The following is a 72,089-nucleotide window of genomic DNA, read 5'->3' as shown; positions in this document are numbered from 1 at the left end:
GTTGTAGGCTTTTGTGGTCTGTAAAGATAGTGCTCTTCGTACCATACAGGTAGTGTCTCCAGATCTTTAGGGCAAACACAACTGCTCCTAACTCGAGATCGTGAGTGGTGTAGTTGACCTCGTGTGTCTTCAGCTGTCTTGAGGCATAGACGATGACCTTACCTCGTTGCATCAGAACACAGCCGAGCCCCTGGTTGGATGCATCGCAGTATACCACGAAGTCGTCTATCCCTTCGGGGAGGGATAGTATCGGTGCGGTGCATAAGGCTCTCTTCAGCGTTTGGAACGCCTTCTCTTGTTTCTCTTCCCAGTCGAAGGCCACGCCTTTTTGGGTCAATGTCGTAAGGGGTTTCGCAATTCGAGAGAAGTTCTATATGAACCTGCGGTAGTAGCCAGCGAGGCCTAGAAATTGACGAATTTCCGTAGGCGTCTTTGGTGCTGACTAGTTCTCAATAGCTTTAATTTTGGATGGATCCACGTGGATTCCCTCTTCGCTAACCACGAGTCCTAAGAATTCGACTCTTCGAATCCAAAATTCGCATTTAGAGAACTTCGCATAGAGCTTCTTTGATCGTAAGGTTCCTAGGACTTGTCGTAAATGATCGCTATGTTCCTCCTTACTTCGAGAGTAGATAAGTATGTCATCGATGAAAACGATGACGAACTGATCCAAGTAAGAACGGCATACCCTATTCATCAAGTCCATGAATACTGCGGGCGCATTAGTCAATCCGAACGGCATCACTACGAACTCGTAGTGTCCGTAACGAGTTCGGAAGGCTGTCTTCGGAACATCCTCCTCCAGCACTCGTAACTGGTGATACCCAGATCTCAGGTCAATCTTGGAGAAGTAGCTCGCCCCTTGCAGCTGGTCGAATAAATCGTCTATGCGAGGTAGAGGGTAACGATTCTTGACTGTAAGCTTGTTGAGTTCCATATAGTCGATGCACATACGGAACGATTCGTCTTTCTTCTTGACGAACAAGACCGGAGCTCCCCAGGGTGAGAAGCTTGGTCTTATAAAGCCCTTGCTGAGCAGTTCGTTAAGTTGACCCGACAGTTCTTGCATCTCAGCGGGTGCTAGACGATAGGGCGATTTGGCTATGGGGGTAGCCCCTGGAACTAAGTCGATCCTGAATTCGACTTGACGTTGGGGAGGTAAACCCGATAGCTCTTCCGGAAAGACGTCTGGGAAGTCGCGTACAACGGGGAGGTCGTTCAGGTCTTTTGTTTTCTGGCTCGTATCGACAACGTGCGCCAAGAATGTACGATATTCCTTGCGTAAGTACTTCTGGGCTTGAATACTCGAGATGATACGAAGGCTCGTACTGGGTTTGTCTCCGTAGATCAACAAGGTTTCGTTATTTGGTAGGTTTAGGAGGACTGCCTTCTCGAAGCACATAATATCGGTACGATGGAGACTCAACCAGTCCATGCCCATAATGACATTGAAACTCTTGATTGCTACTGGTATGAGGTCGATTGGAAATGAATGATTGTCTAGTGTGAGGGTACAACCTATGTAAATCTCGTTAGAACTTTCGGTCTTTCCGTTAGCCATTTCTATGACGAAGGTTTCTTTTAGTGCTTGCGGTGCTTGATTAAGTAAGTGTTTAAATTTTTGGTTTACGAAGCTCCTCTCTGCCCCACTATCAAATAGCATACAAGCATAAGAGTTATCGAGAAGGAACGTATTCGTGACTACTGTGGGGTCTGCCACGGCTTCATTGTGGCCAATAGCAAGTAGTCTTCCTGCTCCTCCCGCATTCCCAGCTTTCAGACAGTTTCTTTTGAAGTGCCCTGTCTCGCCGCACCCGTAGCAGGCTTGGCTCACTCCTGCACCGGGAACCTGGGTGATGGGTTTGGGTGGTGTTCTGCAAAACCGGGCGGTATGGCCCTTCCGGTCGTAATTAGTGCAGTGTATTTCCCGGCAGGGGCCGTTATGATGGAAGGAGCACTTGGTGCACTTGGTAGGCTCCCTGCATATGGTTTGGCTGGTACAGGGGCAACAGGAGTTGTGGCAGCATGGACAGACACCGTCTGTTGCTTCTTGGAAGAGGGTTGAGTTGATTTGCCCTTCTTTCGGTCCCAACGCTTCCTCTTGTTGTCAGTTGTTTTGGTTGGTGCGGGGGCAGTCATTGTAGTTGTTGTTGGAGTAGAAGGAACCACGTGATCGATGAGCCTTTGGGCCAATTCCTTGGCACTATCAAAGGTCGCATGGTGTGATGCTAGAACGTTCCCTCGATATGGGGGTACCAAACCCCAGATGTATCTTTCGATTTTCTTGCTTTCGGTGGGGACCATGTTGGGACATAGAGTCACCAGGTCGCAGAACCTGGCTGTATAAGCCACTATGTCGGAACCCTTCATTTTGAGGTTCCACAGTTCCTCCTCGAGCTTCTGAATTTCGCCCCTCGGGCAGTATTCCCTTGTCATCAGGTCCTTTAGTGTATCCCAGCCCATGACGTTAGCTGCTACCAGTGAGAGTGATTTGACATGGCCATTCCACCACGTCAGGGCCCTTTCGGTGAAGGTGCAAGTAGCGAACTTTATCTTGCTTCCTTCAGGGCATGAGCACATCTCGAAGATTGCTTCTGTTCTCTCGATCCATTGGGACAGTGCAATGATCCCTCCGGTTCCGTTGAAGTATGTCGGTTTGCAGCTGATGAAATATTTATAGGTACACTCCCCGTGTACGCGGTTGGATTTCGCCATGGCTAGAGTTTGTGTCCGTTCCAACTCCACTTGCACCACCAGAGTTTACTTAGGCCATGGCTGCGGTGACAGCTGCGGTCACAGCTGCTTGAAACATCACCGCATCGAACTGCGGAGGGGGTGGTGGTGGTGGAGTTTGATTTGCAGGTCTGCCCCTGGTCGGACGCGGACGAGGCGGCATCTTTCACTGAAAGTTGATAGGGTTGATGACAATAGTAAGAATCAATTGTAAGTATGATGAGAGTGTTTCATGGACTAAATCGCCATAGTCCAACTATCCGATAGAGGCATAACAATAGAGTAGGGAAACATAAAGGTAAAGACTTTCCCATAGATTAGATAACTGCCAATATTACTGGTATTAATGATGTAAAATGAGTCTGGGAAAAATGACCTAACAGTAGGTCTTACATCAAACCACAAGGGAAAATGTTGGCAGCTTAGAAGTCTAGTTAGAGTACTTTAGAAGCTAGGAATGTTTTACAGACAAGTGCTCCATAGAGCATGGAAAGGAAAGGCTATTCCTTAACTAAAAGAGAAAGGTGAGTCGACATCTTCTACCGGCGGTGGGTATCCCTCGGGCGAGCCCTCAGATCTGCCAGTTGACGTACAACCTCCTGAAGATGTCGCTCTTGTGCCCTCTGGCGTACCCGGAGTTCCATGACTTCGGCTCGGGATGCAGCTAGCTGTTGCTGCAGAGCCTCGTTGGTCCTCCTAGTCCTTTCCATAGCCTCTTCAAGTTGACGAATGCGGACCGTATTAATGCCAGAGTTGGCGTCCACTTCCATCACTCGGTCGATGGCTGCATGACCTTGCTCGTCATTCCGGGCGATCCTTCGGACCATAATGGGTAGGACCCGGTCAGCTGAGCCTCCCTCGCTTATGTTGTAAAAGCTTCGGTCTCCGTTGAAAGGTAAAGGCTGACCCTGTTCGTGGCTCCAACGGTTCAAGTTTGTTGCCCACAAGGGAGTGGGGCCTTGAAATGCTGGACGGGGGTTGAGGTTTGGGACTTGACCTTCTTGGGCTAGGTTGTTGACCTCTGGTTCGGAGTCGGAGCCATCCGAAGAGCCTTCTGCGAGGTGATCATCCAAAGGGATTGGGTGATCCTCTTCTGGCTCATCATCGAGCCATCCACCAATGCCTTGGTTGGGATAATACGGATCGCCGGGGAGATGGAAGCCAACCATGTTATCTATGCGAGAATAGGGGAAAAGAATAGTTAATAGACGTACTAATACAGACCCTCCTTGGTTTTCACATAAGTAATTATAGTAACTCAAAATACTCCTATAGTATTTTAGGTTTATGTTCTGTTCTAATGTTCTCGTTGTAGTAGTGTTGGTAAGTTTTTAGACTTGTTGCAACACCACAATCGTTCTTAGGCACATGCTAGTCACTCCTCGGAAAATATAGTTGATCAGGCTATATTCCCCTAGATTTGACTATCTGTCTCTAAGCCTAATTGTGTGGTTCAACAATCGTAATACTTTTGTCATGTTCTAGTGTGATACTGACCTTAGTGTGAATAGATGTATGTATACTTAGTTAAATATTTTATTATTTAAAAGTATATAATCTTGGTCAGAGTGTTGTAATCCCGGTGCGTTTATAGTTTGTATATCTTTTATGGGTTGATATACTTAATTTACTATAAACAATGCTCTCATACTAATCTGTCACACCCCAAAACCGGAACGATGGAAACGTTCTGGGGTGGAGGACGTCATGTACAGTATCACAACAAAGCATAATAGTAAACAAGCAACCACATCCATTGGATTAATAGAATAATTTTAATACAAGCGCGTTCTGTATAGTTTGTAAGACACCAAAAAATGAATGATCAAAATAAAAGATGAGTCTTGTATGTGCTCCATCTTCTCAAAAGCTTCATCGGTACCTGTCTACTGATGACCTGAGAATACAAGTTATTTAGAAAAGAGTTTATCAGCATAACGCTGGTGAGTTCATAAGTATTTAGTGTCATTGCTTGTATGAAAATGTTTGTAACAACACAGTGTAAATGTTCATAGCTGTTTGTAAATGTTTGTAAATAGTTGAACTCTCTAGAAAATCCTATATTTTCTACTGAAATGTAGTCTTCTACCAAGACCTGACTGTTTGTATGCTTTGTTCTTTTGTAGTGTAAGAGTTTTCCCAAGTGAAACTATCATTGCAAAACTATAGTTTACTTAAATGTGTATATGACAAACTCACAAGTAAATGTAATAGGAAAATAATGTTTTACCTCAGCAGTGACACTGCTGGTTATAAAGTGATGAAACACAGACTCCAGGTAGTACTAAATGTACAGTACACCTCGGGGAGTCTAAAGAAATAAAAATGTAGACTCCAGGTGGTATCAAATGAACAATACGCCTCGGAGAGTCTAAAGAAATGAATGCAGACTCCAGGTGGTATTAAATGTACAATATGCCTCGGAGAGTCTGTTTTGCCTTTAATTCTTAATTGGTTAATTAAAAGTTTGAATGTGAACTCGTATGTAACCATGCTGATCGACGGATGAATAACTGATGACCCTCCGGTGTCATATGTAGTGAGGTAACATTCTGTCATCCCTTGGCCTTATCGGCTGGGACTGTAGCTAGCAGTCGGGATGTGGGAGTGACTGTCCCGTATAGATCTATACACACAATGCCCGCTCTCCCTCCAGGAGACTCTGGTTACAAGGTGATACAACAATGCAGTGTCGTATCGAGAAGTAGTATGTCACATTCAGTTTATAGTATTCAAAAGTTTTGTATAGTAGGTTATAGTATAGTAATGTTTTCTCTGTACTAGTGTATAGTATATCCTCTTGTGTAGTGTATAGTATGTTCTCTTGTATAGTGTATAGTATGTATTGTTTCTCAATGTAGTACTTATGTAGTGACTCGTAAATGTACTGACTCTTGTATGTATCGTTGTAGTAGTAATAGTGAGTAGTAATCCCTTAACTATACCTATTATAGTTAAATAGTAATGTTGTTTGTATGCCTTCGTTACACAAAGGTACTGAACTGAAGTGAAAGCTTTTATATCCAACACACACACACACACACACACACATATATATATATATATATATATATATATATATATATATGATATATAACTAAGAGTTCAACGACATTCGGACAAATAACAGGATACCCTAAGTCCACAACCAAACAAGGAACAGGAAATAAGGTGAGCTATCAGTCCTAAGTCCTTCAAGTCTTACTTATATAAATATATTAGTGTAGATATGAGTTTGAAAATAATGTAACTTTAAGAAGGTTTGAAAATAGTTTTAGCATATAAAATAGTTTGATAAAGGGTTTTGAAGTGCTTGAAATCCATAAGTTTGATAGTAATTTGAAATTAATAGCAAATCCTTCTGTTTGTTCTAGACATTAATCACATGCGATTAAAAACATGACTAGAATGTTTCAACTTGTATTCCCCCCATAAAATCATTTAAAATCATTTCAAAGGTTGACTAAGGGGTATGAACTCACCTGAAATGAGTGATGCGAATGTAAGATCGGAAAAAGGATGCTAAGTGTCAAGTGAAGACTTGAGCACACACATATCCTATTTAGCATATAAAGACACATATATGCATGCAATTACTGTTTATACAACTAATTAAAAAAAGTAACACTCTCATAGACTAGAAAACACTCTTATAGAAGTGTTACTATCATAAATGATTACATAAAATGAGTGTATGGTTACCAAATTGAGATTTTGGCCTAAGTCGTATGTTCCTAGGAGCTTTCGGTCCTAATGGTATTTTCGGTCCAAATGGTTCTCGGTCAAAATGGTTCTCGGTCCAAATGGTTCTCGGTCCAAATGGTTCTCGGTTTTTAGGGTTTTCGGTCCATGAGGTTAAGACCGAAAACTCATGATATTTGGTGCATAAGGTGATTTTCAAGGGCTTTCAAGTATGTATAGGGGTGCTAAGTTTCATCCAAAGCCTTATGTGAGTTTAAGGTCTTAAAGGCACCTTTCTTTAGGGTTTTCGGTCAAGGGAGTTGGGGGCAAGCGCAGCCGGCTGCCAAGCGGACAAAGTCCGCTGATACGAGATCTGGAGGCCAGAAGGGCCGCACTTGTGGGAAGTGCGGCAAGGGACATGATGGGGTCTGTCGATCAGGTGCTTGCTACAAATGTGGCAAGGAGGGGCATATCGCCAAGGATTGCCCCAAGGGATTTATGGTTTGCTTTCATTGCAACCAGACTGGCCATCGGAATTCTGAGTGCCCGCAGTTACATCAGGGATCAGCACAGGGATCTGCACCTGCTGCTAGAGCTACCAAGGTTCGGCCAGCGAAAGCCGAGGCACCGAAGGCTCGCGGGAGAGCCTTCCAGTTGACAGCAGAGGAGGTCCGTGCAGCGCCAGATGTTGTGGCTGGTATGTATTCTTTATTTATTTATGCTGAGTTGAGATATTGTGCTTATATTATGATATGCGTAGGTACTTTTCTTGTGAGTTCTGTACCTGCCTTAGTGTTATTTGACTCGGGTGCGAGTCGATCATTTGTGTCGATAGCGTTTAGTCGGCACATCAGTATTCGGCGAGAGGCTTTATGGTTTGCTTTCATTGCAACCAGACTGGCCATCGGAAGTCTGAGTGCCCGCAGTTACATCAGGGATCAGCACAGGGATTTTCACCTGCTGCTAGAGCTACCAAGGTTCGGCCAGCGAAAGCCGAGGCACCGAAGGCTCGCGGGAGAGCCTTCCAGTTGACAGCAGAGGAGGTCCGTGCAGCGCCAGATGTTGTGGCTGGTATGTATTCTTTATTTATTTATGCTGAGTTGAGATATTGTGCTTATATTATGATATGCGTAGGTACTTTTCTTGTGAGTTCTGTACCTGCCTTAGTGTTATTTGACTCGGGTGCGAGTCGATCATTTGTGTCGATAGCGTTTAGTCGGCACATCAGTATTCGGCGAGAGGCTTTATGGTTTGCTTTCATTGCAACCAGACTGGCCATCGGAAGTCTGAGTGCCCACAGTTACATCAGGGATCAGCACAGGGATCTGCACCTGCTGCTAGAGCTACCAAGGTTCGGCCAGCGAAAGTCGAGGCACCGAAGGCTCGCGGGAGAGCCTTCCAGTTGACAGCAGAGGAGGTCCGCGCAGCGCCAGATGTTGTGGCTGGTATGTATTCTTTATTTATTTATGCTGAGTTGAGATATTGTGCTTATATTATGATATGCGTAGGTACTTTTCTTGTGAGTTATGTACCTGCCTTAGTGTTATTTGACTTGGGTGCGAGTCGATCATTTGTGTCGATAGCGTTTAGTCGGCACATCAGTATTCGGCGAGAGGCGTTGAGTCGACCTCTACGAGTTTCCATAGCTGACGAGCGAGCGGTGTATGCTACGGATGTGATTCGAGGATGTGTACTCGAGATCTTCGGTGTTGAGTTCCCGATAGATCTGGTCCCGATAGCGATGGGGGACGTGTGTGTCATAGTTGGCATGGATTGGTTGAGCCGATTTGGGGCTGTTATAGACTGCGAGCGACAGTTGCTGACGATACGAGACCCTAGTGGGGGAGTACTTACGGTGTACGGCGAGGGTACCCGTTCTGGGTCAGCATTTTGTTCAGCTGCTAGAGCGAGGCGGAGTCTACAGCAGGGCTGTAGCGGGTTTGTGGCATATGTGATGGATTCACGAGTGGCCACCGAGGGGCCAAGTTCGATTGATGATGTGCCGATGGTGCGTGAGTTCCCGGATGTGTTTCCTGAGGAGTTGTCGGGTGTGCCTCCCGAGAGGCAAGTGGAGTTTCGCATCGATTTGATTCCGGGGGCAGCGCCTATCGTGAAGGCGCCTTATCGCCTTGCGCCGCCAGAGATGCAGGAGTTATCCTCGCAGCTTCAGGAGCTGTTGGGAAAGGGGTTTATTCGACCGAGTAGCTCGCCATGGGGAGGGCCGATCCTTTTTGTCAAGAAAAAGGATGGTTCGCACCGGATGTGTATTGATTACCGGGAGTTGAACAAGTTGACGGTCAAGAACCGTTACCCCTTACCAAGGATCGATGATCTGTTCGATCAGTTGCATGGAGCGTCTTGGTTCTCCAAGATAGATTTGAGGTCTGGATATCATCAGATGAGAGTGCGGGATGAGGATATCCAGAAGACGGCGTTCAGGACTCGTTATGGGCATTACGAGTTCGTGGTGATGCCTTTTGGGCTCACCAATGCACCGGCAGCGTTCATGGATCTCATGAACAGGGTGTGCAGACCGATGTTGGACCGATCGGTGATCGTGTTCATTGATGATATTCTGGTGTATTCAAGGTCCTGAGAGCAGCACGAGGAGCATTTGAGGGAGATCCTCAGAGTTTTGAGATCGGAGAGGCTGTACGCCAAATTCTCCAAGTGTGATTTCTGGTTGCGAGAGGTCCAGTTCTTGGGGCATATCGTCAATCAGAAGGGGATATTGGTCGATCCGGCCAAGATTGAGGCGGTGATGAGTTGGGAGGTGCCGAGATCTCCCACCGAGATCAGGAGTTTTCTGGGGTTGGCCGGCTACTATCAGAGATTTATCAAGGATTTCTCCAAGATCGCCGTGCCACTCACCAGGTTGACCCGGAAGGGCGTTACTTTTTCGTGGGGTCCGGAGCAGCATACCTCGTTTGAGACTCTTCGCCAGAGGTTGTGTGAAGCCCCGGTGTTATCCCTTCCAGAGGGAATGGAGGATTTTGTGGTATACTGCGACGCATCGATATCGGGGTTGGGTGCGATGCTTATGCAGAGGGGGCATGTGATAGCGTATGCATCGAGGTAGCTGAAGCCTCATGAGGCGAGGTATCCCACCCACGATTTGGAGTTGGGGGCAGTGGTGTTCGCCCTCAAGATTTGGCGCCATTATCTGTATGGGGTTCGGTGTACCATATACACGGACCACAAGAGTTTGAAGTATCTGATGGATCAGCCCAACCTGAATATGCGCCAGAGGAGATGGTTGGATGTGGTAAAGGATTACGATTGTGAGATCCTGTACCACCCGGGCAAAGCTAATGTTGTAGCTGATGCTCTGAGTCGTAAGGCAGGGAGTGTCGCGATTCGAGACATTTGTATGCAATTGACGGTGATGACTCCGGTGTTGGACACCATTCCGGAGGCCCAGGCAGAGGACGTGATGCCAGGGAACCGCAAAAGGGAGCGGGTGATCGAGCAGGTGTCTGAGTTCGTTACCGATAGCCGAGGGTTGATGACCTTTCAAGGTCGGATTTGGGTGCCGTATGCAGGCGGGGCACGTACTATTCTGATGGAGGAGGCGCACAGATCGAGGTTCTCGATCCATCCCGGGGCCACTAAGATGTATTTGGACCTGAAGAGAGAGTATTGGTGGCCCTGTATGAAGAGGGATGTCGCGTGGTTTGTTGAGAGGTGCTTGACCTGTCGCATGGTCAAGGCTGAGCACCAGCGTCCGCATGGCAAGTTGCAGCCACTTGAGGTTCCCCAGTGGAAGTGGGAACAGATTTCCATGGATTTTATCACCAAATTGCCAAGGACCACGAGGGGTGTCGATGCGATTTGGGTGATTGTCGACCGGATGACGAAGAGCGCTCACTTCCTTGCTATCAGTGAGATCTCTTCTGCAGAGAGATTGGCAGAGTTGTATGTGAGGGAGGTGGTATCGCGGCATGGAGTACCGATCTCGATTGTGTCAAACCGAGATGTACGTTTCACTTCTAGGTTCTGGAAGAAGTTCCATGAGGAGTTGGGTACGAGGCTGCATTTCAGTACCCCTTACCACCCACAGACGGACGGACAGAGTGAGCGGACGATTCAGACGCTCGAGGACATGCTCCGAGCATGTGTGTTGGACTTCGGGGGAAGCTGGGACACGTATATGCCGTTGGCTGAGTTTTCTTATAACAACAGCCACCATTCGAGTATTGGTATGCCTCCCTTCGAGTTGTTGTACGGAAGGAGATGTTGAACTCCCATTTGTTGGGGAGAGGTAGGGCAGCGCGTGATGGGCAGCACTGAGATAGTGCTTCAGATGACCGAGCAGATACAACAGGTTAGACAGAGGTTATTAACGGCTCAAAGTCGCCAGAAGAGTTATGCGGATAGGCGACGATCCGAGCTTGAGTTCCAGGTGGGAGACTTCGTACTCCTGAAGGTGTCTCCTTGGAAAGGAGTGATTCGATTCAGGAAGAGAGGCAAGCTGGGGCCCCGGTATATTGGGCCATTCAGGGTGACCGCAACGGTGGGCAGGGTAGCATATCGGTTGGAGCTACCTGCGGAGTTGAGCCAGATTCATGATACCTTCCGCGTGTCTCAGTTGAGGAAGTGTATAGCCGATGAGTCAGCGGTGGTGCCGCTGGGGGACATTCAGGTGGATGCAAGGTTGAATTACGTTGAGAGACCGATCGTGATCTTGGATCGGAAGATCAAGGTTCTGAGGAACAAGGAGGTGCCCTTGGTTCAGGTCCAGTGGCAACATCGGAGAGGGTCTGAGCTGACTTGGGAGCCGGAGTTGGAGATGCAGGAGCAACATCCAGAGTTGTTTGCGAAGCAAGACTTCGAGGGCGAAGTCTGATTCTAGTGGGGGAGAATTGTAACATCCTGATTTCCAGGTATTATGTTTGATCATTTATTCTTTTGAGTAAAAGGGAGGGACTCGACGAGTTGAGGCGTAGACTCGTCGAGTAGGATCGCGTGTGCTGACTGGATTAATGAACGGACTCGACGAGTCCGCGCTGTGGATTGAAACCCTAATTCTCGGGGTCGGTGCCCTATTTAAAGGCCTTTATGGCCTCCATTTGTGGCCACTTCACCCCTGAGAAAACCTAGAGAGCAGAGAGATCGTTTGTGGTGCAAAAGGAATGCTAATTCACCATTTCTTATGTGTTTTAGCAAGAAGGAAGGAGGTAGAACAAGCTAAGCGGGTTGAGGAGCTTGGATCCACTTCTATCTGATCAGAGGAAGCTGTTGGAGGTAACAATCTGTGCCATTCTCGTGTTTATAATGATTCTAGTGAAATCTAGGGTTTTCTTTATGCCTCTTTTAGTTGAATCTGGAGTATGTGAGGTCCCAAGGCGAGATGGTTCATAGATCTGGACCTTAAGAGGTCCAGAGAGTCCTTACCACTCTGCTTTATGCCATACCTTTTGAGTTATGAGCCTAGGAGGCCATTTTAGAGGTTATTTCACCAAAAGAAGCTTTGGGTGTGTTGCATGTGTACCAAGATTCGACCTTTACGTGATTATATGCTTGGGAAGGTCAGATCTATAGATTAGAGAAGCAGATCTGACCTTAGAAGGTCATTTCAGTGTTGTCATGGATGCAACTCGCCGAGTCCATAAGGGGACTCGACGAGTCGAGTCGGGGTTGCCCCGCGATTTGTGACAGGTGTAACCCGTCGAGTGGAAGGATGACTCGACGTGTCAAGTGAGGCTAGAAGGATTCGGAGGACCCACATGGACTCGTCGAGTCGCCCATGTGCACTCGACGAGTCGGGTCAAAGTTTGACCGTTGACTTTCGTTGACCTTAGGGTTCTGGTCAAGACTGATTCAAGAGAGTTCAGGGAGGGGTAGAATGGCCTTCTACCCAATCTTTAGAGATGAGACTATGAGAGAGTATTGATCGGGGATGTTATTTGAATGATAGGAGGAGGCTAGGTCGGGACGTTGAGCACGAGAGTTATCCGACTTCATCGAGGTGAGTCTTCTCACTATAGTGTACCTGGAAAGGTACCTATGTGTGACCGGAAGGTCTTGTATGCTATGAGGTGTATGTAATGTATGCTGTTATATGATATGTATGTGTTATGTATGTCATGATGTGGACCAGAAGGTCAGAAGTATATGGACCGGAAGGTCAGAGTGATATGGACCGGAAGGTCAGGGTGATATGGGGCGGAAGGTCATTACGGGTAGGGCTGGAAGGTCTACCAGGGTTATGGGACGGAAGTCCCCTGAGACACAGAGACCGGAAGGTCGTATAGCCTTGAGTGGCGTATGTGCGTATGTGGTATTTTGGGTAACTCACTAAGCATTTATGCTTATAGTTGTTATGTTATGTGTTTCAGGTACTAGCAAGGATCGCGGGAAGGCGCCGGCATGATCCGTACACACTTATGGAGTTTATGTTATTGAGATTCTGGGACATGTTTTGTTATGACACAGTGGATACATTATGTTTTTATGTTATCGTGTGATTGAAAGTATGATTTAAAAATGAAAAATTGTTTTGAAAATTTACGTTGTTACAAGTTGGTATCAGAGCCTTGGTTTGAGGGATTCGGATGCACCTTCGGGTGTATTTGAACTCAAACTGAGGATTTGAGAAAGTTTTCATAAAATAAATAATTTTTCAAAAACAAAAAGGATTTGAGAAAAAACAGAAGGAAGTAGTGTGTACGATCAGCCAGCGCCCGAACGGTGATTTCCCAAAATAGCCTTACATTATGTGTTATGAGATATGTTACGATATGATATGCATGCTAGAGTAGGCTAGGTATTCATATTAGGACTAGAGTGGCCTAATTTGTGATGCCTTAGCCTAGGAAGAACTTTGTTGCTATGTGATGCTTGAGAGTGAGTAGGTAGCAGTGAGGAGCTGATGAGAGGTCTACCGAAGGGTAGCCTATGCTAGCAAGATATAGAGCACTTGTGATCTAGGATCCTAGGAGGAGGACTTGGGGTGGGCACTGATGCGGTGTGGACGGTAGTATAGGGCCCGTACTATTGAAGACAGCGGATTGGTGCACAGTTCAAGTAAGAATCCTTAGGGTACTAGGGAACAAGTAGGGCTGAGTTATCAAGTGTGAGTATGCTCGAGTTATTTAGTCCCATTGTGTTTATAGTTGCATATAATGTATTAGCGTGTAGTTAGACCACAAAGGCCCAATAACATGTAAGAGGGTAATTTAGGCCCAATAGGCATGTAAATGGGCCACAAAAGCCCAATAACATGAAATCCGATACTTAGGCCCAAATTAACATGTAAATGGGTCGCAAGACCCAATAAACACATCATGGAAAACATTGGGCTCAATATACACTTAATTGGGCCCTTAGGGTCCAATGGCCAAGTAACGTGTATATTAGGTCCAATAAATAGTTATTGCTGTATTTCGTTCGTTTTGTTTTTATTCCGTTGTTTGTTTTGACTTGAAGTTCAATAGATTGGTGATAAAAATCCTCTTTTTGTAAAAACGACGTTTTTGGCCAACAATTCTCAAAATTTTAAATTAGGCCCAAAGTTTTGTAAAAATGACACTTTAGTCCATAATTTATAAAAGTTTGCAATTTTGTCCCAAATGTCTATAAATTTACGGTTTTAACCCAAAATGTTATATTTTTACATTTAGAACCCTCTTTTGCAGAGAAATACATTTTCAGCCCCTTATTTGTAAAAGTTTACACTTTCGGCCCCATTTTTGGAAAACTTTACATTTTTGGTCCAATTTGAAAATAAATGATATTTTCACCTCTAAATTTGGTTTATTTACATTTATGACTCAAACTTTGGCAAAATGATATTTTTAAACCCCAAAACTCATTTTTTCGCAAATTAGGCCCATAACCGTAACCCCCAAAAGTTTTGGCCCATTAAGCTAAAATTTGCATTTTTGGCCCTTTTAAAAGTATGTTTAGCATAAAAATACCCTTTTTATACATGTAGAACCTGTTTGGCCCCTTTAAAAACATAATTTTCACTTTTTACCCTTATCTTTTGTGTTCTTGACATTTTTGACCCTTAACAAGGTTTTTGTTGAATTCTTTTGCATCTTAAGCATGTATTCACTTTTGGCTTGTTATTGTAATGTGTATCATGTCATAGTTCATAGATATTTGTTAAATAATACTTAAAGTTTCAAGATTTGCCAAGATCTAACCCATTATTACCAAACAAACTAAGAATTCACACAAAACATGCATATAACACATAGATCTACACATTTTACTTGCATTCTCCCCCAAAAATCATATGAAAACCAAAAAACAAGGGGGTATGAACTCACATTTGCTTTGATGTTTCGGTTTTGAAGAAGAAATGAAGAGATTTTTGGTCCTAGCAACACCTTGAAGTAGTTTTTGGACTTGGATGGTTTCTAGGGTGTTGGATCACGAAATGAAGCTTCATAAGAGAGTGTTCTTAGCTTAAGGATGAAATAAAAGACTTAAGTATGATAAAAACTTACCAAAGAGTGATGATCTAGAAGAGAACCTCTTGAAGATACACACCAAATCTCGAAATCTTTGTGGAAGAAGAGGGATATTCTTGAGAGTGTTAGAGAGTGTGTTTTGAAAATGTGTGTGTGTGTGTTCTTGATCTTTCTCTCGGCCGATGGGAAGAAAAAGAGAGAGAATTGGAGTGCATGGAAACATGAGAGTGCTTGGTTATATGATGAATAATTGCCTAGTTATCCTCTAAACAAAAATGAGGTGGCACCTCCCAAAGTCAACCCCCCTTAATCTCTTTTTTTTTGTTTTATACATGGGCCGAGATTTTGGGCCAAGAAGAAAGAGTGGAGTAGATTGGGCCAATTAACTTTAGCTAGGATATTTGGATCCTAAACATAAAATTTTTCGGCCCATTGGGCTCTTGGAAGCATTCACGACCCAATTAGAATAAAAGAATGGGCTTATGGCTCACTAAGGTTAAATGAGATTAGTTATGGCCTAATAAGGCCCATTAGGGTTAGAATGAATCATTCTAGACTCAAGTGGTCCAAAACGTTTTAGATTTATGAATTGGGTCCAATTAGGATCCAATTAGGGCTTCTAAGTCCAATGAAGTTGAATTGGGTGCTTATTGGTCCATTAGGCCCAATAAGAAAATTCTAGTCCAATATGGACTTAAACCGGGATTCCTAGAGTTTTCAGACTCTTTGATGAACATCATTGATAAATATATGAGCATTGAGTGAGATTTACTAAGAGTATAAGATTTACAATGGTTGAATGGTTACACAGGAATAGAATTTCCTAGCTAAAATGCTAGTTGTGACAATATAAACTGAAAATTACATATTTTTATGATTCTATGTTTGTGAGAAGTGGTGAATATTGTTGGGTATTTTACACCAAACTAATATGTTTTTCAAACTTAATTCTAAGAGCTTGTTCAGGTTATGTTAAGAAAATCTAACTTTAATTAAAAGAGCTTATTTTGATTAGACAACTAGGTAACATATAATCCCTTGAGTATGTTAGTAGTTTTTAGTACCAACATAGATTGAACTTGTATTAAATAACTATTTTAGATTAATTGCATAATTAGGAGATTTGTAATAAAACTAAAACATCTTTTATTTTGAACTTTCTTACAGTTTATAGTTTATGTGATCTTTATTTATTTATTCTCAAATTTTATTTTTAATAACTAAACACCCCTCCTCCACCTACTCCTATCCCCCCCCCCCCCCGCTTTTTCATTTCTGTTTTGGTTAACATGTGTCTTGTGCAATTTTAGGTGTGTCGTTGTGGATTCAATCCCGGTTAATGTGTACTATTGTTTAGTGCAAACAAACAATGAATTTTGTTTAATGCCTCATTGTTTATTAGGTTTGACACGCCAAAGTGCGATGCATTAAAAATAATCTTTTGGATTAATTGTTATGTATCTAAAAGTATATATCAAAAAGTGATGATAACAAAAAAAATCTATGACCAAGTATTTTATGGTTACATTTTAATATTTTAGACGACTAAAAGTAACAATAGTCATCTAAAAAGAAAAAAAACTTATGAACGCAAGTAATTAATGGCTACTAATTAATGTCATAAGTGTAAAAAAAACAATATTTATTTTAAACAATATAATACGTGATCAAAAGGTAGTTTATGGTCACATTTAATTTGTTATATATGAATAAAAGTGAACAATACATATGATAAAACAAAACACTTGTGACTATAAGTCTATTATGGTTACGCTTTTGTTTATTATGTGTAAATAAAAGTAAACATTAACTATGAGAAACTTATCAATTTATGGCTAAAGGTAGATAATGGTCACAATGTAATTTCTTTTATGTGACTGAAAGCAGTAATGATAATAAAAGACAAAACCTATGACTATAACTATTTTATGTCCACAATTTAATTTATTATGTTTGTCTAAAAGTAATAATAGTTATTATAAACCAAAAAATGTGTGACTTTACATATTTTATGGTTACAGATTAATGTATTCTATTTCACTAAAAGTCAACAATAATTATGATAAAGGAAAAACATGTGATTAAAAGTAGTTCATGGTCACCATTTAATTTGTTACATGCGATTAAAACTCAACAATAGTCGTTACAAAGAAAAATAGTTGTGACTATAAGTATTTTACGGTTACGTTTTAATTCCTTATACGTCACTAAATGTAAGCAATAGTCACGATAAACAAAATACCATCTGACGGAAAGTAATTTAGGGTGACAACTATAAAAAATGATTGAAAAAAGAACTACAAAAAATGATACCCTATGTCATGGTTGTAACCTATAGTAATGATTTTGCAAGATTGGACTACAGTTATGCAAATAAAACGTGACCATAAAAAATACACAACCTTTGGTCACATTTTGAATGAAAAAGAAATGATGGTCATTTATCTTAGGATGTTACTATACTTTCCCTTATCCAAGACAAATGGAGAAATTGACCCACACACAACATACAAGAAGGCAATTTTGTTATGTTGTATAATAGTTTATGAAAATGTGTTTTGTAAAAAACCATAATATTCCAACAAAATTACCAATATGCCATTACTAATTTCTCTTTGTTTCTCCTTATTTCTAAAATCTACAAATCTTTCATACATACGCACACTCTCTCTCTCTCTCTCTCTCTCTCTCTCTCTTTATATATATATATATATATATATATATATATATATATATATATATACTAGGTTACAACCCGTGGAAACCACGGATAAAAAAAAATATTGATAATTAAAAATGGTAATGAAAAAATATATATTTAAATTTTTTTTATTAAATTAATAAGATATATGTATTGTTTAGACTTTTATATTGATTATTTAAATTTTCATTAAAATTATGATTTTATTATTTTAATGAATATTGATTATTTAAAATTATTAAATGTCTACACAAAAATAGGCATAAACGTCCATTTTCTTATCTTTAGGGTTGATTTGAGTGTCTTCATAGATGGTTAAAAGAATTTGTATATAATAATTGTTGTATGTTTGTAATTGTTGTTTAGTTCACATGTGAAGCAGTCTAATAAAATTATAATATTTATTTTATCAACAATGAAATTATTCAACAAAAGTTTCCTAATAGGATCTGAATATATGATTCACTTTTAAAGTATATTGTTATAATTAACAGCAAGGAGGAGGAACATGTAAATTTTCGAATTTGCCCTCCTTTTGATAATCTCTTTGACAGGTGTCAAAGAGTTAGATAAGATGATAGTTAGTATTGTTTTTACCACCCAAGTCATGCAAGTATAAACATAATCTGATTTTTTACGCACTACTTTTGTTTATAAAAATTTACTACATTTTATTTAGTTAATTAATGAACAAAAATGCTTAATATGGAATGGAAAGAGCTTTAGCGTATGATGTTTATGGAGTTGTAGGCTTATCCAATTTACCAAATATACAGTTGGATGGTTATAGATCCAAACATGATGTATGTTTTGTTTGCAACTATCCCTTTATCAATTGAGCACAAGAAGTCTGACAAAGTGATGAACGTGAACATGCTAGTGGCTTCATCATTTGGGCAATTAATAACAATGAAAATACCATTTTTTTAATTATAGTAGTATAACGTAACCGTATCAAAAATGTGGAAAATGTTTTAAAAAATAAATTATAGTTGTTTATATTTGTCTCGATTATTTAAGAATGACTAAAATCACAAAACAAAACTACACCTACCTGTGATTCAAAACCAAACAATAAAATGGTTAAATGAGCAAATCAGAGAAAAAAAATTCAAATAAAAAAAACATAAGAACCATATGGGGATTGGTGGGTGAATAAAAAAGGAAATTACACTAAATTTCTAATCTCAAATTTCTATGCATTCCGGTGTAATATATAGGCATACTTGATGCTTCATTATTTTACTTAGAAAACTGATAATCAGAAATGTATTTAGCATCGGTACGTAGTGAAAACTCATGTGATTTAATTATATAGAAATAACAAAAACCATAACCAATTTTGTTAATCATTTTATGAATAACTCAAAATACATCAAAAGGAAACTATTAAACGAAAGCATTCCATAGGGACCAACTTTTACATTCAACCCAATCTTTTTTTACCATCAGGTAAGTTAGGACCATGATAATGGTTTATAATTCAGATAAAATACGTAAAGAACATCAAGTTCCTCTTGCAAAATTAGTGATTGCAAAATTAATTACTGAAATGAATCAACAATTTCTTAAATCGGTAAGCAGTTCCCTTCCATTTCAAACTTCACCCAAACATAATTCTCACGAGCTCTTTTTAATGAATTTAAGCCTCTCCTACTCCAGGTTAAAAATCCTTGTGATGAATAATGATAATATGTATAATAATCATAATAATGATAATATGTATAGCAATGAAAGGGTCTCCTACTCTATAGACTTAACAACTTGTTAGTACCTTCTTTGTTCACCATAAATTCATAAGAGAAAATCATAAATGTCGGTTGAGTGTATTAATCTATTCAAATTTGGTTATCAAATTATCTATTTTGTCAAGGAGGTTGTGTTCCATCATGATCTGAGGCATGAATGACAACCATGAAAAACCTGTATTCAAAAGACCATCAAATAAGACATAAAGTTCTAAGACCACTCAACTTTACCCACAGATTAATCACAGCTGCAGTGTTATAAGATTCAATATCTTCATTTCAGATAGATCTGTAGCTTCACACTCACAAAACAAAAATAACCCAAAATATTATCTTTATTTTCCTGTGGAACCATTTCGAGATCTTCATATTCCGATAACGTCACTTTAAGAAAATATTACACTCGTATGAACAAATAAAACCATATAGAAAAGGGATGATAATGGTCGGGTAACATATAGAAAAGGGATGCTCGTGGTTTAGGGATATTTCGAGAGAGGAAAACAACATTAATTGGTCATTGGTGGCAACTCTTGGTAGCAGCAACGATTGTGAGAAATTATCAACACCTTCATTATTAGGTCGGATAACCAGATCACATACACACACAATAAAATAGATGGTATAAAAATAAACAGGGTTGTACTCGGGGTGAGAGTGAGAGAGAGAGAGAGAGAGATTACTCTGATGCAATTGGTGTTTGGTGGAGCAATTCAACTAAGAAGTAAGTAGAAGAATAGAACCCTAAACAATTAAAAAGGAGAATTCAAAAATTGTGGCTGAAGACAGCCCCAATCAAGAATATCAAATGGAGAAGTTTCGGCTTCATAAATCAGAGAGATTTAAAAAGGCACATCAACAAAATCCTTGATTTTTTTGTTAATATATCGGCTTTAATGTTGAAGTTTGATGTTATACGATCTGAAACGAAAAAATGGAATCAATTGCCTCCTAATGTCACGGGATTGCATTCAATGGGTTGTTAATATATGCATATCTACGTAATTGTTAAAAATAAGAGGAGGGTATTATAGGAATTTAACTTTGGAAAATAGTGTGTGGAGGAGATGACAGGTGGCATAATATGGATTCTTTTATTAGGGTGTGTGTGTGTATATATATATATATATATATATATATATATATATATATATATATATATATATATATATATATCAAATCTGCAAAGAAGATCAATTTCTACTGGTTCTTAATCCCAACAACTTCATCGACTAAGGGCCCGTTTGATATCTTGCTGACTGGGTCCGGTCAGCACTTTTTGACTGACTCGGTCCGGTCAGCCCAATCAGCATGTTTGATACCCACAAAAAAATTCTTATGACCCGGTAAATAGCAGCTGACTCGGTCCTATTAAAAAATGGAGCTGACCGAGTCTCTTATGCCTGTTTCTCATTTTTGCCCTTTGCCTTCTCCATCGCCTTCCCCAATCTCAATAACTTCTGTTCGTCGGCAACTTCCTCCATTGAACAACCCTTCTGTGATCTTCGTCCCCACTCCTCTCGTGTTTCTCGATCGTCTTCAGCCTCGCCGACCACCTCTTCCATCGTCGTCCTCTCCAGCACGACCCACCTACTGTTGCCATCTCTCTTCTTCTCCTTCCCATCGTAATGAATGCAAACGAGATTTCACCCGCATTTCTGTTAATCAAGCTGCAGGTATAATTCTCTTTCCCTTTTTTTCCTAAAAATTTATCAATACTTCTTTATGTATCTACTCTCTCCCTAACTCATTCCTAATTGATTGCAACTGCCCTAACCCCTTATGTTAATGAAAGATTTGGTTGTTGATCAATTTGGCGCCTACGGTTGAATATCATTGCCCCTTTATTGTAAGATATGGTTTCAGATTCATGATGAGATATTGGATTCTCTTGATATATTTTCCTTTTGCAATTTGTTTTTTTTTCCAGATACATAAACCATGAGTGTGCATTATAGTTCATAGTTCACCTGGGATTTCTCCTAATTGATAATCATGTCTGCATTCATCAGTGTTCATTTAGCTCATTACTTTTAACCTTATAGTAGGTGAATCAAGTATCTTGATTTAAATTTTTTTTGTTTGATTTTTGTAGTTGGATAGGTTCATACCAAGAAAATAGATTTATTTTATTATTATTATTATTATTATTATTATTATTATTATTATTATTATTATTATTATTATTAATATTATTATTATTATTATTATTATTTTGTAGTTGGATAGCTTCTGTTTAGACCTTGAGTATGCAAACATATTCAATGGGTTTTGATTTTGTGGGGGAATTTGCGATTAAAAGTGAACGATGTGGTGGAGAAGGTTAATGAGCAAAAGGACCCGATGGTTTTGCTATCTAGGTTATTGCAAAGAAATTTATAAAAAAGCTATATTTTTTCTTTTTCATACGTGCACTACATAGCAATTTATTTTAGTTTGTTGGTTAGTTTCTTTTTAAAACCTACACTAAATGGCAATGTACTTTTTTTGTTCTTTTGTCATACCACTAAAAAATATAATAGAAGGGTAAAATGGTCATTTTCAACAGTCAGCACAACTAGTTAGACGCATAATCAAACAATATGGTTTCAGTCAGATGTAGATTCAGTCAGACTTCAGACCCAGTCAGGCTCTGACTCAGTCAGATCTTACTCAGTCAGAAACTATCAAACAGCCCCTAACTCTTTTTTTCCCTTTTCGACGAATTCAATTCACATATCTAAAATCCCCACATGGGTTGTATTTACATAGAGTATGAAACCAATATTTTGAGGGGAAATCTGCAAAAAAAAAAAAAAAAGTTCCTAAAGTTTGTCTCTATTAATGCAAAAGCCGTCCCATTTTTTTTGTCTTTTTTTTTATTTTCTTCTTATTATTATTATTATTATTATTATTATTATTATTATTATTGCAATTAAGCCCCAAAACCCGATAAACACTTGCAAAAAAACATACAAAGAGTACAAAACCAATATTTTGAGAGGATTCTGCAAAAAAAAATGTCCCTAAATTTTGTCTCTATTAATGCAAAAACGGTCCCAATTTTATTTTATTTTTATTTATTTATTTATTTATTTTTTGCAATTAAGCCCAAAAACCAGATAAACACTTGCAAAAAAACATTTATTCCCAGCTAATGCCAATTTCCAGGGCTTTTCTAAAGATCTTAAGGATTTTTTTGAAAATAAACAATTTGAAATGACTTTTTGATTAATAGATTAAAATTGAAGGGCTTTTTTTTTGAAGAATTTTCTTTTTATATATATACTAAATTAATGTAAAAAAACTCTTATATATTTATTAAAAAATGAAAGATAAAGATAATATCTACATTTTTTTCACTAAAAAGCTCATTTTATTGATTAAAAAACACAATAATGATAATTTATATATTATTTTTGTGTTTTTTTTTATTTTCAATAATTACCATAACTATATATCATTTTTAACATGTTTTTATAACGTTTTTTGCAACTATTTAATCATGTTGGAATTTAAGTTATGTGTTCTTGAACTTAATTTGGTTATTTCTAAAAAAAGTAGAAACTCTCTTCATTGTTATTCTTTACACCTAAGTCAATTTTTTTACACACAAGACCTGGAAATTCAACAATAAATGTAACATGTGGCCTAGAAACGTGCTCCATAAAACAAATCAACAAACACTCTTCATTGATTTTTGCTAACCCGGTCCGGTTAGACATATTGACCAAATCAGTCCAGTCAATGTGTTTGATACCATCTATTTTTCATCTTAGTCAGCCCACAATCTGTCCAAAATGCTCTGATTTGGTTCGCTGGAAAAAGATATTGATTGGAAAATAGACGCACCTTACCCTTCCCCCTTTATGCATGTTCTTCGTCTCCTTCAATCGATCGATCGCTCCATCCACCACCACCAGTCCTCTTCCTCTTTAACGACGCTTCAATGAATTTCATGAAGTTGTTGCTTCTCCATCAATCACCACCGGTCGTCTTCCTCATGAGATTAAGGTAAAGCGTAGGCTTCTGAAGATGCAGGTTTGTACACATGTTTAGCCTTTCTAAGTTAACATGTATTCATCTCAATGTTAAATTTTGATGTCATGGTTGGAATTAATTTCTTTCAAGGCTTACCCTTCCCTTATTATGTCACAACTAGCATTTTGGGCTAGGCTTTTCCTATTCATAGTCAAGATAGATCTATATGTAACTACGTAACGCTACGATTAAGTGTAAACCAAACTTCAATAGTAGATCAATTATACATCCAAAACAGTGTTCCAAATCGAAACTTCCTCGAGTAAGACCAAAAATCAAATCCAATAAGTTATGTGCATTCAACTTTGGACCTTAACTCAAAACATTCTTATTGGGCCCTAATAGGTCGAGAATCTCTCAACTTGGTTCTTTTGGGCCAAGAATCCACATTTGGGCCCTAGTTGGGCCTAAATTCGTTAAGCAATGGCAATTGGGCTGTCACAACTAGCATTTTAGCTAGGAAATTCTATTCCGGTGTAACCGTTCATCTATTGTAAAACATGCACTCTAAGTAAATCTCACTCAATGCTCATTTAGACTCATCAATTATTTTCAACAAAGAGTCTAAAAACCCTAAGAATCCCGGTTTGAGTCCATATTGGACTAGAAATTCCTTATTGGGCCTAATGGACCAATAAGCACCCAATTCAACTTTATTAGACTTAGAAGCCCTAATTGGACCCAATTCATAGATCTAAAACATTTTGGACCATTTGGGTCTAGAATGATTCATTCTAACCCTAATGGGCCTTACTGGGCCATAACTAATCCAATTAACCTTAGTGAGCCATACACCCATTCTTTTATTCTATTTGGGTCGTGAATGCTTCCAAGAGCCCAATGGGCCGAAATTTTTTATGTTTAGGATCCAAAATCCTAACTAAAGTTAATGGGCCCAAACCACTCCACCCATTTTTCTTGGCCCAAAATCTCGGCCCATGTAAAAAAAAGAAGTGAAATGGGGGGGGGGGGTGATTGACTTTGGAGGTGCCACCTCCATTTTGTTCAACATGTATCCATGCAAGGACCCCCATACATCCATGCTAGTCACCTCACTACCTCTCTCCCCTCTCTTCTTCTACTCTCGGCCGAGAGCCAAAACACACACACACACTTGAAAAATTCTCTCCAAACTTCTCTAAGATCATCCTCTTCCTTCCTCCAAGATCTCAAAAATTTGCTAGGGTTCTAAGGATCTTCATCAAGTCATTCAAATCTTTGGTAAGTTATTGTCAAACACAAGTATCTTCTTTCATCTTAATATGAAAAACTCCTTCTTACATGGTTTTTATTCCATGATCACACCTTAGAAGCTTCATAAACTCGAGATCCACAACAAAGGTGTGCTAAGACCAAAAATTCTTTCCACTTCTTCTTCAAAAACTGAAATATCTAGCAAAGGTGAGTTCATACCCCCTTGTTTTCGGTTTTCATATGATGTTTGGGGGGGGGGGATGCAAGTAAAATGTGAAGATCTATGTGTTATATGCATGTTTTGTGTGAATTCTTAGTTTATTTGGTAATAATGTGTTAGATCTTAGCAAATCTCGAAATTTTAAGTATTATTTAGCAAAGATCTATGAACTATGACATTATATACATCACATTATCAAGCCAAAAGTGATTACATGTTTAAGATACAAAAGATTTCAACAAAAACCTTGTTAAAGGTCAAAATTGTCAAGAAAACAAAGATAATAGCAAAAAGTGACATTTATGTTTTTATAAGGGCCAAACAGGTCCTACATGTATAAAAAGGTGTTTTTATGTTAAACATACTTTAAAAAGGGCCAAAAATGCAAATTTAAGCTTAATGGGCCAAAACTTTTGGGCCTTACGGTTTTGGGCCCAATTTGCTAAAAACAATGAAGTTTTGGGGTTAAAAATGTTATTTGGCCAAAGTTTGAGTCATAAATGTAAATAAACTAAATTTAGGGGTGAAAATAACATTTATTTTCAAATTGGACCAAAAATGTAAAATTTTCCAAAAATTGGGCTGAAAGTGTAAATTTTTACAAACAAGGGGCTGAAAATGCACTTTTCTGCAAAACAGGGTTCTAAATGTGAAAATATAACTTTTTGGGCTAAAACCGTAAATTTTAGACATTTGGGACAAAATTGCAAATTTTTATAAATCATGGACTAAAGTGTCATTTTTACAAAACTTTGGGCCTTAATTAAAAATTGAAGGATTATTGGCCAAAAATGTCACTTTTACAAAAAGAAAGTTTCTTATCATCAATCTAGTAAACCTTGAGCTAAAACAAACAACTGAACAAAACGAATGAACAGAATACGTCGATAATTATTTATTGGGCCTAATATACACGTTACTTGGCCATTGGGCCCTAAGAGCCCAATTAAGTGTATATTGATCCCAATGTTTTCCATGACGTGTTTATTGGGTCTTGCGACCCACTTACATGTTAATTTGGACCAAAGTTATGGATTACATGCTTATTGGGCTTTTATGGCCCATTTACATGCCTATTGGGCCTAAATTACCCTCTTACATGTTATTGGGCCTTTGTGGCCTAATTACTTGCTAATAGGGCTTGGAATAGAAATTTCACATGTTAGTAGGCCGTAACTATACCTTTGCGTAATCATTAAACTTCGTATACTTATATATGTACCTTTCGAATACAAAAACATACCACATATACGTAAACATTAAACATAGTACAAAAGGGGTTGAGAATCTAGTGAGACATGTCGGTTGGCACCTCCGAGTGTACAATCGTAGTCTGTAGTTATAATCAGAGTTTTCTGGTAGGAAAGTGGGAGTTTGTGTATAGATCTATACGGGGTGATCCCCCACGCCTTAGCTGTTCGCTACAGCTAGACTAGGCCAGTCTAGGGCGACAAAATCCTTAGCAAGACCGGTATTTGGAAAAATACCAAGACGGGCGACCTAGTCATTATCATGCATGGTTATAACGGCTCATATAGGGATTCAATACCAAAAGTTTAACCTTTTGAAGATAAACTCTTTAATTGTGTCAATGCAAAACGACTTATTTAACGATACAAGAATCTAGACGTTGTTATAAAACAGAAAATATCGGATTTTCTGGGGAAATTATTCATATACACTTATCATTTATGCAAAATACAATGAATCTAAACTACACTCATATAAGTTATAACTATGAAATTCACACATGCATTTATACTTGATTTTCACATCATTTTCAAACATTTTACAGAAAATATCGGATTTTCTGGGTTTTATGAAAGATACAAAGACCTTTTACTCAAACATACTTATGAACTCACCAACATTATATATGTTGACCGTTTTCAAAATAACTTGTATTCTCAAGTAATCGTTAAGTTGGAAGATTTGCAAGTGTGTATGGTTTCGTTTTATGTAACAGCACTTATCGTACTTTTAACAATTGGAACTTATGTATTTTAACAATGTACTTGATGTGAACAATGCTAGTTGTATTATGTAATGTTGGTGATGATCGTGTTATGATTCATGTATATTCATTGTGATGATTATTCAATTGTTAGTCACCCGAGCCCCCGGACGTTTCCGCCGTCTGGTTCGAGGGTGTGACAGGTTGGTATCAAAGCAATGTTTATAGTGAACTAGCATATCTAACCATACATGATATGCCACTATAAACACGATAGGACTAAATAACTCTGAACAAAACAAAAATTTCACACTTATGTGCGGATAGTGGGATAATAACCTAACAATATTTAATAGAAGCTTTTGGAGGAAATTGAACACTAGGATTAAACCTGGGCAGTTATGTAGTCATAGTAGGGATAAATATAGTCTGATCAACTATATTTATTCAGAATATGACCAACATGTGTTCGGGAGTAATCACAGCGGGAAATGAATCCAAAAGCCTACCCCACTCTCCAATAACTCTAGGGAACCCAAACACAAATAATTAAAAATACTATGAGAGTAATTAAAATATGACTTATATATTCACTCTCGTGTAGTCAGTATGGCTGGTTTCCACCACCCTGGAGATCCCTACTTTCCCAATCAGGGAAATAACGGATGGCTAGAGGAATCCGACGAGGAACCTGAAGAGGAGCCTGAAGAGGAGCCTGAAGAGGACCCTGAGGAAGAAGAAAGTGAAGAGGGACCTGTGGAACCCGTGGCAAACGATGGTGAAGAAGAGTCTGGTGATGACAGCGATGAGGATTCAGACGCAGAGTCCGAAGTCATCAACCCACCATACCCGGTGAGGGTGCCGGCTCACCGAATGGGCCCGAGTGGCCATACACCTCCCTGGGGTATCGACATTTGGAAATGGAGCAGGCAACAGGGACAGCGACCCCCGTTTGGCATGCCACGTGAGTTCTATGACTTGAGGGAGGGAGGACCGGTTGATCGAGCACTTCCAATCGTGGTGAGACGATTGAGGGATACTGGCGATCTGGCTCAGAGCACTGCTGATCAGATGCACCAGATGCGGACTAGGGTTGAGCGGGCGGAGCAAGAAACGCGGGAGGTTATCCAAGAGTTCCACATGAGGCAGGTGAGGTGGGAGACTCGACTCTGAGACGCGGAGCGACAGGTGGCTCGCCTTCAGGGAGCATCCACTTCCTCAGCACCACCCCCTGACACATCCCACCATGACTAGGACCAGCCGTATCTATCGTCAGTATTATGTTATGTGATCTATGCTATGTACTATCGACTCTATGTTTAAGTGATTACACTACTCATAGGGTCGTCATGCTGCCGGATTTTTATAGTTTTATGTACTGTATGCCTTTTGGCAAATTTTCATGTATCAAAACTATTAGTATTAATGAAAATGCTTTATGTTTTATCATGACATTGTTATCTGCTATGTGTTTTACCTCCTTGTTTTATGTCAATGTGTGAAATTACTTAAGTACATGCTATACCCCTAGTCTATAGGATCACAAACTCGCAAAAACCATAGGCACTCAACATATTTCCGTTCCATGACAGAAAGATGTCTCAAAGACCCAACCGTGGAAACAACGCAACACTAACCCCGCCGGAAATAAACTCGGTTGCATTCCAGGTAACGGTGTCCGTTGCGGTCAGTGCAGCACTTGCACAGATTCGCAATGGAAACAACGGAGAAGGCAACGGGCAGGGAGCCGGAAGCACAAATCAAGGGACAAACCACTGAGCCGCACGACCATGCACATACAAGGATTTCACCAACGCCAAACCTCGGACCTTTAATGGGACAGGAGGCGTCATAGCCCTGAAGAGATGGATTGAGAAAGTAGAGTCTGTTTTTGAAATCTACGGGTGTCCAGATGAGTGTAAGGTCAAGTTCACAGCCTGCACGTTCGTTGACCAAGCTCTCTCCTGGTGGAATGGCCACATAGAGGCCATGACACTCCCGGTGGCGAACGCGATGCCATGGGAAGAGCTGAAGGAGATGATGCTAGCAGAATATTGTCCAAGGGGTGAGATTCAGAAGATGGAACAAGAGTTATGGAACCTCACGGTCCAAAACTCCAATATCGACGCATACATATCCAGGTTTAGTGAGCTATCTCTTTTGTGTCTCGGAATGATCACCTCAGAAGAGAAAAAGATTGAAAGGTTTATCTGGGGACTGACTGAACCTATCCAAGGGAATGTCATTGCGGAAAACCCTAAGACGTTTGATAGTGCTAAGAGACTGGCCAAGAAACTGTACGATCATGGCAATAAGAAGGGTGCCAAGACAGTGGAAGCGGAGGTTAAGAAGGAAGAAGAGAACAAGAAGGGGAAAATAGAAAGTGAAAAGGAAAGCAAAACTCGGAATCGTCTAAGAAGCAACAAACGGTATCGGTCCATGTTGCAACACAAGCTACTGCCACACCACATGCTCCAGCCTCATCCACGCCAAATGCTTCCAAGCAGTACTCGGGAAATCTCCCCAAGTGTAACAAATGCAACTTCCACCATCACGGGGAGTGCAGAGAGATGAGTTGCACAAGGTACAATCGGAAAGGCCATACAACAAAGTATTGTAGGACTCAGCTTCAACAGAACTAGATGACAAACAACAACAACAACAACAACAACAACAACAACAACAACAACAATAACAACAACACTAATACTGGAGCTAGCTATACCTGTTACGGATGTGGGAAAACTGGGCATATCAGGCAAAACTGCCCCAACGCGAACAATCAAGGGACAGGAGCAGCACGGAGAGTACTGACAATGGGTCAGGGTGAAGCAGTGCAGGACCCATCCTTGTCACCGGTACGTTCCTACTTAACGACTCATATGCATGCATCTTATTTGATAGCGGAGCGGAACGAAGTTTTGTGAGTAATAAGTTCAAATACTTACTAAAACAACAACCCCAAAAGCTTAATGAAGCCTTCACGATGGAAATGGCTAATGGGAAGACTGAATCAACTAAGGATATCTATGAGGGGTGTACACTAACTCTAAACAATCACACCTTCCAAATAAACTTAATGCCTGTAAATATTAGGAGTTTTGATGTGATCATCGGCATGGATTGGTTAAGCCCCCATCGTGCCGATATTATGTGTCACGAGAAGGCCGTTCGCCTTCATCTTCCTAACCATGAAACCCTAATAATCTACGGAGATAGACCCGGTGCAAACCTTCGCCTTATCTCGAGTATCAAGGTGCAAAAGTGTCTACAAAAGAAGAACTACACGTTCCTTGCTCACGTGGTGGATAAAACCAAAGAGGAAGCGAGCATTCACAACATCCCAGTGGCGTGTGATTTCCCAGATGTGTTTCCAGAAGATCTTCTGGGAATACCCCCAGAACGACAAATTGCATTCCGAATCGACCTAGTGCCTGGAGCCACTCCAATCGCCAAATCACCCTATAGGTTGGCTCCTGCAGAAATGCAAGAATTATCAAGCCAACTGAGCGAACTCCTGAATAAAGGATTTATCAGACCCAGTTTCTCGCCGTGGGGAGCTCCGGTTCTTTTCGTTAAAAAGAAAGACGGATCCTTCAGGATGTACATCGACTATAGGGAATTAAATAAGCTCACCATAAAAAACCGGTATCCACTTCCACGAATCGATGATCTATTTGATCAGCTTCAAGGAGCTAGTTACTTTTCAAAGATAGATCTGAGATCCGGTTATCATCAACTCAAAGTCCGAGATGAGGACGTTTCTAAAACTGCTTTCCGAACTCTTTACGGTCATTACGAATTCGTCGTGATGCCCTTCGGTCTGACGAATGCCCCCGCTGCATTTATGGACCTCATGAATCGAGTCTGCCGCCCATTCCTTGATAAATTCGTAATCGTTTTCATTGATGATATTCTCGTGTACTCTCGAAGTGAAGAAGATCATAGCCAACACCTTCGACAGATTTTAGAAACCCTGCGGGCCGAAAAATTGTATGCAAAACTCTCCAAGTGCGAATTCTGGCTCCACAGCGTAAACTTTCTGGGCCATGTAGTCAGTCAAGAAGGAATACACGTGGACCCCTCTAAGATCAAAGCAATCGAAAGCTGGGGAATTCCGGCAACGCCAACGGAAATTCGCCAATTCCTGGGTCTCGCAGGCTACTACCGAAGATTCATTCAGAACTTCTCCAAGATAGCCAAACCCCTCACCACATTGACTCATAAAGGCGTACCTTTCAACTGGATCGAGAAGCAATAAATTGCCTTCCAATCCTTGAAGCAAGCCCTCTGTAGTTTACTGTGATGCTTCGAATCAGGGTTTAGGTGGTCTCCTTATGCAACGTGGGAAGGTAATTGCTTATGCATCCAGACAACTGAAAACACATGAAGTAAATTACACCACGCATGATCTTGAAGTGGGAGCGGTGGTCTTCGCCCTAAAAATTTGGAGGCACTACCTCTATGGTACCAAGTACACCATCTTTACAGACCAAAAGAACCTCCAGCACATTCTAAATCAAAAGGAACTAAACATGAGGCAACGGAGATGGGTTAAACTGTTAAATGGTTATGAGTGTGAAATCAAATACCACCTAGGCAAGGCTAACATAGTAGCCGATGCCCTGAGCCGAAAGGAGTATTCAAGTCGTCGTGTAAAGACCCTGTCAATCACCATCCAGTCTCATCTAGCCTCACAGATCAAGGAAGCCCAATTGGACGCATTGAAGCCAGAGAATGTCGCTAGTGAATCGCTACGAGGAATGGAGAAGGAACTCGAAGTCAAAGACAACGAAAACTAATACTTCATGAATAGAATATGGGTTCCCAAAATTGGGGGATTTAGAGAGGTAGTCATGCATGAAGCCCACAGGACGCGATATTTTATTCATCCGAGGTCAGACAAAATGTATTTGGATATCAAAAGCCCTCGGGACTACTGCAACAAGCAGTGATACCCGAGTGGAAATGGGAAAGGATTACTATGGACTTCGTGACCAAATTGACGGCAGACGGATTGGATACTATCTGGGTAATCGTCGATAGATTAACAAAATCCGCTCATTTCCTGCCAATAAAAGAATCCTACAAGATGGAAAAGCTGACCCGAATCTACCTCAAGGAGGTTGTGAGACTCCATGGAGTGCCAGTATCTATTATATCGGATCGAGATAGCAAGTTTACTTCAAGATTCTGGCAATCTCTTCAGAAGGCAATGGGAACACAGCTAGATATGAGCACCGCCTACCACCCACAGACGGATGGTCAGAGTGAGTGTACCATCCAGACACTCGAGGATATGCTCCGAGCTTGCGTGATTGACTTCGGAAAATCATGGGATGCCCACTTGCCTCTGATCGAATTCTCTTATAACAATAGTTACCATACGAGCATCAAGGTTGCTCCCTTCGAGGCTCTCTATGGTCGTAAATGTAGATCGCCCCTATGCTGGGCCGAGGTGGGTGACACTCAACTAGCAAAAGGGCAATCGCCAGCTAGTGCTCTTACATGACCCGAAATCATTCGTGAAACAACCGAGAAGATAATCCAAATCAAAGCTCGACTTCAGGCATCGCGAGACCGACAAAAGAGCTATGCTGACAAGCGGCGAAAGCCACTAGAATTTCAAGTCGGGGATTGCGTGCTATTAAAGGTCTCTCCATGGAAGGGAATGATTCGATTTGGGAAAATAGGAAAATTGAACCCGCGGTACATTGGACCGTTCGAGATTCTTGCCCAGATTGGTCCAGTGGCTTACAAGCTGCAGCTACCCGCCGAGCTCAACAACGTACACCCAATGTTCCACGTCTCAAATCTGAAAAAGTGTCTATCAGATGAAACCCTTGTCGTCCCTTTGGAAGAGATTGAGATAAACGAGAACCTCCTATTCGTCGAAGAACCAGTCGAGATTATGGATAGGGAGGTGAAGCGTACAAAGCAAAGTCGCATCCCGATCGTGAAGGTTCGATGGAGCGCAAAACGCGAACCGGAATTCACGTGGGAACATGAAGATCAGATGAAGCAGAAGTACCCTCACCTATTCTTTCCTTCACAATCCTAGTTTTCAAAAGAATTTCGGGACGAAATTCCCTCTAACGGGGGGGGGGGGGAGGGGGGATGATGTCACAACTATCATTTTAGTTAGGAAATTCTATTCCGGTGTAACCGTTCATCTATTGTAAAACATGCACTCTAAGTAAATCTCAATCAATGCTCATTTAGACTCATCAATTATGTTCAACAAAGAGTCTAAAAAACCCTAAGAATCTCGGTTTGAGTCCATATTGGACTAGAAATTCCTTATTGGGCCTAATGGACCAATAAGCACCCAATTCAACTTTGTTGGACTTAGAAGCCCTAATTGGATCCTAATTGGACCCAATTCATAAATCCAAAACATTTTGGACCATTTGGGTCTAGAATGATTCATTCTAACCCTAATGGGCCTTATTGTACCATAACTAATCCAATTAACCTTAGTGAGCCATAAGCTCATTCTTTTATTCTATTTGGGCCGTGAATGCTTCCAAGAGCCCAATGGGCCGAAAATTTTTATGTTTAGGATCCAAATATCCTAACTAAAGTTAATGGGCCCAAACCACTCCACCCTTTTTTCTTGTCCCAAAATCTCGGCCCATGTCAACAAAAAAAGAAGTGAAATGGGGGGGTTGACTTTGGACGTGCCACCTCTATTTTGTTCAACATGTATCTATGCAAGGACCCCCATACATCCATGCTAGTCACCTCACTACCTCTCTCCCATCTCTTCTTCTACTCTCGGTCGAGAGCCAAAACACACACACACACACTTGAAAAATTCTCTCCAAACTTCTCTAAGATCATCCTCTTCCTTCCTCTAAGATCTCAAAAATTTGCTAGGGTTCTAAGGATCTTCATCAAGTCATTCAAATCTTTGGTAAGTTATTGTGAAACACAAGTATCTTCTTTCATCTTAATATGAAAAACTCCTTCTTACATGGTTTTTATTCCATGATCACACCTTAAAAGCTTCATAAACTCGAGATCCACAACAAATGTGTGCTAAGACCAAAAATCCTTTCCACCTCTTCTTCAAAAACCGAAATATCAAGCAAAGGTGAGTTCATATCCCCTTGTTTTCGGTTTTCATATGATTTTTGGGGGAGAATGCAAGTAAAATGTGTAGATCTATGTGTTATATGCATGTTTTGTGTGAATTCTTAGTTTATTTGGTAATAATATGTTAGATCTTAGCAAATCTCGAAATTTTCATTATTATGTAGCAAAGATCTATGAACTATGACATTATATACATCACATTATCAAGCCAAAAGTGATTACATGTTCAAGATACAAAAGATTTCAACAAAAACCTTGTTAAAGGTCAAAATTGTCAAGAAAACAAAAGATAAGGGAAAAAGTGACATTTATGTTTTTATAAGGGCCAAACAGGTCCTACATGTATAAAAAGGTGTTTTTATGTTAAACATACTTTAAAAAGGGCCAAAAATGCAAATTTAAGCTTAATGGGCCAAAACTTTTGGGCCTCACGGTTTTGGGCCCAATTTGCGAAAAACAATGAAGTTTTTGGGTTAAAAATGTTATTTGGCCAAAGTTTGAGTCATAAATGTAAATAAACCAAATTTAGGGGTGAAAATAACATTTATTTTCAAATTAGACCAAAAATGTAAAATTTTCCAAAAATTGGGCCGTAAGTGTAAATTTTTACAAACAAGGGGCTGAAAATGCACTTTTCTACAAAACAGGGTTCTGTGAAAATATAACTTTTTGGGCTAAAACCGTAAATTTTAGACATTGGGGACAAAGTTGCAAATTTTTATAAATCATGGACTAAAGTGTCATTTTTACAAAACTTTGGGCCTTAATTAAAAATTGGAGGATTATTGGCCAAAAATGTCATTTTTACAAAAAGAAAGCTTCTTATCATCAATCTAGTAAACCTTGAGCTAAAACAAACAACTGAACAAAACGAATGAACGGAATACGTCGATAACTATTTATTGGGCCTAATATACACGTTACTTGGCCATTGGGCCCTAAGAGCCCAATTAAGTGTATATTGAGCCCAATGTTTTCCATGACGTGTTTATTGGGTCTTGCGACCCACTTACATGTTAATTTGGGCCTAAGTTATGGATTACATGTTTATTGGTCTTTTGTGGCCCATTTACATGCCTATTGGGCCTAAATTACCCTCTTACATGTTATTGGGCCTTTGTGGCCTAATTACATGCTAATAGGGTTTGGAATGGAAATTTCACATGTTAGTAGGTCGTAACTATACCTTTGCGTAATCATTAAACTTCGAATACTTATATATGTACCTTTCGAATACAAAAACATACCACATATACGTAAACATTAAACATAGTACAAAAGGGGTTGAGAATCTAGTGAGACATGTCGGTTGGCACCTCCGAGTGTACAATTGTAGCCTGTAGTTATAATTAGAGTTTCCTGGTAGGAATGCGGGAGTTTGTGTATAGATCTATACGGGGTGACCCCCCACGCCTTAGTTGTTCGCTACAGCTAGACTAGGCCAGTCTAGGGCGACAAAATCCTTAGCAAGACCGGTATTTGGAAAAATACCAAGATGGGCGACCTAGTCATTATCATGCATGGTTATAACGGCTCATATAGGGATTCAATACTAAAAGTTTAACCTTTTGAAGATAAACTCTTTAATTGTGTCAATGCAAAACGACTTATTTAACGATACAAGAATCAAGACGTTGTTATAAAACATAAAATATCGGATTTTCTAGGGAAATTATTCATATACACTTATCATTTATTCAAAATACAATGAATCTAAACTACACTCATATAAGTTATAACTATGAAATTCACACATGCATTTATACTTGATTTTCACATCATTTTCAAACATTTTACAGAAAATATCGGATTTTCTGGGTTTTTATGAAAGATACAAAGACCTTTTACTCAAACATACTTATGAACTCACCAACATTATATATGTTGACCGTTTTCAAAATAACTTGTATTCTCAGGTAATCGTTAAGCTGGAAGATTTGCAGGTGTGTATGGTTTCGTTTTGTGTAACAACACTTATCGTACTTTTAACAATTGGAACTTATGTATTTTAACAATGTACTTGATGTGAACAATGCTAGTTGTATTATGTAATGTTGGTGATGATCGTGTTATGATTCATGTATATTCATTGTGATGATTATTCAATTGTTAGTCACACGAGCCCCCGGACGTTTCCGCCGTCTGGTTCGGGGGTGTGACATGGGCCATAAGACCTTTAATGGGCCTTATTGGGCCGTGGACACTTTCCTTGGGTCATAGTGGGCCTAATACTCCATTTGGCATTATTTTGGGCTAAAACTTTCTTATTGGGCAGAGAACCATTTAAATTGGGCTCTTGAAACCGAAAACTCATCCATTTAGCCTTCATGGGCCGAAAACCCTTATTGGACCAAGGAATTCTCGGTTACACATAAAACCCAAGCCCAATCCTTTCCCCTCTCCTATTCTCGGCCCTATACAAAAAAAGGAATAGATGGGTTAAATTCAAATGGTGACACCTCACTAATGCATGGTGGAAACCTATGCACATTGTCCACCACACTTCTATGTACCTTATGCTTAACCTCCATGTAATTACCCCCTTAACCATTTCTCTCTTCTCTCCTCTCTTAAACCGGCCGAGAGCCATCACCACCTCCATCATCTTGCAATTCAAACTCATCTACATTTCTCATTCCTCTCAACTCTCCAAAAAACCTCTCATTCCTTCCTCCTAAAAACCGTGAGATTGTGAGTGCTTACAAGAAGATTGTAAGTATATATAGCATTCAAGTTATTTATTTCCAAGTTTCACCAAGATCTATTCTCAAACAACATCATTTTCGTGTTCAAGCTTCTTAGAACCATCCCAACCTCAAAAACTCTCTTCAAGAAGCTAGCTAGGTCCAAAACTCACCCCATTCTTCCTCTTCACAACCAAGAAAACTCAAGGTGAGCTTCATACCCCTTGTTTTTCATGATTTACTATCTTTTGGGGGAGAATACAAGCTAGTTTTGTGTAAAATCTTGTTTTGTATGCTTGCATGTGTATGTTTGGTATAATAAATGTGTTATTATGTTGTGATATTATGCTAAAAACTCCAAAATTTCGAGATTTACACAAGTTTTGAAGTTGTTGGAATAACTTACATTATATAGCTCCCTATGTTTGGTTAAAGAGGCTAAGAAAGCTTGAATATTCAAAATAAAGCTAAAGAAATCATAATAAGGGGTAATATTTTCCACTTTTCACAAAAGTGGGTTTTTATTGACATTCGCGGCTTTAGTGGGCCAAAAATGTCATTTTTCATGAATATGGGCTTTTAATTGACATCCACGGTTTTAGTAGGCCGAAAGTGTCATTTTTCGTAAATATAGGCCTTTATTGACATAGATGGTTATATTGGGCCTAAGGTGTCATTTTTGTTAAAAATGGACTTTAAATGTCATTCACGGTTATATTGGGCCTAAGGTGTCATTTTTGTTAAAAATGGACTTTTAATGTCATTCATGGTTTTTATGGGCCAAAAGAGTCATTTTTCATTAAATTGAGCTTTTATTTGATATTCTTGGTTTTAATGGGCCAAAGGTGTCATTTTTGGTAAAAATGGGCTTATATGACATTTTCATTTACAATGGCCGAAAATGAACTATTAGGCCAAAAATGACATTTCTATGTAAAATAGTCCACTTATAAAAATTTGTACCCAAAAAAAATTGGACCTTATATGACCCTTTTATCCTAATTGGGCCTTATAGTGTCAATTTTGTGTTAAATGGGCCTTAGCATCAATTTTATAAGAATTGGGCTTCTCATGAACATATCGTCAACAATCGACTATTTTGATAACAATGATGAAACAACGAACTATCCCGACACTCTCGATATAAATGATTGCATTTTTACTATTTATGAGTTGTAGTCAAAGATATACACTCGTAACATTATTTTTAACGCTAAAATAATGAAATACATTATTTGCATAAAAATGTCGTTAAGGCTCTTGTGAAACGCACCTTCACCATACCTACCTTAGTGTACACACTATGTCTTGTAGTGATAACTAGAGTCTCCTGGAGGGAGAACGGGAATTTGTGTATAGATCTATATGGGATTGACACCCCACACCTGAGTTGCACGCTACAGCTAGACAGGCCAGTCTAGGGTGACAAATGTCTTCAACGAAACCGACGCCTGAAGAACGTCAAGATATGCACTCCATCATATTAGTATGGTTATAACGACTCACATAGAGAATAATAAAACTATTATAAGTTTTACGCTGAATATACATACCACTCAGTTTTTGCAAAGTATAAACACTGTGTTGATTATTTGCACTTCCACCTCACTCCGGTCTTTGGGTTTAAGACCACAATTTCTCATAACACAGAAAATACAGGATTTTCTGGAAATCACCCTCGATACATTTTTCAAACAAGATAAAACAAGGATACACATGCTATATTACGAGATTTGAAACAAAACTCATAAACTACTTTTACAAGAAAATACCGGATTTTCTGGAGTTTACAACTAATACAAAGTTTTCTTACAAGTATGCTTATGAAGTCACCAACATTTTATATGTTGACGCTTTTAAAATAACTTGTATTCTCAGGAACACATTAAGCAGGTTGGCAGCTTTGGACTTTTGGGATGTTGTTTTATTTTGTTTTCAACATACACTTAATATTTTTGGGATGTAATTCTATTAACAAACACAACGATGTAAACTATGAATGTTGTTATATTTTATGCATGGTGATGATGATGTCTATGTTTCATTTATATGCACATGTTATGGTATTACAAGATGAAGTCATTCGTCCCGGACGTTTCCGCCGTTTCCAGTTCGGGGGTGTGACAGATTGGTATTAGAGCATTGTTTATAGTGAACTAGCATATCTAACCATACAAGATATGCAACTATAAATACAATGGGACTAAAACACTCTGAACAAAGATAAGAAAACAATAAAAGTTTTTGGAGGAGTTGGACATCGCGATTAAACCCAGGCAGTTATGTAATCGTATTGGGGATAAATATAGCCTGATCAACTATATTTATTCAAAATACGACCAACATGTGGTTGGGCGTGATCGGGGTGGAAAACGAATCCGAAATTTGCCAAACTAATACCCAAAGGATTGATTAATCGAACATAAACAAATAAAATACTATAGGAGTATTTTGACAGTAAGTGAAACCTTTATTGCATTTTCTTATATTTACTTTTCGTGCTTATATTCTCGTACAGATACCATGGTCGGTTGTCACACCCCCAAACCAAGGATGGCGGAAACGTCCGGGGGTGGAGGACTTCATGTATAGTATCATAACAACAAATGCAATAGTGATCAAAGTAAGCACAACCAACATAAATATAATTGAAAAAGTTACATCATTGTATAAGTTTACATGTTTCCAAATCAATTACATTATGTTGACAAAAATAAAATATTGACGCCTCAACGTCCCATTCTCAAAAGTACTCGTTCACCTGTTTATTGATTTCCTGAGAATACAAGTAGTTTTGAAAAAGTGTCAACAATTAAGTTGGTGAGTTCATAAGCTTTTGAATGTAGTGATGAAAACCTTTCCTTTTTACAAGTATGTTCGCTCCAGAAAAATCCAATATTTTCCTTAAAATGTGAATTGCAGCCTTAAATCCAAAGACCAAAATGTACAAGTAATTTCCATGGTTATAGTAGAACAATGCAAGTTTAAATTGTCATAAACTCGTTTGATTTAATGAAATCCCCGTAAATCCTAAGAGTTATTAATACTTTTTGTGAGTTATTATAACCATACTATGACCTAGATGGCCTGAAACGACGTTCTTCAAGCGTCGGAAACGTTATGACATTTGTCACCCGTAGACCTCGAGGTCCCACCGTAGCTAACAGCAAGGTGTGGGGTGTCAATCCCAATATAGATCTATATACAACTATCAAGCTCTCCCTACAAGAGACTCTGGTTACAATGCAGGACTTAAAGTGTATTACTTGTTAAGTAACATGAAGCGAGTGTCTCACGATTTAGTCATTAACGGATTTACGTGTAGTGAATGAAAACTCTTTCTTTTTGTGTAAATGAAACCTTTAGTAATGAGCTTTGTTGTGTAAATGTATCATAAACTATACATATTATAGTTTATCAAATAATGGTAGTGGTGAACATAAACTATATTTACAGTAGTTTATTAAAATGTTTGTATGCTATGGATATAAACTTTGTTTATTACCATACTTGTGGAGGTAAAAATCCATTTGTTTTTTTGATGTGAGTCTATTTACCAAGACAAAATGACACATAATAAAACACATATATGCACATGATGATACACACCTTGCTCAACGAGTTACAAGGTATAAGCGAAACTAAAAACATTGTTCTAGTAATTAACATTTTTATCCCTGTTCTTAGAAGATTTATAGAAAAATCATCACAGGTCCAAATCATATTCCGTAAATTCTGAGAATTTGAAAAATGTGTCTAGTTTGTCCATAAATTTTATTATGAATTTTAGAAGTCTTTAACTTGTGTTAAAATGTTCATATTCACAGACTGGTCCGAATTCGTTTCTGAAATGATAGGCAGTTTTGTAAAAATCACCATAAATTGTAGACAAATCGTATGGAGATGTGCAAGTAGTCATTTTAAAGGTATGAACCTGAACTATTTGCACCTAAAACAGTTTTGAGAACTAAAATGTTTAAGTTAACCAAAATAGTCCGTGAATGGAGTTAAACTTTTCTGATGAAGGCTGTTAAATAAGTTTAGATGTGTTCTTGGTGTTTTAACTTGTATTCCCCCCCTTAAAACTTAAGAAAAACATGAAAAGATAGGGGTATGAACTCACCTTGTGTGTTTTTAGTGGGTGGGTGTTGGAGAAAGGTAGTGTTCAACTCAAGAACACTAAGAAGATGTCTTGAAGGTTCGAAGATCTAACATGAATGTGATGATGTTTGTGTAAGATATCTATGATTTGAGTAGAAGGAAGTGAAATAATCATAAGGAGGATAATATTACTTACCAAAAGTGAAAGAAAACTTGAGGATCAGCCCTTGAGTCTCGAATTTGAGAGAGAGAAGTGAGAGAGAAAGGTGTTTGTTCTTTGGTGGAAATGAAAGAAATGAGAGAGGAGAGATAATGTTTCTATATTTTGTTCAAGTGTATGGCTGGAAGAAAATGATGGGAAGGACGATGGAAGTGACTAGGTATGGTGGAAGGACAATGGTTGGTCATGGAGTGGGCATGGGGGTGGTTGCTTGTGTCATACACTAAGGCAAAGTCAACACTCCACCACAAGATCTTACTTAATAGATTTTTATTTTTAAATAAGGATTTCCCTAAAAATATGCTTAATTTATGAATATATGGGGTCTTATATGTCAAAATATAAGTTTGGGTGAAAATCCCTCGTTAAAATAATTAAAAACGGGCTTAAAACGGAGTCGTGGTCGAAAACCGGGTGGAAAATGGAAAATCCGAAGTCAGGGCGAGGGACTTCGGTCTTAGCAGCCTTAGAACCGCAGTGGTGGTTCGGTTGGTGCATTGGAACCGAGGGGAAAGGACTTCGGTCCGAGCAGGTACCGCAGGCGGACCCATCCGAAGGGACCGCAGGTGAAGGTCAGATGTGGTGCTCAGTTTCGGGTTCGGTTCAGGATCTGGTCTTCATCCGCTTCGGTCCACAGCAGCTTCGGGTCCCCTGCCGTTCCGGTCGTATGGCTGTGGTTCCTTAAGGGGACTTCGGCCTTGGTTCTTGGAGCTTCGGCTCAAGGAGGGTTTGGTCCCTATAGAGAGACTTCGGCCCTAAAAGGCTATTTTCCAAGGTATCATCCCGTTTCGAATGGTTTTTCACCAAGTCAAGTGTCGGGATGCCCAAAATGATTACAAAAATCAAAAGAGGTTTTGAGGGAGATTTGGGAGAGATTTGACATATTTTGAGAGATTTCACATTCTTGGAGAGATTTGGCATACTTGGAGAGATTTGGGAGAGATTTGAGATACTTGGAGAGATTTGGCATACTTGGAGAGATTTGGCATACTTGGAGAGATTTGGGAGAGATTTGAGATACTTGGAGAGATTTCGCATACTTGGAGAGATTTGGGAGAGATTTGAGATACTTGGAGAGATTTGGGAGAGATTTGAGATACTTGGAGAGATTTGGCATACTTGGAGAGATTTGGGAGAGATTTGACATACTTGGAGAGATTTGGGAGAGATTCCTTTTGTGGCCTTTTTGAGTGTTTGGCTTTGAAACGCAAGGTCCGAAAACCCCGTTTCGCCATGTTTAAGAGTCTTACACACCCCCGAAGGGTAGGTAATAGTGTTTTATCGCTTTGCTACCTCACTTACCCCGATTAGGGTTCAAGAAATCTAAAAATACAAACTTTTCAAGTGATGATTTCTTATTAAAATAGTGATTTGTGCAGTAATTACATAAACTGAACCCTAGTATATAAGGGTTAGTAGAGTTGACCGAGTTGTGCAGTAATTACATAAAGTGAACCCCTCGATTAAATGATTAAACTACTCGGGGGGGGGGGGGGGGGGTTGTTATGCTGTCTGACCATTATCTCATGTACTATAGGCCGTATAAAGGCCAAATTTTCATGTAACATGCACCAAACCTTTATCAGTAATGAAACAAATGTGTGTTTTATTTGTGATGTTGTTATCTGCTATGAGTTCTATGTTCACTATTTCTTGATACCGTATGATTTCACTTATAAGCACAACCGAATTGCCTAAACCACAAGGCAATAAGAGATATACGAAATCATTATATACTCATCGTCCTTCTGATCCATGACAGAAAATTCCTCAAAGATATGTGCGCAGAAACAACAATACGCCTGCACCTCCGCCACCACCACCACCACAGCTAGAGATAAACTCTGCTGCTTTTCAAGCAGCTGTCTCGGCTGCAGTCACTGGAACATTGGCTCATATCCACAATGGAAACAACAGAGGTGGAAATGGTCAAGGAACAGGAAGCTCCAATCATGGGATAAATCAAGGGTCCATGAAAACATGCGCTTATAAAGATTTCTCTAATGCAAAACCCTGAATATTCAAAGGAACCGGTGGGGTGAAAACTTTGAAGCGCTGGATCGAGAAGATTGAGTCAGTCTTCGAAATATGCGAATGCCCTGAAGAGAGTAAAGTGAAGTTCGAAGCCTGTACGTTTGTCGATCGAGCACTATTGTGGTGGAATAGCCATGTTGAGGCCTTAACACTTCCAGTTGCAAATGTCATGCCATGGGAGGAGCTTAAGGAAATGTTGTTGGCTGAATATTGTCCCCGTGGGGAAATATAGAAACTGGAGCAGGAGTTATGGAATCTTACTGTGCAAAACTCAGATATTGAAGCCTATATCGCTAGGTTCAGCGAACTAGCACTGCTGTGTCCGGGAATGATAACCTCGGAGGGAAAGAAAATCAAACGTTTCGTTTGGGGGTTAACTCCTCCAATTCAGGGGAACGTGATTGCAGCAAACCTTGAAACTTTCGATAGTGCAAAACGTTTAGCTGAAAAGTTGTATGATCATGGAAACAAGAAAGGCACCAAGACTACTGAGACAGAAGCCAAGAAGGAAGGAGGCAACAAGAAGAATTCGAGAAATAAAAGGAAAGGGGGAAAGTCTTCAGGATCTTCTCAGAAACAACAAACGGTAGCAGTTCTGTAACACCCTGTTTATTTATTAGATAAGTAAATTAATTAATGAACAAATAATAGCCCTAAATTAAATAATTATATATCAAAGGATGGTCTCGAAGGGCTAATTGTCACAGTTTTAGAAGTCAGGGGTTAAAAGTATGAGTTCCGAACTCAGTTTGTAAATATTTATGAAGACAAGGGCTCCGTGGTAATTATTTGGATTTAATTTAAAAGGAAATGAGGTGGAAGGTTTGATTATGTCATAATTAAGATATTGGGGGCTGTTTGGTAAATTTTGTACCTAAGGTGTAAAGGATTTTAGTGTTGAGGGTTTAAATGGTAATTATCGGATTTAATTTGAAGAAGATTTCCAAAGCCAAGGTAGAAAGGGTAAAATGGATTGCATTTGAAAGAAAAAGGGAATGGAGGGACTGTTGTTGCCATTATGGCAAACTTTTAAGTGGAGCCGGGTATATAACCTTATTATCGGTCAAACCCTAACCCTAAACCCCCCTTATGTTGCAGCCGTCATCTCCTCCACCTTATGCCTCCCATCTTCCGGCCGCCACCTTATCCTCTCTTGCTCCTCCGACCACCGAGCCACCATGGTGCCTTCTCGTCACTGCCGAAGACGGAGACCATAGCGTGACGCTGCTGTTCAGTCGGTAGCGTTAGGAGGCGGATCATAGCCGCCATCTCCGACCATTCGATCCCGCAGCCACCGCCATGCGACTGTTTCATCTAATGGGCAGCCGCCACCTCCATTTCTTCAATCCCCGGTGCCTCTGCCACTGTTGAGGAGTTCACGAATCAACCATCACGACTGTTGTAGCTGTTCTAAAGCGCTGCCCTCCGTATCCCTCTTCTATTCATCCCGCCGCCTGCCACCGCAAGCGTGGAGGTGGTTAGATGCATTCTGGCGGGCACTCGTGTATGTTGTACTGTTTCGGGCTGATTTCCATGAGAAACCGTCGCCACCACCGTGAGGTGGTGGCTGTTATCGCAAAAGTCGTCGCCGCCGGCCACCACTAGGTTGTTGTCTATATGTATTTGTATTAGTGTGTGTGTGTGTGATTATTGGAGTTTAGCATTGTAAAATGTAACTGGAAAGAAGAATAATGGAATGAAGCTCAAACCACCACCGTAGGGTGGTGGTTGCCGCCTCCTGCCGCTACCGGCCACCGTGTCGGGTGGCGGTGTGCTTAGTTGTGTTAGGATTGCTTGTTGGATGTTTGGACAAAGGACTAAAACCCTAATGGGCCTATTAAACCCTAATGGGCCCAATGAAGCCCTAATGGACCCAAAAGCCCAAACATGTGACTAATGGGTGTAATAAACCCTAAATGACCTAAGGAAAACCCTAATGGGTTTAAGGACTTGGTTTTGGGCTTGTTGGGCTAAGATGGGAGTGGAAACCCTAATTAGGGTTTAGAAAACCCTAATATTGGATTTATGGGCTTGGACTTATCCGGACCCACATTTGGGCCATTAGAATGGAATTGTGTATTAAGCCCAATCACACCATATGACTTATCTAGTAGAGTGATGGAGTTAATGGATTAAGTCCTTAATGGGTTAAGTGAGAAACACTTAACCTTAATCATCATTTTATGTGAAAATCCTAATTTCACTTAGGCCTTGAGTTGGGCCTTTCCATTGGGCTTTGGTAATTGGATTATTAATGGGCCATCCAAGAATAATCTTATGGACTAGAATATGTTGATGAGCTTAGGGTATGGCCCATATGAGGGTTTGGGCCTAATTTGGAAAATTGGGCCATAGATGGGCCATAGTTTGGGCCTTAATAATTATATGATATTGGGCCATTAGAATGTCAAATGTTAGACTGGAATAAATGGTTGGGCCTTAGAGTGAGACCATGTAAAGGTTTGGGCCCAATTTGGAAAATTGGGCCATATGTTGGGCCTTGATTCACAGATTGACCAGTGGGCCTTTGGATAGGGCCTTAAGTTTGAATCAAGCTAAGATGGGGGTAAAGTAGTCTTTTACCCCAAGCATGGACTTATGATTTTTTTGTTGGGACCCAATTATTAATTGGGTGGTGTTTGATATTGACAGTTCGAGAATCTGTCAACCAACAGCTGGGATTGTGTCTACGGGACTTCAGCAGTGTGAGGTGAGTTACCTTCCAGTAGCGGTGGGTCTATGGCCACAATGCCGGCCCATTAGTAGGAGTTGTATGTTAGATGATTGTCTTTGTGATATTCATCTAGGTTTGCTAATACCTGATATGTTTATGTGCTAGCATGATATGTTATATGTGATAGTGGTAGTAGGGGGAGAATAGTCCCCAAGTTCGGTCGTTAGGACCGAAGGGTAAGTCGGGCACCCCAGAATTGCCTGACAGTATGTTTATGCTATGATACTATGTGGTAGTAGTAGGAGGTGAAATAGTCCTCGTATGTCGGTCGTAAGGACCGACGGGTATTTTAAGCACCCCAGAATGGCTTGACCTGGGTAGGTCAGGCGCCCCAGAATTGCCTGGCACTATATGTGTGTTATATTATTGCGTGGTAGTGGTAGGGGGTGAAATAGTCCCCGGTAGTCGGGTGAAATAGACCGACGGGTAAGTCAAGCACCCCAGAATGGCTTGACCTGGGTAAGTCAGGCACCCCCAGAATTGCCTGACATTATGTTATTGTATGGTGTGTGGTATGACGGGGGAACTCACTAAGCTTCGTGCTTACGGTTTACAGTTTTGGTTTCAGGTACTCGTTTTCAAAGGAAAGGAGTCGGGTTGATCGCAGCGCATCACACTATGTTTTCCGCACATGAGATCTTTGGGATTACACTCTAATATGGTTTTATGATAATATGTTTTGATTATTGACACTTTGGTTTTGACATGAGATATTAATATGAATGTTTTTATATTGATGGTTTTATATAATAACTTAATTAAAACGGAATTCTTGGTCTTGACTTTTGGGATGTTATAGGTTCACGCTGCTACCGCTCAAACCCTATCAACTCCAACTGCAACCACTACAACCAACCCAACACCTGCGAAACCTTACGCATGTTCAAACCCGAAATGCGACAAATGTAGTTATCATCACATCGTTGCATGCAGGGACTTTCAATGCACTAAATACAATAGAAAAGGGCACACTGCCCGATATTGCAGAGCGCCTCCGTGACAAAACAACCCTCAAACCGACAATGTCGAGGCCAGCCGCACGTGTTATAGGTGCGGGGAGGTTGGTCATTTCAAGCGGGATTGTCCAAAAGCAAACAACCAGGGTGCCGGAGGATCCGGCAGGGTCCTAACATTGGGGCAGGGTGAATAAGTTCGAGATCTGGCGGTTGTAACTGGTACGTTTCCCCTCAACAACACTTACGCATGTATTTTATTCGATAGTGGGGCTGAGCGGAGTTTTGTGAGTCATAAATTCAAGCACCTACTAAATCAACAACCCCAAAAGCTAAGCGAAGCCTTCACGGTGGAAATGGCTAATGGGAAGACTGAAACAACTAAAGACATTTACGTAGGATGCAAGTTAACACTAAATAACCACCCATTTTCAATCGAATTAATACCGGTTAATATTCGAAGTTTTGATGTGATAATTGGTATGGTCTGGTTAAGCCCCCACCATGCCGATATTATGTGTTACGAGAAGGTCGTTCGCCTTCACCTACTCACCAACGAAACTCTAATCATTTACGGCGATAAACCTGACGTAAATCTTCGTCTTAACTCGTGCATCAAGGCACAAAAGTGCCTGCACAAGAAAAATCATTCCTTTCTAGCCCACGTGGTGGACAAACAGAAAGAGGAAAAGAACATTAGCGATATTCCGGATGTGCGCGACTTTCCAGATGTATTCCCGGAGGACCTCCCGGGGATACCTCCCGTGAGACAGGTTGAATTTCGAATTGACCTGATACCTGGAGCCACATCAATTGCCAAATCACCCTATAGGTTAGCCCCTACGGAAATGCAGGAGTTATCGAGCCAACTAAGCGAACTCCTCGACAAAGGATTCATGAGGCCGAGCTTCTCACCCTGGGGAGCTCCGGTCTTGTTTGTCAAGAAGAAGGATGGATCTTTGAGAATGTGCATCGATTATCGGGAGTTAAACAAGCTCACTATCAAGAACCGATATCCTCTCCCCTGGATTGATGATCTTTTCGACCAGCTTCAAGGAGCCAGTTACTTTTCCAAAACAGATCTATGGTCTGGATATCACCAACTAGGGGTCCGAGAAGAATATATTCCCAAAACTACATTCCGAACCCGCTACAGACATTTCGAGTTCGTGGCAATGCCCTTCGGTCTAACAAATGCACCTGCAACATTCATGGACCTCATGAACCGAGTTTGCCGACCATTCCTCGACAACTTTGTATTCGTTTTCATCGATGACATACTCGTTTATTTGCGAAGCAAGGAAGAGCACAGTCAACATCTAAGGTAGGTCTTGGAAACTCTAAGGGGCAGAGAATTTGTACTCAAAATTCTCCAAATGCGAGTTCTGGATTTGCAGGGTGGATTTCTTGGGGCACGTAGTCAGCGAAGAAGGGATACATGTGGACCTTTCTAAGATCAAGGCTATTGAGGGCTGGGCAACCCCAAAGGCGCCAACGGAGATTAGACAATTCTTGGGCCTTGCTGGTTATTACAGAAGGTTCATCCAGAATTTCTCTAAAATCGCTAAGCCTCTCACCGCTCTCACCCAAAAAGGCGTACCCTTCAACTGGATGCAAAACAAGAAGCTACTTTCCAAACTCTGAAACAAGCCCTCTGCAGTGCTCCGGTTTTGACGTCGCCGGAAGGAACGGAAGATTTCGTAGTGTATTGCGATGCTTCCAACCAGGGTTTGGGATGTGTACTAATGCATCGTGGAAAGGTGATTGCCTACGCGTCCAGCCAACTGAAAAACCACGAGGTGAATTATACTACCCACGATCTCGAGCTAGGAGCGGTGGTCTTTGCTTTAAAAATTTGGAGACACTATCTCTATGGGACAAAGTTCACAATTTACACAGACCACCAAAGCCTCCAGCACATTCTAAATCAAAAGGAATTAAACATGAGGCATCGAAGATGGGTCGAACTGCTCAACGACTACGAATGTGAGATCAAGTACCATCCCGAAAAGGAAAACGTGGTGGCCGATGCCTTAAGCAGGAAGGAATACTCGGGCCGCCGAGTAAAATCACCAACAATGACCATCCATTCCCACTTGTCTTCACAGATCAAAAAAGCTCAGCTGGAAGCCTTGAAACCGGAGAACGCCGCGAGCGAAGCACTGAGTGGGATGGAAAAGAATCTTGAAATCAAAGAAGACAGAGCTTACTATTTCATGAATCGAAGCTGGATCCCAAAATTTGGTGGGTTTAGAGACGTAGTCATGAACGAAGCTCACAAGACTCGATACTCCATCCGTCCGGGTTCTGATAAAATGTACCTGGATATCAAGCAACATTTTTGGTGGTCGAACAAGAAAGCGAAGATTGCTACCTACGTGGGCAAGTGCCTGACTTGCGCAAAGGTTAAGGTAGAATATCAGAAGCCCTCGGGGTTATTACAACAACCAGTAATACCCGAGTGGAAGTGGGAACGAGTAACAATGGATTTTATAACCAAATTGCCTAGATCGGCTGACGGGCTGGATGTCATTTGGGTGATTGTCGATCGGTTGACTAAATCCGCCCATTTCCTACCAATAAAAGAAACATACAAAAAGGAGAGATTAACTCGGATCTACATAAAGGAGGTGGTGAGACTTCATGGGGTGCCGATATCTATCATCTCTAACCGAGATAATAGATTTACCTCACAATTCTGGCAGTCACTCCAGAAAGCATTAGGGACCCAACTCGATATGAGTACTGCCTACCACCCCCAGACCGATGGTCAAAGCGAACGAACCATTCAAACACTGGAGGATATGGTCCACGCTTGTGTGATAGATTTTGGAAATGCATGGGATGCTCACTTTCCGCTAATCGAGTTCTCCTACAACAACAGCTACTACACAAGCATTAAAGTTGCTCCCTTCGAGGCCTTGTACGGTTAGAAATGCATATCACCTCTCTGTTGGGCTGAGGTGGGAGACACTCAGCTGGCAAGAGGACAAACACTTAATAGCACTCTCACTGGACCCGAGATTATTCGGGAAACAACTGAGAAGATCGTCCAAATTAGGGCACGACTCCAAGCGTCTAGGGATAGACAAAAGAGCTACGCAGACAAGAGACGAAAAACTGCTGGAGTTCCAAGTGGGAGATCGCGTACTACTAAAAGTCTCTCCCTGGAAAGAGATGATACGGTTTGGAAAGCGGGGAAAGCTAAACCCACGATACATCGGACCATTCGAGATCCTTGCCAGGATCGGTCCAGTAGCTTACAATCTGCAGCTACCATCGGAGCTCAGCAACGTACACCCTGTCTTCCACGTGTCAAACCTCAAGAAGTTCTTATCGGATGAAACTCCCATTGTTCCACTCGATGAGATTTAGGTGAATGAGGATCTCCACTTCATTGAGGAACCAGTCGAAATCATGGATAGGGAAGTGAAGCGTACGAAACAAAGTCGCATCCTAATTGTGAAAGTGCGATGGAGTGCAAAATGTGGACCTGAATTCACATGGGAATGCGAGGATCAAATGAAGCAAAAGTACCCTCAACTCTTTTCTAGCCCTTAAGGAAATCTCATGAAAGAATTTTGGGATGAAATTCCCTCTAATGGGGGGATGATGTCACAACTAGCATTTTGGGCTAGGTTTTTCCTATTCATATTCAAGATAGATCTATATGTAACTATGTAACGCTACGATTAAGTGTAAACCAAACTTCAATACCAGATCAATTATACATCCAAAACAGTGTTCCAAGTCGAAACTTCCTCGAGTAAGCCCAAAAATCAAATTCAGTAAGTTATGTGCATTCAACTTTGGACCTTAACTCAAAACCTTCTTATTGGGCCCTAATGGGCCAATAACCTCTCAACTTGGTTCTTTGGGGCCAAGAATCCACATTTGGGTCCTAGTTAGGCCTAAATTCATTATGCAAATGGCAATTGGGCCATAAGACCTTTAGTGGGCCTTATTGGGCCGTGGACACTTTCCTTGGGTCATAGCGGGCCCAATACTCAATTTGGCATTATTTTGGGCTAAAACTTTCTTATTGGGCCGAGAACCATTTAAATTGGGCTCTTGAAACCGAAAACTCATCCATTTAGCCTTCATGGGCCGAAAACCCTTATTGGACCAAGGAATTCTTGGTTACACATCAAACCCAAGCCCAATCCTTTCCCCTCTCCTATTCTCGGCCCTATACAAAATGAAAGGGAATTGTAACGAGAAATCGAATAGGATCAGAGTTAAACAAGCTAAAGATCAATTAAGAACATAGAATGTAAATAGAATCTGGTTTCAGCTCATATTACTCTCAAATGAGCAAGAGTACAAAAATAGACAACATACAGGGAAAACTTGTTTTCTAACTCCAAGTTCAGTTCCTATTTATAGGAAACCGAGAGTGCAAAAAATACTAAGTCTAGGAGTTATGCTTCAAACATAAAATGACTTAGTAAATACATTACATACGAAATAAAGCAAATACACTTCGACTCTTTAGAACAAGACTTCAACCCTAACAATTTCCCCCTTTGTAAACGAGTCGAACTACTCAGTTCGTGAGAATCTGAGCAGCGAAGTGCATCATCCTTCTGATTTCTGAATACCAAGTTAACACTTTCTTTAACTCGATTTTATCTCCTTCATTATTCTTCGTACAACTATTCATACGAACAATAAAGTTCGTATATTGTGAAGTTGTGTATCTTTCTATCTCAGCAACTTGAAATAAGAATCTTTTGGCTTTCCCCTTTGTATCTTTTCCCGCAAACACCATGCCAAAAGGTTTTAAACATATCTCACCATCTGCATACTTCTTTAGTTCTGGTTGAGGCTTCGAAGGTAACATAGAAACTGTTACTTTCCTTTCCACACCTGAAGCCAACTCATCGTCCGTCAGGGCCATATAATCATAGTAATTGTCAATGAAAATTTTAATGTGAGCAAGACCAAGTATGAACACATCGTTATCTGTACCCTTGAGTTGAGATGCTTCCATATCCTCAAAATTAATCCAACTTGAATCAGATCATTCAAGTTCATTAGTGGAAAATCTGCTACACTAAAATCGGCTTGTTGATTGTTCGCACAAACTACATGATACCTAAAATTTTGTATCATGTTTTTGAACAAAACATCTTTCTTTATTGCAATAACCTTCTTGATTTTGATAAGAGACCACACCTCTTCGGGCTCCTTTCCAAGTACAACATGAAAACGAATTTTCATGTGTGTGTAGTCATCAACATTTTCAAACTTCTCGCTTATTTTGTACTAAGCCGTAATGAACATCATTTCATTAATAGGGAAATCAAGCTGATTCATGTATGTGTTGGCAATGGAATAACTTTTCTTCGGCTTCTTTTTAAAGGCATACATATGGTTGAATGCAACCCTTGACTCTATAGATTCGTAACTGTAGAGTTTATTCAGATCTCCCTTCTCCATGCCTGGAGGATCACTTTCCCTCAGCCTCAAGATACTTTGAATATGCCTCTGTCGTTCTAAATCAGCTTCGATTTCTGCTTTCTTTTCTTCTTTTGACTTTTCCACTGTAACACCTTTCCCTTTATCATTCGAAACAGGATTTGGTTTTGAAGAACTTGAGCTTCCCCTTTCATTTGATGAACCGATTACAATCCCTTTGACTATAGATTTTGCAATTGGTTTTGTAGTCACAATTGTTGTTGTAATAGGATCAGTTTTGGTAGATAATGAAGTCGAAATTTGCGAAGTCAGAACCTTCCCTACTTCCTTTGCATCTTCATTTATTTTTCCAATGCCTTCTCCTTTATTACCATTCTTCGACCCTTTGCTCACCCTCCTTTCTCCCCCTTGCACCCCTGTGACAGCAGGTGGGGCATTCTGTGGCAACATCTGAGAAAACTTTGTTATGGGAGCAACAGCCTTTTGTATGACTTGATCAAGAATGTTTAACTTCTGAGTAAGAAACTCAGGAGTTAAGAATGAAGTTGGAGTGGACTTAGAGACGACTTCTTTCAATTCTGTAAGTAAGGCATTCAGTTTCTCAAACTAATTTTTGTCTTCAATTGCCTTGGCTTCGAACGATGGTACAGTTGCTTGGAATGATGTATAAAAATTAGTTACAGCCCCAGCTATGATATCAACTTTTTCATGAATCAAGTTGTAACAATCATTCACTTGATGAATTTCACTTGAAAACTCCTTCTTCAATTCTTCAAGTTTAAGATTCACATCCTCTCGTACCTTCTTCACATCTTGTACGAAGAGAACATGCCTCTCTTTTGTAGCATTTTGAAGCTCCTTTGACGAAGAGTTATACAGATCACCCTGAGCTTGGATTCGAAGTTCATTATTTTTGTCATTTACATCAAGTTGATATTGCAGACGATGCTCTACAGATTTTAGCATCACATCAACTTCCATTCCCGATACAGAATGCTTTGCACCCGAGTCCGCTTGAAATTGAAGAATAGAATTAAGTTTTCGATTGAGAACTTTAAATTGTTTTCCTGACATAAGCATATGATCAGGAATATCTTCTTCCTCTGAATCGAAGTGCAAATCTTCAAATGTTCCTCCGAAACTTCCTCCTTCTGTTTCATCATCGGAATGAGGCTTTTATGGCTCAGTGGATTGTGATGAAAATAGAGTTGTGATAGGTTGTTTAAGGATATTGTCAAAGATTGGTGATGAGGTGACAGTGGATAGAGGAAGAATGAATGGTGGTAACGAAACCAATGATGATGATGAAATGATTGGTAATGAAGTAGAAAGAGAAATGGGTTGTGAAACGTCGACACTCACTGAAACATTTGCTCCCGTATCAGATACATTTGCAGGGATGTTTGAAATAGGGACCTCCTCAGAAATTGACTTGGTCACCAGTATTTCGAGTGGAATAGTTGTTGAAGGTTCAATAGAAATAGTAGTAACAACGGATGAAATAATAGGAACAGAAGTTACCATGGGAGAAGACAAAACTGGTGGTATATCAGGGACCACTTCGTTTTCGGACGAATCATCACGAAGAACGATTTTTCGTTTGTACCGCTACTCTATGATATGTTTGGCTACATCTTGAGCTCTTCGTTTCTTAGATGATGGAGAAGCAGGAGCAGGGATCTCCCGAACAATGACCCCTTTGCTATTGACTTGAGCTTTACGAACTGTCTGTGAGTCATCAAACGAAGTTCGTTTATTTGACTTTTTTGTAACCTTTTCAATACTCCTGAATTTGATGGCATTACCTCCTTCGAAGGCTTATCAGCAACAACCTCTTCTGCCCTCTTCGTATCACTTTCAGGCTTGTTCGTAGGAGACTTGGATGTAGACTTTTTCATATTTGTAACTGGTAACTCTGCTTCATCAACCTTAGACTTCTTGTATTGTTTAGAAGTTCCAGCTTCGACTTGGAGCAGAACACTTGTTTCCACATCTGGATTAATCGTCTGCAAATACTTCACAAGAACCTTGTGAGTAGGATTCACCTTCTTTAGCATAGTATCTGGAATTCGTGCTACACTTGGAAAAATATTCTCATCATCCTCCACAACTTTTGGAAACTGATACTTTGCAAATTCAGCAGTAGTTTCATCAGCAGGGACTTGGATTCCCTCTTTTTCATACACTTTCTCAAAAACAAGGCTCCAGTACCTTGTACACGAAATCCCCTTTACCATATTCGTGTTCGCCAGACTGTTGCCAAACTCCTTCCACAACTAAGTGGCATAGTCAACGCTCAAGTCATAGTAAAGACCCATTACAATTGCATAAACTTCCAGTCTGCCCTTGTCAAGTCCTACACTTCTTCCTGTCAAGCATCTGAGGTAAATTCCAAAGAAGAAGTTCCATATACAAGGAAGTACTGATTTCTTGAAATCACTAATCTTCTCGAGTGGGGGCTGGTGACCCATCTCATTGAACATGTGCATGATTTGTGGATTCGTAGGCTTGAAGAATGGTGGAGAGTTAGGAATATCCAGAAACTGAGTGAACATCTTATTCGTCAATCGAACTCTCTTCTCATTCATCAGATTGAAAGTAATGACATCTGTAGCCTTGCTATAAGAAGCAGTTGAGGCAGCCATTGACAACCATGTCACCGGGACTGCGAATGATTTGAACATTGCAGTTGCTAATCCAGATCGTTTCAGGGCAACGATTAGCATTTTCACTTCCTCAGGATACAATGCAACATTGGTCTCAACTTGGTAGTTGTTGCTTTGAATTTTCATCAAAGGTTGAGATTCAACCTCATCAGTGTTGGAGTTCTGAATAACAGCCATTTGTGAGTTCTTGAAAGCTTTTAAGAAAATTAGGGCTTTTTGATCGTCTGTGAAGTTTTGATCGCGTAATGATCAAAGGAAACGGATTTTCCTTTTATATGTAAGCCCAAAATAATTTGAACCATTTATCATTAAAGAGTAGGCCACGTCATTCCTTGAAACTCGCACCAGTAGTCGTCTATCACATCACGTCTCATAAAGTGCCTTGAAACTAGGGCCAAGTTGCCAAACGGTTACTTTAGACTGTTCGTGAGTACAAAGTGGATAAGATCGAACCCTTCGGATTGGAAGCTAGGCTCTTTCGTTTTTGGGATTCGAAATGAAGTCATTTGTCAGTCTTGTGAAATCTTCAGCCTAAGTTGGTATTACTTAGAACCTCAAGGATTTCGTGAGTGCAGTGTGCCAAAGAAAAAGATAAGAAGCAAATTAACACAAATTTGGATTTGGTGATGTCTAATGTTTCGACACGAAATCAGTTAAACCCCAGGCAAAGGTTGCTTCGCTAATTATCAAGAGAGATAATCAACAGCTTGTGTATGTTCCCGTGAAGTACAATCGAATACTTATAGAGAAGTATCAAAGGGCTTCTTTTTCAAGGCTTCAAAGGGTGGCTTACGAATTTCGATACATATCATCCTAAACATAAGGTGAGTAATTGTAATCGAAATTACTTGTTTGACCAGTGTAGTCAGTGACAAGTTGCTTTGGAATATTATGTAAAAGTGACTAAGGAAAAGAATTGATACTCACACGGAAATCACATCCAAAGAAAAATATTTAAGCTGGATCTTGTTAGGAAACAAATGTCGCGGGCTTCGAACATTTGATCAAGACCACTCATACGAAAGAATGTGATTTGGAGTATACGAAATTTTTGGTACAGAAACAAGTGTTTCGTAAGAATCTGGAACAAAGTTCCCCGTCAATTCCTTGATAATTTCGTATATTTGGGTTTCACTTGCATCACGGTCTCATGAATTAAGATCATTAACACAGATTTTTGACATGTTTAAGTCATGATTGGTTGGATCAATGACCTCTTGAACATGTGTCTTTGTATGTGAACAGTGTTAAGAATTTTGTGATGAAAAAGATTGTTAAAGATTCGAATGTGCCTCTGTTAGACTTGGACCAAACAGTAAACTCTTAACTCATTTGAGAAGAGTAAGGTAGCTCATTGACTAATGTGAGTATAAGCCTGATTGGGAAGAAACTTTCATATGAAAAATTTCATTAAGGCTTTCGTAAACACACATTGAGTCTTTGGAGGCTTGAGTCGACATGCTACAACATGCTTCTAGGGACATCTTAACTAGTGCATAGTTTGAAGAAAAATACCTTCCCTAGGAAACATAAGCATGACCCTTGAAAAAATTCTTCATGTAAACAACTTTGATACCTACAAATAATAACAAAGTAACAAAAATCTTTTTGGATTTAATATTTTTGAAAAGAAAGAAAAATATTTTTGTGATTTTGAATTTTTCGAAAAATAAAACATGCAACAAAAGAAAATCTTTTTGGTAGTTTTGAATTTTCGAAAATGATTACAAAGAAATGAAAATATTTTTGGTTTTTCATTTTTTTTTCAAAAAAAATAAATGACAAACTAACGAAATTTAAAGATGATTCCAAACACACTAAAATTTTCAGCTCCAATATACGAAAACGAAGCATGTGGAAGCGCTGAATTTGAACAGTAACCTCTGAATGGTTAAAACGATCAGCCTCTGAATGAATCATTTTGCCTCTGAATAGACACCTTTTCACCAATAGGAACTTCGTTAATTTTGTATGATTGATTCTGGTATAGAATTCGCATCTAACATTCCCAAACTTGCCAAAATTCTCATAAAAGATTTTTCATCAAGAGGTTTTGTGAAAATATCAGCAAGTTGATCAGTTGTTTTTACAAAATGAACTTCAATATTTCCATCTTCAACGTGATCTTTTATGAAATGATAACGAAGAGCAATGTGTTTCGTTTTCGAATGTTGTACTGGATTATGACAAATGCGTATAGCACTTTGTGAATCACAATACAATGGAATCTTTTTCATATTAATTGCATAATCACGCAATTGGCTTTGAATCCAGATGATTTGAGAAGTGCAAGCAGCAGCAGAAATGTATTCAGCTTCAGCAGTGGAAATTGCAACACAATTTTGCTTTTTCGATTGCCAGCTGACAAGCTTCCCATCCAGTAATTGACGTCCTTCACTTGTACTTTTCCTATCAAGAGTACATCCACCAAGATCTGAATCCGAAAAGGCTTGAATGAAAAATCCAGATTTCGAAGGATACCACAATCCTAACGAAATTGTTCATTTGAGATAACGAAAGATATTTTTCACAGTTGTTAAATGTGGTTCTCTTGGATTCACTTGATACCTAGCACAATTACATACAGAAAACATGATATTAGGTCTACTTGCAGTTAAATAAAGTAGAGAACGTATCATGCTTCTGAACAAAGTAAGATCAACAGTAGGTGTATCTAACGAAGGTGTTAATTTCGTTCCAACAGCCATTGGCACTCTTAGCTTCGTGCTATTCGTCATTCCAAACTTCTCAAGCAAGTTCTTCGTGTATTTTTCTTGGTTAATGAAAATTCCTTCTCTGCTTTGACGAATGTTTAACCCAAGAAAATTGTTGATTTTACCCATCATGCTCATTTCGAATTGACTCTTCATCAAATTCTCAAATTCACTAGACAAAGCTGGGTCAGTAGAGCCAAAAATAATATCGTCAACATAAATTTGAAAAAGCATTAGATGATTCCCAACTTTCTTACGAAATAATATGGGGTCAACTGATCCTTGTTTAAATTTCGACTGTTTTAAGAAATTGGTAAGTGTTGCATACCATGCTCTTGGTGCTTGTTTTAACCCATAAACAGCCTTATCTAAGATGTATACATGATTAGGAAATTCTTCGTTAATGAAACCTGGTGGTTGTTCAACATACACAGTTTCTTCAAGCTCTCCATTCAAGAATGCATATGAGCTGCATAGGCTAAAAATATTCGAACAGCCTCGAGTCTTGCGACAGGGGCAAAGGTTTCTTCATAGTCGATACCTTCTTGTTGCGAATAACCTTTAACTACAAGCGTAGCTTTATTTCGAATGATATTGCCTTCTTTGTCAGTTTTGTTTTTGAAAATCCATTTTAACCCGACAATCGAAACATCATTTGGTTTTGGAATCAATCTCCAAACCTTATTTCGTTCGAATTCAGCAAGTTCAGATTGCATTGCAACAACCCAATCTGAGTGTTCCATAGCAACCTTAACTGTCTTTGGCTCAATTTTCGAAATAAAAACATTAAACATGCATAATTCTTGATTCGTATTGAGTACCTCATTTTTCGCACGAACTTGAGCTCTTGTTAAAACTCTATCTTGTGGATTTCCTATAACTTGCTCTTTTGGATGATTTTTCGTCCATTTCTCAAGTGGTGGATATGCTGGATCAAATTCCAATGGTGCATCTTCATACATATCTTCATTTTCAGATCCTGCAACAGAGATATTATCATTAAATTCATGAAATTCATCATTTTGATCAAGATTTATTCTTTCTGTTTCATTATGCTCCCCCTCAACATAATTGTCATTTTGATGCTCCCCCTCGAAATTATCATTCATACTACTCTTCTCCCCCTCGAAAGGATGCTCCCTTTCCATACGAGCATCTAGCATACTTTCGCCATTTGTAATAGTATCCGAAGTGATTGTTGAATCATCAGTATGTTTCGAGGATTCGGGTGTTTGATTATCAGCAGCATTAACTTCAACATCAACAGCTCTGTCTGGAACACCAAAAATTAAATCATAATCAAAATCGATTGAATTAATATCTTCAGTTTGATTATTTGATTCATTAAGAATAGGTTTTTGTTCAAACTGTCTTTCCACTTGTTTGACATAACAGTCATCAAAAGTAAGATTGAACGTTTCTTCAATTTTTCGTGTTCGTTTGTTTAACACTCTATATGCAACCGAATTGTTCGAATAACCCAAAAATATTACTTCATCAGCTTTAGCTTGAAATTTTGAAAGATTATCTTTGAGGTTAATTATGAAGCACCTGCACCCAAAAACATGAAAGAATTTGACATTAGGTTTTCGATTGTTTATTATTTCATATGGAGTGATATTAAAGCGTCTATAAATAAATGATCGATTCTGAGTAAAGCATGCTGTTGATACAACTTCGGCCCATAGGTATTGAGGAAGATTCGCATATGTCAACATTGTTCTTGCCGCTTCGCACAATGACCTATTTCTCCTTTCGACTACACCATTTTGTTGAGGCGTATATGGTGATGAAAAATTATGCGAAATTCCTTTTTTCGTTAGAAACGAATCCAACACATTATTCTTAAGCTCAGACCCATTATCATTTTTGATTCTTTGAACATTCTTTTTCAGACTCATCTCTATTTTCTTGATAAATTCGATCATTGTTTGAGCAACTTCAGATTTTAACCTGAGAAAATATACCCAAGTGAATCGTGAAAAATCATCAACTATAACCAAAATGTACCGTTTCTTGTTGAGTGTTTCAACAGTTGATGGTCCACAAAGATCAATGTGAAGAAGTTCCAACGGTTCAACAATTTTCGAATCTATGACGATTGGATGTCCTTGACGATGTTGTTTTCCTTGTTCGCAAGCTGCAAAAAGAGTATTATTGTTAAATTTCAACACAGGTAAACCACGAACTAAGTCTTCTGTAACCAGCTTATTCAAGTTTCGAAAGTTAAGATGTGATAAACGCCTATGCCATAACCAGCTAACTTCATTTGAAGCTTTCGAAAGTAGACAAATAGATTGTTTGCCCACAATTGGTTTGATATCAAGCGTGAACATATCTCCATATCGTTTCGACTTTAACAATACTTCATTCATTTCAACTTTTGATATTATACTTCCTTCTTCATTAAACACAACTTGATTCCCAGTGCCCACAACAAGTTGCGAAACTATCACACCCCCAAACCAGAATGGCGGAAACATTCGGGGGCGGATGACTTCACGTAGTATCATAACAGTTGAATATTTGTAAAGAAAGTACACACAACCATCATATATATAATTTAAAAGTTACATTGTTGCTTACAATACATGTCCCAAAAGAATTACAATATGATGATTCAATAAGTTTTAAGATTGACGTCTTAGCGTCTCTTCTCCAAAAGCTGATGTTTTATCCCCTGAGAATACAAGCAGTTTTGAAAGAATATCAGCATAAAGCTGGTGAGTTCATAAGCATTTAGTTTTGGTGGAAAAATGTTCTTTGATTCTTTTGAAAAGCGTTCTTCAAGAAAATCCTATATTTTCTTATGAAAAGCGTGTTTGAAAACTCATTCCTTCCATGATTTCTAGATTCATACAAGATATGTACAATCCAAGGTGTCGTGGAATGAATATGAATATCCGTTGGTTACACGTTAAACAATCTGTTTTTGAATAGCCGGGTTATCCCGGGAAAATCCTATATTTTCCCTAAAAGTTGATGGTTGGTTATCTGTTCTAAACTGAGGTGTCCAAGTATCTACCATACTTATAATGATAAAAACAGTTTTCTTTTAAAAACCCTGGTTACACCCAGTGAGGTACATTAGCCTTATTACATAAATAAAACTAATAAAAAAAACATGGTGAACTGAATCCGGAAGGTATTATTAATACTCCCTAGTAACCAATTGATTATCACTCTGAGGTTAGTTCATTTGATCCATTATTATGTAAGTAAATCGCTGTTATCTAGATTGCGAGTTTTATAACCATGCATTAACTTGATATGGCACGTATCGGGGCCAGTATCCTTTATGACTTTGTCACCCCAGACCTGCCGGTCTAACTGTAGCTAACAGCTTAGGTGCGGGATTGTCAATCCCGTATAGATCTATACACAACAGTCACGCTCTCCCTACAAGAGATTCTGGTCATATGTGTTAGTCCTACACTCTGTTTCAGTGGTGAGTGTTACCAAGGACGTGTCTCCAACTTAGGCTAACAAATTTACAAGTAATAATGCTGAAAACCCTTTTTGTAATTAACATGAATCCTTTTATAAAATGATATCTTTTACTTCATGATTCATAAGTTCATTGTCTTAGTTTTGAAAACCGTTTCTACGAGTTGATTTCTTAACCCATTTGGTAAAAACTATTTTCCATGTTCAAAGTATATTGAAAGTATAATTATCTTAAACAAAATAATATACTTTAAGCCCAAGATTACTTGTGCTTTTGCTTGTATCCCCCCCCCCCCCCCCCCCCCCCGAAAACATGAAAAACTCGGAAAAACGTAGGGGTATGAACTCACCTGGTTGAAGAGGCGGGTAGAAGAAGATAAGGGAATAATTGAGCAGAACTTCGACAGGAGGAAGCGGATTTCTCGGGATTCTCGGGAAACTCGAGAGCGTAAAACTTCCTTCGGGACTTGGATATGAAAACCGGGACTTCGGGATATTTCTTGCACGCAAAACGAGGTAAAAACGCAAGAGAACGAGAGAAAATGAGCAAAGAAACCCGGAACTCTCGCATCCCTTTTATAGGGGCTGGAACCCTCGCGTACGCGGGGCGTACCAGCGAGGTTACGCGGTGCGTTCACATGCGTCACGGCTTACCGCATCCTCGGACGAAGCATTAGAGCGACGTGGACGAACCGAGGCCTAGCATCCGAGTACGCTGGGCGTACGAGGGTACGGTGGGCGTAAATCGTCTTGGTTTGTGTGCCTCAAACTTGTAAAATCCGTAACTTTAGCATACGAGCTCCGTTTTTGACGTTCTTTATATGCACGCGTAGGTGAGAATGTACTCTACAACTTTTATTTAGACTCCGTTGGCTAGTGTTGACTTTATTTTTAATTATTTATTTTTAACAGGCCGGGACAGGAAAAGTCCGTTAAAAATCCATAACTTCTTCATCCGACGACCGTTTTCGTCTGTCTTTTCACCGTTGTACTACTATTCACGAGACCTTCGATTCTCGTTTAGGTTGCGTTGGCTAAAAATCGCTCGATCTCTATTTCGAGTTTTTAGCTGTCTACCGTTATATCCGAAACTTCGAAAAATCATAACTTCCTCATACAAAGTCAGATTTGGGCGTTCTTTTTATGCATGCTCACGGTTTAACGTAATCTACGACTTTCGTTTAGATACCTAAGGCTAAAAAGTATTTTATTGAAGTTTCACTTTTTACGCTTAACAGTGTTTTACCGGTTTTGACGCGGATCTTTGATTGATCATAACTTCTTCGTTATGACTCAGATTTGAGTGTTCTTTATATTTATGAAAACCTTGACACGATATCTATCATTTTATGCAACCCAATCTAGATTTTAGAACACTTCATTTTTGACGCTAACTTCTATTGATTCCAAAAATAGATTATAATACTTGACTTTAGGTCATTATATTGACTTTAAATATCGGGTTGTCACAGAAACACTTATCAAATTATGTTGAAGACCTTCCACATAAGCAACTTGATTCACTGTGAATTTGCCATTTGTTACTTTGCCATAACCTTTGACTTGACATTTATGATTATTTCCAAACTTCACCACTCCAGCATTTTCAAGACTTCGAAAATCTCTGAAATTCTCCTTTCTTCCAGTCATGTGACGAGAGCAACCACTATCAATGTACCATTTCTCATCATATTGCTCGTCACACAATACCTGCATTCAATTAAAAAATTTAGGTACCCAAGGCTTTTTGGATCCTTGGTTATTAACTTGAAACAATGAAAGAAATTTAGAACTCAAATCCCAAGTTCGAACTTTCGTTTTTACACTATCAATTAAGTCAACATCATCAGTTAAAGATATTGAAACATAATTTTTCGATAGTTTTGGACTTTCATTTGATTTCACCTCAGGCTTCTCAATTCGTGTAGCTTTGTTGATTGGTTGCCATCTCTGAACCGAAATATTCGAATCTTGAGAAGTTGAACTTCCAGTTGAAGATTCATTCAAATACTCTTCATAAGCATTTTTAATCTGTTGTTGAGAAAACTTTCCTAATTGAAACTTTTTCCCTTGTCCCTCAAGCCAATGATTGATTGATTGCACATCCGAAGTACTTTTTGAGTTCGTAACCTTTGTTGCTTTATGAACTGATAGATTTGGAAAATTTGGTTTTTGTGGAGTGAATTTGACATTCGTTTGAGAATGTGTTGATTTTCGAACATTGTCAGATTTTCGGACATTCACAAGGTTGTGAGTTGTCTTAAAATTTTGAAAGTTGACAATCTTTCAAACATTTTCAACCTTTTGATTTGTATAACTTTTATGCTTAGTTGAAGGAAATTTATCTATTACATTTGTTGCATGATGAAAAGAAGTATTTGGTGGTTTTCTTTTGAAAAACGTCTCTTGAAGATTCGTTGTTTGAGACATCATTGATGAGTTTAAATTTGAAAAATTGTTGATTTTTCGTTCTCGTAAATCAGACGAAACTTTGGATTTTGATAGAGCGGGATTTTTCTTTTCCGTTGTTGACTCGATTGTTTGTTTTTCGTTGAACACTACTTGCCAAAAAATTGCTTTTCGTGCCTTTCTTTTTGAAACTCCTTTTTCTTTTGAAAATTTTTCAACAAGTGTTTTAAATTCTTGTGAATTAAGTTTCACAACTTGAGGTGTTTCAACAATTTCTTGTTTAAAAACTTCTTTTTCTTTTTCAGATTTTACAACCCATTTTCGTTTTGATTTTTGTCTTTGAAAAACATACGAATTCTTGGTTAGGTTGTTTTCAACAGTGCTTTGATTCGAAAAGAATCCTTCGTCTAAAGTTCTTTTGTTGTCTTCTTCAACCAATTTATTAAACTCTGGCTTGATGTTCTCAGCATTCCCAGTAGTGAGAAATACTTGATTTGGAAATACTACTTCATCTATGCATGTAAAATTTGGATACACGACAGTATTAGTTTCCAAATAGTGAGCACCTTTGTCATCCATTACTTTGTCAAACTTTTCTGATTCTCCATAGACTTGTTCAACAACAACTCTTGGAATGGATGTTTCATTCGAAACATTCTTTTCTGGCTTTTTATCATACAAAACTTTGACTTCGTCCTCCTCATCATCACTACTATCCGTTTGACTGTCTCATATCTCCACATCATCAAAGTCACAAATATTCGAAGTAGAGGGTTTTCCAATGTCATCCTCAACCATCAAATTATTAACAATTTATTTACCTTTGATCTTAGATGTGACATTAATGATAGATAACTGAGAACAATCAATACTTTCCTCTTCTTCAATTTCACCGATTTCACTAATATTATCAGAGTTATCATCAATATCAGCAAAATTGAATTGAGAGTCAAGTTTCGAATGTTCAGTTCTTTTCAAAATTTTCACTTGTTCATCTTTTGTCAAACTTTCATTCACAATTTCAACAAGTTCATTAGCATTTAGAAATTCATCTATCTTAACAATACCATAAGCAAATCTATCATCTGGCACTTTGTTAAAATCAGCTATGGTATTTTCACAATCATATGAGATGATATCAACTTTTTCTCTTTCAAAGACAAGAAAAGGTAACAACTTACGATGTTGTTCTTTGCTAATATATCAGATGAATGATGTAAAGCAGTTAATTTCGCATACAAACGTTTAGCTGAGTTACAATAGATGTTTCGTTGAGCAGGTAACATCCTAACATCCTTATTAAGATTTTCCCTATCAGTATTAACATTCCTTAATTGTAATTCTAGATACTCTACTCTGCTTCGTTTCGTGTCAAGTAACTTTTGTGTCTCTAGCAGTTGATTGTTCAGTTTCTTTGCTTCGTTACTAGCAGACACAACAATAGCATCAAAGTAAGCAACAATATCATCAAAAGCAATTATTTCAGAATCATATGCTTGTAAAGGAATGTTAAATGAAGAATAGTACGTACCTTTGTTGTCATTGGAGATTTGTCGCTTGACTTCGTCATGAAGCATCAACGAGTCACTTTTTCTTCTTCTCCATCCTCGAACTTTGCGAACGTGGCACCATGAGTGGGATGCCTAATCTCTTCATCATCAGATCCAGATGACCAGATCTGATAAGTGCCATCTTCTTCATCTTCTCCTCTTTCTTACGAAGCATGCAGTCGTTCGTAAGATGGTTCGCCCCATTGCAATAATTGTAACATCCGGATTCCTAGGTATCTTATTTTAAGTATTTATCTTGAATTTTAGGGAGGGACTCGGCGAGTAGGCGCTCAGCCTCGCCGAGTAGGATCCTGAATTCTTGTCTGAATTAATGAAGGACTCGACGAGTCGATGCGTGGACTCGGCGAGTCCGCGCTGTAAAATGAAACCCTAAATCTCAGGGCCTGGGCCCTATTTAAAGGCCCTTATGGCCGTCATTTGCGGCCACTTCTCCCCTGAGAAACCCTAGAGAGCAGAGAGAAGCTTGTAGTGCAAGAGGAAGTCTAATCCATCATCCTTGAGTGTGTCTTAGAAAAAGGAAGGAAAGATTTCGAGCTAGGCTGACTTGTGGGACTCAAATCTTCCATCATTTCGTTCAGAGCTGCTGTGAGAGGTAAGGATTCATGTCCATTTTTCCTTGAGTAATAGATTTAATGAATCTAGGGCTTTTTCTCTTCTTTTTGGTAAAAGATCCAGTGAATGTGATGTCCCCTTGTGTCAATATCTTCAGATCTGGACCTTGAGAGGTCCAGAGAGTCCCTATTCTCCAGCTTTATGCAGTCCTTTATGAGTTTGGGGCTTAGGTTATCACATTAAGGGTTATTTTGGCATATAGAGGTGATAGTGTGATGCATGGTCCTAAAGTTCGAACCTTTACGTGATTATCGTGTCTGGGAAGGTCAGATCTATAGTTTAGAAGAACAGATCTGACCTCAGAAGGTCATTTCAGTGTTGCCATGGAAGGGACTCGCCGAGTCCATTAGTGTACTCGACGAGTCGAGTCGGGGTTGCCCCGCGATTCGTGACAGGTGTAACTCGTCGAGTGGAGGGATGACTCGACGAGCCAAGAGAGATTAGAAGAATTCAGAGGACCAATGTGGACTCGCCGAGTCTAGGTCAAAGTTTGACAGCTGACTTTTGTTGACTTTTAGGGTTTGGTCAATATTAGGGTCTTTGAGCCATGAGAGGGGTAAAATGGTCTTTTACCCTTCTGAGAGTACTAAGAGAGGGATTAGTCTAGCCTTGAGGGTTGTATTGATTAGAGTGCTTATTCCATGTGATTAGGCGGGGGCTAGACCAGATTTTACCGAGCACGAGATTTACTGAGTTACCCGTGGTGAGTCTTCTCACTATACTTTACCTAGAGTGGTAATTAGAGTTATGTGATAGAGTATCTTGTATGCTATTATGTGATTGTGATACACTGCATTATTTCTATGTGATTCATGCCGTGTATGTTCCAGAGTTTACAGAGTTAGAACCGGAAGGTTCACAGAGTTAGGACCAGAGGGTCCACAGAGTTAGGACCGGAGGGTCCACAGAGTTAGGACCGGAGGGTCCACAGAGTTACAGCCTCGAGTGGCTATTATGTGTTATGTGTGGTACTTTGGGGAACTCACTAAGCATTTATGCTTACAGTGTTTTGTGTTATGTGTTTCAGGTACCAGTGAGGATCGCGGGAAGGCGCCGACATGATCAGTACACACTATTGGAGTTTTATACATTTTGATCTTGGAATGTGTTTTTTATGGATTTGACATATGATACATTGAGATTGAGAATATTTATGAATGAAATTATATCTTTAAAAGTGAAAAATTGTTTTGAAATTTACGGTGTTACAAGTTGGTATCAGAGCCTTGGTTTGAGGGATTCGGATGCACCTTCGAGCGCATTTGAACTCAAACTGAGGATTTGAGGAATTTTTCGAAATAAAACAAATTTTTCTAAAAGAGTAAAAAGATTTTGAAAAGAGTAGAGCAGAGCAGTGTGTACGGTCAGCCAGCGCCCGAACGGTGATTTCCCAAAATACCCTTATATTATGTGTCATGAAATATTATGTGATATGTTATGCATGCTAGAGTAGGCTAGGTATTCATGGTTAGGACAAGAGTGGGCCTGATTTGTGATTCCTTAGCCTAGGAGTTGTTGCTACTATGAGATACTTCGAGAGTAAGTAGGTAGCAGCGAGGAGCTTATGAGTGGTCTACCGGAGAGTAGCCTGAGTTTAGTGAGATATAGAGTACTTGTGATCTGGGATCCTCGGAGGAGGACTTGGGGTGAATACTGATACGCTGTGGAAGGTAGTATAAGGGCCCATACTACTGGAAACACCTGATCGGTGAGCAGTCCAAGTAAGAATCCTTAGGGTACTAAAGAGCAAGTAGGGTTGGGTATCGAGTGCGAGTATACTCGAGCGGTCTCTGATTTCTTTTGTGTTGTATGTCAGAGACATCATGGTTGGGACGCGCCACCACCCAGGAGGCAGTGGTACCAGTGGTACCAGTGATGAGGAGATCCGTAGGTTGATTCATGAGGAGGTGGCTGCTGCCATCCGAGCCGAGATACCAGAGATGTTTGGGTCTCTCAAGACCACCCTGATCGAGACTTTTGACGAGCGTTACGCTGCTCTTACTGATGCTACTGTTGCTGCAGCCACCGCAGCCGTCGCTGCTGCGAGACCGCAGGGGGGTGACTCGTTGCTGTACCGAGAGTTCAGCAACACGAAGCCACCAGAGTTTGACGGGACGCAGGATCCGATCGCTGCGATGAGATGGATTTATGATATTGAGGGATGCTTCTATACGTGTTCTTGTCCGGAGCATCTGAGAGTTCGATTCGCGCTGAACCAGCTTCGCTTGGGAGCGAAGGACTGGTGGAAGTTTGTGACAGCACACTACTCTTCTGCAGAGCTTGCCGCGGTAACCTGGGAGAGGTTCACCGCTATGTTTCGTGATGACTACGTTCCCCTGGTGGAAAGGGAACGTTTGGCCCATGAGTTCTTGACCCTCAAGCAGGGTACCGAGTCTGTTACAGTGATCACCAGGATGTTCCATGAGAGGGCGATGTTCTGCCCTGAGCACGTGTCTTCCGAGCAGGCACGCATGAGTCGGTATTTGAGCATTTTGAGGAGAGACATCCGCGAGTTCGTGGCGAACTTGTCGTACCGGATATTTGCCGAGCTTTAGGCAAATGCCCGGAAGAGGGAGATTGAGCTCGAGACTCAGGCCAGGGAGGAGGCGGAGTCTCAAGGGAGGGATCGGCGACCGGCACAGTCCCAGCCGGCAGCCAAGCGGGCCAATCCCGCCGATTCGAGATCAGGGAACCAGAAGAGCCGCACTTGTGGCAAGTGCGGCAAGAGTCATGAGGGGGTTTGCAGAGCAGGGTCTTGCTACAAGTGTGGCAAGGAGGGGCACATGGCCAAGGATTGCCCCAAGGGGTTTGCAGTCTGTTTCCACTGCAACCAGACCGGACACCGGAAGGCCGAGTGTCCGCAGCTGCGGGGGTCAGCCCAGGGAGCATCACAGGGATCTGCCCCTGCTGCCGTTCGAGCTGTAGAGAGTCGGCCAGCAAAGGCCGAGGCGTCAAAGGCTCGCGGGAGAGCCTTCCAGTTGACAGTGGAGGATGTCCGCGCAGCGCCAGATGTTGTGGCTGGTATGTGTTCTTTCATCTAGTTATTTTGAGTTTATGGTGTTATGCTTATATTATGATATGCGTAGGTACATTTCTAGTGAGTTCTGTACCTGCTTTGGTGTTATTTGACTCGGGTGCGAGTCGGTCTTTTGTGTCGTTAGCCTTTAGTCAGCACATCAGTATCTGTCGGGAGGCGTTGAGTCGACCTTTGTGAGTTTCCATAGCTGACGAGAGAGCTATGCCACTGATGTAATTCGAGGATGTGTACTCGAGATCTTCGACGTTGAGTTTCCGATTGATTTGGTCCCGATTGCGATGGGTGATGTCTGTGTCATTGTGGGCATGGACTGGTTGAGCAGGTTTGGAGCGGTTATCGACTGCGAGCGACAATTAGTGACCATACGAGACCCTAGTGGGGGAGTTCTTACGGTTTATGGCGAGGGTACTCGTTATGGGTCAGCATTTTGTCCGGCCGCTAGAGCGAGGCAGAGTCTAGAGCAGGGCTGTAGTGGGTTTGTGGCTTATGTGGTGGATACGAGAGTAGATGCGGAGAAACCAAGGTCGGTTGATGAGGTTCCGATAGTGCGAGAGTTCCCGGATGTTTTCCCCGAGGAGTTGCTGGGTGTGCCTCCCGAGAGGCAGGTAGAGTTCCGTATCGATTTGGTTCCGGGGGCAGCGCCTATCGCCAAGGCGCCCTATCGCCTTGCGCCACCAAAGATGCAGGAGTTATCCTCACAGCTGCAGGAGCTGCTGGGGAAGGGGTTTATTTGGCCGAGTAGCTCACCGTGGGGAGCGCCGATCCTTTTTGTCAAGAAAAAGGATGGTTCACACCGGATGTGCATTGATTACCGGGAGTTGAACAAGTTAACGGTCAAGAACCGTTACCCACTGCCGAGGATAGATGATCTGTTCGATCAGTTGCAGGGAGCGTCTTGGTTCACCAAGATTTATCTGAGGTTTGGATATCATCAGATGAGAGTGCGTGATGAGGATATCCAGAAGACGGCGTTCAGGACTCGTTATGGACATTACGAGTTCGTGGTGATGCCTTTCGGGCTCACCAATGCACCGGCAGCGTTCATGGATCTCATGAACAGGGTGTGTAGGCTGATGTTGGATTGATCGGTGATCGTGTTCATCGATGACATATTGGTGTATTCGAGATCCAGAGAGCAGCATGAGGAGCATTTGAGGGAGATCCTCGGAGTTCTGAGATCAGAGAGGCTTTACGCCAAATTCTCCAAGTGGGATTTCTGGTTACAAGAGGTCCAGTTCCTGGGACATCTCGTTAACCAGAATGGGATATTGGTCGATCCGGCCAAGATTGAGGCGGTGATGAGTTGGGAGGTGCCGAGATCCCCCACCGAGATCAGGAGTTTTCTGGGGTTGGCCGGCTATTATAGGAGATTTATTAAAGATTTCTCCAAGATTGTTGTTCCTCTCACCTGGTTGACCCGGAAGGGCGTGGCTTTCAGTTGGGGCCCGGAGCAGCAGGCCTCATTCGAGACACTTCGCCAGAGATTATGTGAAGCCCCAGTGTTAGCCCTTCCGGAGGGGATGGAGGATTTTGTGGTGTATTGTGACGCGTCGATATCAGGATTGGGTGCGGTGCTAATGCAGAGAGGGCACGTGATAGCATACGCATCGAGGCAGCTGAAGCCTCATGAGACGAGGTATCCTACTCACGATCTGGAGTTGGGGGCTGCGGTGTTCGCTCTCAAGATCTGGCATCACTATTTGTATGGGGTTCGGTGTACCATATACACGGACCACAAGAGCTTGAAGTATCTGATGGATCAGCCCAACCTGAACATGCTCCAGAGGAGATGGTTGGATGTGGTAAAGGATTATGAGTGTGAGATCCTGTACCACCCGGGCAAGGCTAACGTGGTAGCCGATGCCTTGAGTCGTAGTGCGGATAGTGCCCCGATACGAGATGTTTGTATGCGATTGACAGTGATGACTCCGGTGTTGGACACCATTCGGGAGGCTCAGGCAGAGGCCGTGAGGGAGAACCGTAAGAGAGAGTGGGTGATTGGGCAGGTACCTGAGTTCGCTACCGATAGCCGTGGGCTTATGACCTTTCAGGGTCGGATTTGGGTGTCGTATACAGGCGGGACGCGCACCACCTTGATGGAGGAGGCACACCGATCGAGGTTCTCGATCCATCCCGGGGCCACTAAGATGTATTTGGACCTGAAGAGGGACTATTGGTGGCCCTGTATGAAGAGGGATGTAGCATGGTTTGTTGAGAGGTGCTTGACCTGTCGCAGGGTTAAGGCTGAGCACCAGCGTCCGCACGGCAAGTTGCAGCCACTTGAGGTTCCCCAGTAGAAGTGGGAACAGATTTCCATGGATTTTATCACTAAATTGCCAAGGACCGCGAGGGGCGTCGATGCGATTTGGGTGATTGTCGACCGGCTGACGAAGAGCGCTCACTTCCTTGCTATCAGTGAGAGCTCTTCTGCAGAGAGATTGGCAGAGTTGTATGTGAGGGAGGTGGTATCGCGGCACGTAGTACCGATCTCGATTGTGTCAGACCGAGATGTGCGTTTCACTTCCAGGTTCTGGAAGAAGTTCCATGAGGATTTGGGTACGAGCAAGGTTCTAAATAACGTAAGGCGTGACTTGGCGGCAATGTCAAGCCTCAAGCTTTCCTGAGCCTTGGCGAGCCACGTCGTTTGTAAGGCGTGAAATAAGGCGGCAATTTTGTATATAATTAATATGTATTTTCAACTATTATTCATTTTTATACACATATATGAGTTAAGGCGGCGTTTTGGTAAAGCTTGGCGGCAGGTACAAGCCTTGGAGCCATGGCGCGCCATGGCGGAGCCATGGCGAGCGTTTTAGAACCATGGGTACGAGACTGCATTTCAGTACCGCTTACCACCCACAGACGGACGGTTAGAGCGACCGGACGATTCAGACGCTCGAGGACATGCTCCGAGCATGTGTGTTGGACTTCGGGGGAAGTTGGGACACATATCTGCCGTTGGCTGAGTTTTCTTATAACAATAGCCACCATTCGAGTATTGGTATGCCTCCCTTCGAGTTGTTGTACGGGAGAAGATGTCGGACTCCCATTTGCTGGGGAGAGGTAGGGCAGCGCGTGATGGGCAACACTGAGATAGTGCTTCAGACGACCGAGCAGATACAACAGGTTAGACAGAGGTTGTCGACGGCTCAGAGTCGTCAGAAGAGTTATGCGGATAGGCGACGATCCGAGCTTGAGTTCCAGGTGGGAGACTTCGTACTCCTGAAAGTGTCTCCTTGGAAAGGAGTGATCCGATTCAAGAAGAGGGGCAAGCTGGGGCCCCGGTACATCGGTCCGTTCAGGGTGATCGCGAGGGTGGGCAGGGTAGCATATCGGTTGGAGCTAGCTGCGGAGTTGATCCAGATTCATGATACCTTCCACGTGTCTCAGTTGAGGAAGTGTATAGCTGACGAGTCGGCGGTGGTACCGATGGAGGATATTCAGGTGGATACGAGCCTGAATTATGCTGAGAGGCCCATCGCGATCCGGGATCGGAAGATCAAGGTTCTGAGGAACAAGGAGGTGTCCCTGGTGCAGGTCCAGTGGCAACATCGGAGAGGGTCCGAGCTGACTTGGGAGCCGGAGTTGGAGATGCGGGAGCAGCATCCAGAGTTGTTTGCGGAGCAAGACTTCGAGGGCGAAGTCTGATTCTAGTGGGGGAGAATTGTAACATCCGGATTCCCAGGTATCTTATTTTAAGTATTTATCTTGAATTTT

The sequence above is a fragment of the Lactuca virosa genome, chromosome 7, assembly GCF_052849685.1.
Source record: "Lactuca virosa cultivar CGN04683 chromosome 7, Lactuca_virosa_CGN04683_v6, whole genome shotgun sequence".
Classification (NCBI taxonomy): domain Eukaryota; kingdom Viridiplantae; phylum Streptophyta; class Magnoliopsida; order Asterales; family Asteraceae; genus Lactuca; species Lactuca virosa.
The sequence above is the reverse complement of the archived record's forward strand: the minus strand, read 5'-3'. Positions refer to the sequence as shown.